The sequence below is a fragment of the Mixophyes fleayi genome, chromosome 1, assembly GCF_038048845.1.
Source record: "Mixophyes fleayi isolate aMixFle1 chromosome 1, aMixFle1.hap1, whole genome shotgun sequence".
Classification (NCBI taxonomy): Eukaryota; Metazoa; Chordata; class Amphibia; order Anura; family Limnodynastidae; genus Mixophyes; species Mixophyes fleayi.
Genome location: NC_134402.1, coordinates 117,499,873 through 117,571,961, shown reverse-complemented (window position 1 = coordinate 117,571,961; position 72,089 = coordinate 117,499,873). Strand labels below are relative to the sequence as shown.

General features: G+C 37.6%; 1 protein-coding gene and 1 long non-coding RNA gene across 3 annotated transcripts; one reads left to right on the top strand and one right to left on the bottom strand.

Annotated features, from left to right (window-relative positions):
- Positions 1-17,307: 17,307 nt before the first annotated feature.
- Positions 17,308-18,925, bottom strand: LOC142105617 (uncharacterized). The gene is made up of 2 exons (XR_012679710.1): positions 18,604-18,925; positions 17,308-17,694 (listed from the first exon to the last, which is right to left on the bottom strand). It is a non-coding gene; the product is annotated as an uncharacterized LOC142105617 (long non-coding RNA).
- Positions 18,926-19,087: 162 nt separating this feature from the next.
- On the top strand, positions 19,088-69,959 carry PCDH10 (protocadherin 10). 2 transcript variants are annotated; one of them, XR_012688661.1, is made up of 6 exons: positions 19,088-22,169; positions 23,436-23,494; positions 24,007-24,113; positions 32,415-32,759; positions 37,118-37,237; positions 65,455-69,959. XR_012688661.1 is itself a non-coding variant. In XM_075199834.1 (5 exons), exons 1-5 carry the CDS (start codon positions 19,671-19,673, stop codon positions 65,472-65,474), a joined length of 3,030 nt encoding a protein of 1,009 aa, XP_075055935.1. In that variant the 5' UTR covers positions 19,088-19,670; the 3' UTR covers positions 65,475-69,959. The 2 variants fall into 2 exon arrangements, 1 of the variants encoding a protein (XP_075055935.1); XM_075199834.1 differs by lacking the exon at positions 37,118-37,237.
- The last annotated feature ends 2,130 nt before the right edge of the window (positions 69,960-72,089 follow it).

Genomic DNA, 72,089 nt, shown 5'->3' with positions numbered 1-72,089 from the left:
TTCTGGGGCTCACATACAATGGGCAAGTGAGCCTCAGAACTGGATCAAGGAGCAATGGAAGAAGGTGGACAGGGTTCAGCATGGGCACTCTGACTGGTCTGTAGCTACACAGCACCATATGCAGCAAGCTGAGACGCACTGTTTGTTCTGACACCTTTCTATCCTAGCCAGCATTAATATTTTCAGCAATTTGTGCTATAGAAGCTCTTCTGTGGGCATAAACCAGACAGGTTAGCCTTCGCTTCCCACATGCATCAATGAGCCTTGCTCGCCCATGACCCTCTTGCTGGTTCATCAGTTGTCCTTGCTTGGACCACTTTTGGTAGGTACTAATCACTGCATACCGGGAACACCCCTCCACTCCTGCCATTATGGAGATGCTCTGACCCAGTCATCTAGTCATCAAAATTTGACCCTAAGTATTTAAACTTAAATAACTATGCTTATCGTGCGCTCCTTTACAGAAACATCAATCTGGGACCATGCAAATCAGGTAGACTTTGTTGAACATAAAGGGTAAATTTCAAACAGCATAATTTTGCACAGCTAAATAAATATACATTATATCTCAAAGAGCTATAGTCAAATACAATGCTGCCCCATCTGATGAGTATTCAATGGTGAACCTGATCTATGTATAATACAGAGAGCATAGTAGTAACCCATATACAAGGAACATTCTAGTGACCCATGTGCAAAACTTGGACCATTCTAATGACCAAAATACACAATACAAAGCGTAGTGACAATTAGAGATGAGCGGGCTCGGATTCCGCTAATCCGAGCCCACCCGAACAGTGCGGATACGAACGGGATCCGAGCACTGTTCGGATATTTCCGGGGGGCAAAAAAATTAAAACGAGGCTCTGTCGTCCAAGTCTCGCGTCGAATCTCGCGAGGGGTGGGAGGGAGGGCCCAGAACAATTCCATCTTGTACCTCTTTTTTTGGCATTATGTGCTCAAGCTACCTCGGTGCAACCTTTTGGCCTAAAAACAATATTGTGAGGTATTCAGAATAGACTGGAAATTAGTGGAAATGATTGTTATTGAATGTGAAAAAAAAAACACAAAACTGGTTTTTAGCACTTTTTATGTTTTTTTTTAAAATAAATCCGAATCCAAAACCTTAAATCTGAACCAAAACCTTTCGTCAGGTGTTTTGCAAAACAAATCCGAACCCAAAACCTCAAGCAAATCCGAATCCAAAACACAAAACACGAGACACCAAAAGTGGCCGGTGCACATCCCTAGTGACAATATACACCTAAAAACTCGGGCCCTGGCTAAGCAATATAGACCAAAAAACAACAGGTGGCTATGCTATCCAGACCCTAAAATTCCTCGTGGTTATGCATACTAACAAATTTCTCAAACAAATACAATAGAAATCTTATATCTCTGTTGGTAATACAAAGCAGATCTTGTGACAAGTAAGCAATTCCCACTTCTCTCTGTGGTTATGCTCTGTTTCCTCTGTGCATTGTTCCCTATGGAAATCATAAGTCCACTACCACCAGCCTGATTGATCAAAAATACCATTAACACACCATCATAGCTGTCTAATTGGTGGGTGGCCAGAACTATCCACCAATCAGATTGCTATGAGTGGTTTAGTGCTCACAGCCACCACTTCATTAAAATTAGCAGATTGGTGGTACAGAGCTGGCTGTGCTGCTCTGTAGTAGCTACTGAACCAGTGGTGGATCTAACTTAACTCCCTAACTTACAGTCTTATGAAACCAGTGAAAATTGGAAAGGGGAAAGTGTAAGACTGGGAAATACATGGTTAAATGCGGGAGACTTCTATAAAATATAGGAACCTTGATAAGTCTGATTTTACCCCACTGCAGCAAGTTGCCATATCAGAGCAAGGCTTTTTTTCTAATTAAACAGATACATTATGAATGACAGATTTGCAGACTTGATGTGCAGTATAAAATAAAATATTGTTGAAAAATATGGAGTGTGGACTGATGGACTGATAAATTCATATTCATAAGTAGGAACAGGAATGTCACAGCAGCTCAAATACAGTATCAGCTTTTTGGCATATATCAGATCTCATTAGAATGCTGAGACGGACTTCAGCTGTCTGTAATCGTGGTGAAGTAATACTTTAGCTTTAACAGAGCTACAGTTAAATGTTAAGTAACCGCTAAACAATGTATTTGACCTTAATGGTTCATGTCTGAAAATCTCAATTTCTGATTTATTGGTCCTTAAAAATAGAAAAATATATTATTATTTTTACTATTATTATAATAATAATAATAATTCTAAGGCACTGCAGTGCTCACAGTGTCAGACTGTTGGGAAAACATATATAAAATAAGGTCAACATTTTATATACAGCGTATAATGTAAAATAGACAAAAAATGCAAAGGTAAAACATAGGGAAGGGTGTCTGCAATTATTTAGAGCAGTGTACCCCTAACAGTGCATGTTTTCCATATCTCTTTGCTGGAGCACAGGTGTATTCATTATTGCAACGCCCCTGGACTTGCAGTGGCCCTGGGGGACAGTCTAGTCCACTTGGCTCCTATTGATGTATTGGGTCAACAGTGACTTTAATAGTGAGACACTGTGAGAATTTTGGAACCCTTTATGACATTATTAAGCTAAGCAAAACCTTTTTTACTAAGTGTGCACAACAATATGGGCTGTTATGCTTTGTATGCAAAAGTTGCTTTTTAGTTCCTGTCCAGCCCTAAAGGCATCTGATAGAATTATTACATCAAATGCTGTGGCAATCAATGCAATCAATTCCAGGTACAGAATACATTAAAATCTTCATTATAATCAAAGATAAAAGCATAATTTTGAAAGATAAACTACAATTCTTTAACATGCTTGTTAATTAAATAAAAGTGGAGCAAAATTTTGAAAGATGCTTGACATGAAATGTCTCAACAACACTTGACATAATTGTTAACTTTTGATCTCCCTTCTAAAATTATTTTCATAGGAATTTGTATTATTCTGACACTAGTAACGTGTAAAAACATATCGCTCAAGAACAGTGGTGTGACACATTTATATTACCAGAAAAATATGATACCACGTGGTCTTATATACAGTTTCATATAACAAAGTTATTTCATGTATACACTATATGGACAAAAGTATAAATACACTTGACCATTACACCAACTGTGACTGTATTGACTGTATTTAAATATATTATCACCATCACCATTTATTTATATAGCGCCACTGATTCCGCAGCGCTGTACAGAGAACTCATTCACGTCAGTCCCTGCCCCATTGGAGCTTACACTCTAAATTCCCTAACATACACACAGAAAGACAGAGACTAAGGTCAATTTTGATAGCAGCCAATTAACTTACTAGTATGTTTTTGGAGTGTTGGAGGAAACCGGAGCACCCGGAGGAAACCCACGCAAACACATGGAGAACATACAAACTCCACACAGATAAGGCCTCTTAGCCACCGTGCTGCCCAATATATATACTTTAATATGGAGTTGGTTCCCCTTTTGCAGCGATAACAACTTCCACTCTCCACGAGATGTTAGAGTGTTTTTGTGAGAATTTTTGGTCTTTCATTCTGTAGAGCATTTGTGAGCTCAGCCACTTATGTTGGACGAGAAATTCTTCCAAACCAAACAAACCATGGGGTATATTTACTAAACTGCGGGTTTGAGAAAGTGGAGGTGTTGCCTATAACAATCAATCAGATTGTAGTTATCATTTATTTAGTACAGTCTACAAAATGACAGCTAGAATCTGATTGTTTGCTATAAGCAACATCTCCACTTTTTCAAACCCGCAGTTTAATAAATATATCCCCCATGTCTTTGTAGTCCTTGCTTTGTGCACTGGGGCACAGTCATGTTGAAATAGAAAAGGGCCTTCCCCAAACTGTTGCCACAAAATTGGAAGCATAGTATTGTCCAAAATGGCTTGGTGTGCTGAAGCATTAAGATTGCCCTTCACTGGAGATAAGGGGCTTAGCCCAAACCATGAAAAATAGCCCTATACCATTATCCCTCGTTCGCCAAAATTCACAGTTGGCATAATCCAGTCAGGTACATAACGTTTTCCCGGCATCCACCAAACCAAGACTCACCCATCTGACTACCAAACAGAAAAGCGTGATTCATCACTCCACAGAAGGCGTTTGACACAGTTCGACACAGTCCAGTGTCAGTGTGCTTTACATCACTCCATCCGACGCTTGGTATTGGTCTTGATAATATGAGGCTTGCATGTAGCTGCTCGGCCATGGAAACTCATGCCATTAAGCTCCTGACGCACAGTTTTTGTGCTTATATTAATGCTAGTGGAATTTCAGAACTCTTCAGCTATGGAATCAGCAGAGCGTTTTGTGGCTTATACGCACCATGCACCTTAGCAGTCGTTGACCCCGTTCTGTGATTTTGCGTGGTCTTCTGCTTCACGGCTGAGTTTCTGTTGTTCCTAAATACTTCTACTTTCTAATAATATCACTTACAGTTGACCATGGAATATCCAGCAGGGATGAAATTTCACGAACCGTCTTATTGCAAAGGTGACATCCTATCACAGTACCACGCTTGAAATCACTGAGCTCTTCAGAGCGACCCATTTTGTATCACATATGTTTGCTAATGGAGACTGCATGGCTAGCTGCTTGATTTTATATACCTCTGGCAACGGGTCTGATTGAAACAATTCAATTCAGTAATTAATAGGTGCGGCCAAATACTTTTGTCCACATAGTGTACATTTAAAGATATTTTATGGTTTTCACTTGTTTAAAATGCTGCTTTTATCATAAGATTATATTGTGCAGAACCCAGGAGTAAATCAAGGTACAAGGTGAGACTTTAGACCTGAAATGAATATACTTTGTATAGCACACTCTTGGGCAATAATAATTTTTGTGATATCAGAGAGCAATAAAACAATGTTACCATAACATTAATTCTTGCGACCCACTGAAGCATTCTTTGTCAACCTCTTTACATTCCAGCTGATTCTGATAATTTTTTGTCTTGTAAAATTGAATTACTAAATAGGGTTGTAGTGTCATGTGATCTTGCACCTGCTCTATACATCTCGGGAGTGAATATCAGGATTCTCTGCATTTTCAATAGTCAAAAAAAGAGATTATACAGTGTTCAAAACAGGAGTTACTGCTTTTTTGTGTAAAATAAGCATTTCCGTATTGCACACGTGCACCAAAAATTACATCCATATGCAGATTTGGCCCCATCTTATGATTGGATGGGTGGAATGGAGGAGGGAAGGGGAGGATGAGCTTAGGCCGATTAAAGAAAGTGTATGTTCATGTTATTGTGAGTTTGGTAGACCTGTATGCAGACACATTTACACCTGCCAGGATGCGTATCTGTTGTGGGTGCTGGAGGACGGGTGCAATGCAATGCAATGATGATGATCGGTAGTACTATCTAGCTGCTTCTGATTGGATGTTTGATGATGATCGGTAGTACTATCTAGCTGCTTCTGATTGGATGTTTGATGATGATCGGTAGTACTATCTAGCTGCTTCTGATTGGATGTTTGATGATGATCGGTAGTACTATCTAGCTGCTTCTGATTGGATGTTTGATGATGATCGGTAGTACTATCTAGCTGCTTCTGATTGGATGTTTGATGATCATCGGTAGTACTATCTAGCTGCTTCTGATTGGATGTTTGATGATGATCGGTAGGACTATCTAGCTGCTTCTGATTGGATGTTTGATGATGATCGGTAGTACTATCTAGCTGCTTCTGATTGGATGTTTGATGATCATCGGTAGTACTATCTAGCTGCTTCTGATTGGATGTTTGATGATGATCGGTAGTACTATCTAGCTGCTTCTGATTGGATGTTTGATGATGATCGGTAGGACTATCTAGCTGCTTCTGATTGGATGTTTGATGATGATCGGTAGTACTATCTAGCTGCTTCTGATTGGATGTTTGATGATGATCGGTAGTACTATCTAGCTGCTTCTGATTGGATGTTTGATGATGATCGGTAGTACTATCTAGCTGCTTCTGATTGGATGTTTGATGATGATCGGTAGTACTATCTAGCTGCTTCTGATTGGATGTTTGATGATGATCGGTAGGACTATCTAGCTGCTTCTGATTGGATGTTTGATGATGATCGGTAGTACTATCTAGGTGCTTCTGATTGGATGTTGTAGATTCACCTCTCCAGCTGACAGTACATAATTCATTAGTGTGGCTGTTACATTACACAAAGATGCAGACATCTATTCACATTACTTTATTGATATTCTCATTTGGACTGGAGTTCAACAGTATATAAATGTATGTATTTAATTATATTTTATATGGTGAATGCAGCCTTCACATGAACTAATAACAATGTCACGACACTATTATATTCTTACTTTATTACATCATATACAAATAGTGTAATGTGACTTGTGCATTTACTCTGTCAAGCCACATCTCTATGCTACACTTGATGCTCTTGGCACGTATGATAGTGTTGTAGAGCTGGACACATTGGGCCTAATTCATCAAGGCACACATACAGAGCGCAATGTGCATTTGTTTCAGAATACATGTTATTCGGGTCTGTGCATGCCCGAATTCAACAAGGAACGGATCTGATGATACCTGAGCTGATGAATTTGGCGCTCAGTCTGCTCTGCTCTACTTCAGAGGACACTGTAGGATACGTCCAATACCTATGTGGATTATAAGTTCGCAAAAGAATTCATAGAAAGAAAAAAATACTGAATTAATGTCACCTGATAATAATATAGGCATTAATGTCAGAACATTAAAAATAGGAGAAAAAAAAATGTTTTTTTCTATGAAATACATTTGTTTGGATGTTATAAATGTGTACTGTACATAAATTAAATGTGAGGATTGCATGCACCTATTCTAGCATCTAAAAACAGCCATCATCATTAGTAAGCGGCACTTAGATTAACCGTGAAAAACAAGTACTTTTGAGAGGCCCAGAGCTTGGATTAGACGCAGCTGCGCGCACTCGCAATTGGCACACCCTTACTGTACATTGACTATGGGCAAACGCCCCTTCCCCGCACTGTTCCCTCCCTGAAATCATAGCCTATAGTAGGCGCCCCTTGCACTCAAAAATTAATTGAACTGACTGCGCTCTCTGGTGTTCGAGCTGGTTCTGAGCATATGCAGAAGGATTTTGCGGATGATACACACAAAATCGCCATTTACGTTGGATAATGAATCAGGCCCATTATGAGATGTGTCTGATCAAACATATGCATGGAAATGCGCTTTTCATGTTTATGGCTTTTCCTGATAATTTTCAGGTGCAAATGTCCCTGTTTTTGGAGACATACACAGGGGCATGTTATTACATGTACATTTAGGTCAACGATGCACACTGATACTCCTTCAGAGATGCAGAGTCACAAATTTAACTTACAGAAATACTATAAACTTATGATCTGCAAATGTTTAAAGGTTTTTATTTTAACCCCTTATATATGAATAAAAATTGTTCAGGATATGGCATCGGGAGATATTTTGCATAGTGTGTACCCAGCCTTAGCCTAAGCTTAAATCCTAACTGCATTCCTAGCTCAAGATTTAAATCTATTCTCAGTGTTCACAGATCTGCTGAGGATTATTTGTGCGTTCCTTAAATGATAAAAATGAAGGAAGCATCACATAATATAATTTATAGCTGTGTAAATGCAAACAATGATTTCTTTTGTCATGTTCTACTCTTGAGGGAACTTAAAACACTTTACTTTATAACCTGTGAATCTTGTCCTATTTCCAATCATATCAAAGTGGTCCTATGTACATTAGGATCTTTGTACTCTAAGCTCTAAATCATCTAAAGAGGGATACATAGAGTGAGAGAGAAGATTTGTACATCAAGCCTGAGCATGGTCTCCGCCTATTAGGACTGAACCCCCCTCTGGTGGACCACACTGGATAACCATGGTTAACCACTATTGATATTAATTGCAGTTATTTTTAGATATAATGAAAGGCCCTTATTTAATTGCACTTTCCACTTTTAAAAATAATATCTATATGCTTAAGTGAATAAAACAGAACAGTTGGGCACAAAGGTCATTGCAAGGGCAACTAAAACTAATTGTTGGCCCCCATCTCACAATAACCCTAATAGATGTATTGTTTTGATACTTCCAAGCCCTACACATCAGAAGTCATTGATCCATATTTTGCACTGATGAAAACTAACAAGCTCAGGCAGCTGTTTGCAAGTGTTATTGATGGCTCTGTATCTTTGGCTGTATTCATGCTAGAGAGCTAGTGTTTCTGTATGAATGGTTGGCAAACAGGGACATATATTTAGCCTTACTTATTAGGATGAGGATTAGTCATCCTGGTATAAAATCATTCAGAATCAATGCAGTGCTATATATCACACCGTGAATATATAGTAGCAATACTAATGTTTGTTAAATGATAGTGTCACTACTCTGGTGTTAGGGAAGGAGTGGTACAGCTAGACATTGGTTGCAATCACTCCCCAGATCCTTTAGATAAAGCCACAACACACACCAGTTAAATATAAGGGGATTCCTGCAGATAAAGGAGATATTAAACAGTTGCTTCTAACGTATGTTTCACCACATTAGGTCTGGAGGTCGATGCGTGTTACATTATATATATGCCATATATGTCCCTGTAATTGGACGGGAGAGGTTTAATCCAATTTGATGATGGTGGAGGTGGGGCCATTGCAGAGGCCTTTGCTACTCTTTATTCAGTTGAGCACTTCTTCCATTTGACATCAGTAGTGGTGTATCTCTTTCTCTTCTCAGGGGCATACACAGGGGCTCAGACAACAAGCGCTGTACCTGCAGACTTTAAATATGACGTTAACGTGGAATATTTCCTTCATTAATATTTATGTCCTGGTTTCTGTTAATAGCGTCGGACAAAGGGAGAGGGAAAGCGGCAACCAGCACCAGACTATGCCAGGCTGGGCTGGTCACGTTATATCAGAGAGACACACGGCATGGGATCCCCCTGGTATAAGGTGTCTGGGAGCACAGGACTAAATTCCCCCAGGGGAAACAAATTGTGCTTCCTTCCCTTGGGATAAAACAGCCCCATGCTGAATAGAACTGGAGCACTTTCCAACACCCCAGGAGAAGTGCGGGTCAGGGAAGGGGGAGGGCTAGTAAATTGTAACCCTGGGAGCAAGACATTATTCAGCAGCCTCCTGAAAAAATTTTAAAGGAAAAAAAATGCAGGTGGCCCTGTGGCTCAGCCCCAGGTAGCCCACTATGAGACCAGCCTGGGGGACAGATGCCCCCTGCCCGTGTTCAGGGATATTTGCAAAAGTTGGAAAATCATTTCTATAGTTTGTGGAACAATATTGTACAGCAAGCCCCAGCTTGGGCATGCTGACGTCTGTCCATGGCTGTCAGTGCCTGCCATAGCATGCTGCTATTTGTGATACTACAAGCACAGGCATACCATGTCAGCCAAGGCCCATTAGAACATATAATTCCACAAACATAATAGTAAATAAAGACACAGACACAGATTGAAAAAAAACCTTTGTTAGAAATAAACAATTGCATAAATTCTCGTTTCTATATTTATTGTACAGCTAAATTCATAGATTTCTTATTGTCTTCCATCCTTTAGCAATCCTAAAATAATCCAATAGGGATAAATAGCATCTTACACTTGCGACTCCCTTGCGACTCCTTACATTTTGAGAAGGGAGGGAATGGGCTGTAGGGGTAAGGTAAGTACAGTAAGGGTGTGTACTTGTAAATGAGCTATACTAAGATGTATGGCATACACCTTGCGGCATAGGCCGTGCTTCAGTGGCGGATCCAGGGCAATCAGAGCAGCGGGGCAGCACACTGCCACTGCCGAGCGGACCTGCACATACTGTGCAGCCGCCGGCAGCCTTAGAAATCAGGAAGGGGGCGAGGCCTAAATGGTTCCCCCTGAAATCGCCCCGGGTAGGACAAATGTCTAGATCCACCCCTGCCATGCTCTGAATCTTCACTCAGTAATATCTTGCTCTGGCCTCATATAGAGAGATGGACACATAGAAGACCATTGTAGACCAGGACACATGAGATATGTCCTACTTGATGGAATTGCATTTTTAATTTTTTTTTAACTGAATTTCCAGACGCACTTTACATCTGCTTTTCTTATTTTATGCAAAATGTGTCCAACTCTGCATCAGGCCCAATACTGCTGGCTAGTTGAATATACTTATATACACTTTGACTGCAAAAAGACCCAAATTTTATTGAAATATGTCACTTACATTGTAATACTGCATATTTCATTAACACACATTGGCACTGGTGCTGTTTTGGTCCTATGCCCATTTGATTCAAGTAAAATACACTAAAACTAATTAGGTCTGCTCATTAGGTCATGCCCACAAACAATAGAATGCTCATACGTCTGTAACCAGGGTTTGTAGCATTTGGGCCTCCTTACGACTGGAGAAGTGGAAAAGGAAAGGAAAGGGGTAGCTAAACACAAGCGAGTATACAGTAAGGGTGTGTTCGCATAATTGCGGTTGATGCTGACCCGCTAGGGCATGCAGATACTCCCATCAGCAACCATATATTTGGTTGGTGCCTGATGGCTGGTGCAAAGACCTTTGCAGTGTATAAAAAAGGTAAACAAAGAATTAAAAAATCACCAGTCCCCTCCCCCCACCCCCCATGAAAAGCCACTACCAACACTTAGCTATGACAAGCTGGACTGGTGGCAGTGTAATAGAGAAACCCACAGCATGGGGTCCCCCTTTCATAATGTCACTCAGCTATAGGGGAATTGGACACCCCCATAGAAGAAAACACCCTGTGCGACGGGTGTTGGTGTAATATCTATTAAAAATTAGATACAAACTGGTGCACTACAGGTCCTCACAAACCCTGGAATGCCTAAACTGCTTGAGTATACTGCTGCTTGTAGAACTGCTAGTGCCAGCATACCTATTGCAAAAGGGGGTTGGGTGGTACAAAGTACTAAGACTCAGGCATCCTATAGGGGCTCTGCAGTTATGGTTCTACTTTGGGGCTCCAATTCCATTCGCCTGTCCGCAGCCCAATCTAAGCTTGACTCTAGGCAGGAAAGTGACTGGGTGGATTAATAACTTGCTACAGGTGGGCGTTGTCACACTCCTCCTCCCCCCCAATCTGTACAGGCAGAACCGGCTTTCACAGATGCAATGAGTGTCCCAAGAAGCAGCTGCATCGGGCTCGTGAATCCTCTCAGCAGCCCAATGTACAATTATCATTACATATTTATATACATAACAATTGGAGAATTACAATGTACAACTAAACATGGACATTAACATCTCAAAGACAATACAGCATGCAGTCAAGATATTTTAACATTGAGACCAAGTAAGGACAAAGTAGTATCTTCATGTGATTACTCAGATAGGGACAGAGGCTCATGTGGATCATTCCAATGTAGTAAAATCAACATGATTAAGAACAATGTAGCTATTTCATAAGGCAGAGTGATAGTGAGCAGAAACAAACTTTAACTAGTCTGACATCCAATTAAATAACTGGCATATCCATAAAGATAAAAGTATGAAACTACAAAAGCATGCAGCAAAAACACATACATATAACAGTTATATACTAACATATAAAACACAGCAGATATTATACAACAAAAAATTATTTTAATAAATGGAAAATTAAAAAATAGTAAATATATAGATAAATTAATCATATCTGTATACAAGTTAACCCGTGCATAATACTCATGCATTCTAGAAAATGTTTGTTCCCCGGGGGGATGTTAGGGCGGGGTGATTTAGGCCCCGCCCCCTTTCCGACTTCTGAGGCTGCCGGGGGCTGCACAGTATGTGCAGGTCCGCTCGGCAGTGACAGGCAGGGACAGTGTGCTGCCCGGCTGCTCTGATTGTGTTTAAAACACAGCAGCACACTGTCACTGCCAAACGGACCTGCACATACTGTGCAGCCGTCGGCAGCAAACCCCTGCTAAGGGGGGGGAGGAGGGGGGGGGGGCGATTGCCCCGATCGCACCCCCCTGGATCCGCCACTGTACACATGTGTGTTCATGAGGTAAAATTACCTCACGAAAATGAGTTTGACCCCTCAACTCGTCAATAATGTCAGTATACCAAATTTCAGCCCTTTTTGAGGGTTTTTTTCCCACACACACTAAGAATTTAGTAGGTCAGTTAACCCGTGCATGATACTCATGCATTCTAGTCAAATCAAGCTACTTAAGGTGTTAAAAACTCCCCACTGTCACCCCCGGCAACCACCAACCACTCCCAACTGTCACTTCTCCTTCAAGAAATATATATATATATTTTTTAAATCTTTATAAACACTTTTAACAATTAACAAATTAAATTAACAAATTAAAAACATCTTAGTATACCAAATTTCAGCCCTTCCTGATTTTTTTTTTCCACACACACTAAGAATTTAGTAGGTCAGTGTATAACTCTGCCCAGCAGGTGGCGCTGCAGCTCGGTTTTATTTTTTCCACACACACACAGACAGACGCCACTAGACATTTATATATTAGATAGCTGTACTATTTGGCAATGATAGTTCAAGGATCTGGAGAGAATGAGAAATATACAACAATGCCTATATTATCCAAATGAGAGTAAACAAGGAAAGAAAACAAAAGAAAAAGACAGAGAAAAAGGACATTAATTGATGTAATTGTAGGTCATATTGGTACATTTTGTTGTTATGCATGAGTGTACGAAATGTGTGAGATGTGTATTTTATTAAATAAGTATTAGCTTCCTTTTACCGCTGTGGTTCTATTTAAAATGTGGCCCATTTATGATGACCACACCTACTTGCCTGATTATACAAAGGTTGCTGGCAGCAGGCAGTACAAGTCTTCTCATCAATAAACTTGCCCTCAAGTCTCAGAACCATATCTTCTACACTCATAATAAAATAACAATATTTCTGAATATGTAACATAACATTTAGGGTTGATTACCATTATTATTGTGTTAATTTATTTTGTATCTATATGGGGGAATGTTGTCTTAATAATGCTGTAGCTAGTTTAAACAATAGTTTAACCAATACCATGTTTTGCGTTTCGTTTTAGTGTTGCAGTGGCTCATTCTTGTTGCATTGAAATAAGAGAATGGTAGATCATTTACTAAAGGTAGATACCATGTCACGAATTTCCAACTACCCTGATTACCCCTGATTTAGAATATGTTGATACCAGAAGCACTACTGCAAGAAGCAAGAGCAAGATTGGAAAGAAAATCACTCCAAAGGGGAAGCATATCACCTCACTTTTATGAAGGGAGATGAGCTTATGGCTTGGGGGGAAAATGGTGTGCTAAGTACACATGTTTGTGTGTGTGTGTGTGTGTGTATGTGTATATATATATATATATATATATATATATATATATATATATATATATATATATTAGACAGTGGCAGGTACTCTGCATACTCATATGCATATATATATATATATATATATATATATATATATATATATATATATTTATTTATATACACATACATATATAAAGGCAATTACGTTGTATATACAAATAATGGCAGATGGGTATGAGGGGGAAACTGTGGACAAGAATAGGAGATACCATAGCAAATGTTTTATTTTCTTACATATATGTCATAGCTGAAATTTGAAATGACCCTGCTCTTAAAAGTTCCACAGCTAAACGTTCCTGCCGAGATGATGCTTTCTAAAGGATAAGGTGTGTAGGTATGGCCCCGGAAGGTAGCTTCTAATTGAAATATCTTTGTTTGTTGTCGTTGCCCCCTGCTTGCCTGATATGTGAACACAGCATGGCTGCTACACTTCATGTCAAGATCGTTAGAATGGCTGAGCGTTTGCTGCAAGGAAAGAAAAACTGTTGCAAGATCTAAACCTCTATTTCACCTCCTATTTCTTGCAAAAAGAAAAAAAAACTAAAGAAAAAAAACTCCCTATTTCCAAGCTCTGTGCACACAGTGTAATAATAAGAGGATTTAGAGTTTGATTGCTTTCAAGTCATTTTAAACCACTGCAAGCAGTCAGTTATCCATGCGTAGATAGGTTAACAAACCGCTTTCTTATCACAGAACATAAAGAACAGCAATTGCATTATCTTATTTGTGGTAATGAATTCACAGAACATTTGCCAGCCTTTGTAGTTTCAAGAAAAAATGATAATAGCATATAAAGCAGCATGGGTGGGTCATTTTAGGCTAACTTCTTTTAAAACACAGAACATAGGAGTTCGGTACAGAGGGATCAGCATTGTACTGTAAAGTGCATTACCGTTTTTACAGCATACCATATATGTTTTAAGAGATTGAGACAGGTGGACTATATTTGCTGTAAAAGATATTGTATCATTTTCATTACCAGTTAGTATCAACTATCCTTATATACAACATCATAACAAAGTACAGTAGTTCTGGAAGGTATATATATATATATATATATATATATATATATATATATATATATATATATATATATATATGTGTGTGTGTGTTTGTGTACATACATATATATATATATATATATATATATATATATATATATATATATATATATATATATATATATATATATATATATATACATATTTGTTATGTGCTGACATTGTGAAATATATAGCGTACTCTGTTTATTAATTCTCTGTTATTTTTGGATGCACCATCAGAATACTAACATAATACTTGCAATGGGCAAGCATTTGGTGGGTCAATCGGAAGGACGTCTGGCATGTGGGTGGACAGCTAGATGCTTAGGTATGTTGTAGCTATAACGAGCTTCATCAGTATCATTGCCTCCTGCTACAAGCTGTATTGTGCATTCCAGATTAGATTGGCTCTCTCTCACTAGAGCGTGAATTAGACTTTCTCATTTGCCATGTGTGCTTAAACTGCCTTGAGTATATTTCCAGAAAGCTGCTGTGTTAAAACAATGTATCAAACCGACGATCGATTGTCGAGTTAATTACAGACATGTACAATGGACACCAATGTCGAGGGAGTAAAAGCAATTTTCAGAATGCTTATTTCAATAATTAAATTGTTCACCTATGACAGACAAACATTATTATACTTAACTGCACATAAAAGCGATTTAGGTAAAAACACATAGTAGTGTATTTATCAAATAAAATAATACATTATTACTGACAACATGATAAAATCTATGATTTTCCTATCCAGCCCATACATTTTACAGTAAAGACGAAAGGTGGATTTATAGCTGTTAAAGCTCACCTGAACCGATTAACGCATTTACATAAGCCCTAGGGGAAGGCTTGAAGAGAAGCAGCAGGAAAAAAATGATCTCTAGAATAAAAAATCTTCGGAAGAAAAAATGTTGTAATGCATCCTTTTGTGCGCTAGAGGGAGCTTTTAATCCACAATTGCGAGAGCTGTACGAGAATTTCAGGCTGAATCTCTGCTACAGGAGATACAATGCTAATCTACAATCAATTGAATCTATTGTATGAATTCTGAGCCAATATAAGCTATTCACTAGAGGGAGAAGTTGGAGAAGGTAGATTTCATAGCATATTGCGTTCATAACGCGTGGATTTTTTAATATCAAGAAATTGATTTAATCTTGTTTACTTAAATGTCGCTATGTCTGCGGAATGTTATCAGAAGTATCCCTAGGAGTATAAAATAACAGTCGTTTTTAATGAAACTTCGCTATGGCAATACCTGTACCCGTGCTAATCACATCCATTATCTGCTGTGTTTCCAGCGACTGAAATCTGATCGCAGCTTCCTCTGCGCTTAAGTATTTCCAAAATAAACGACATCTGTCACAAGGCTTCCTTCCAATAATGAGTTACAATGAAAGAATTATCCGTGAAGCGGCTGAAATCTCCTGCTGCTAGAGCTTGTTGTGCTCCTATTGATCCAACTGGTCCGCGCTGCTTGCTTGTCAGTGTGTAATCTGAACACACATACATAGCTCGCCACCACTACCCTTCATTTACTTTGCTACTGCACTTATGTGGTCCCATTAAGTCCCACATTCTTGGAAATAGTTAATGCGTTACCATTTATTGGAATGCATGCTGGGACTTGCAGTTCAACAACAACTGGGGCGCCCCCAAATTTACCAACCCAGGAAAAAGAAATAGCTCCCCCCAACTTTTAGTTACCTATTGTAGATTATACTGGCAGTGTTAATATTATTGACATTCTCACAATAATAGTTGCAGTTAGTGGTGAATGAAGTGATTTGCTTTACAGACAAGCAGTATTTTTCCCCCCATGGTGTAAAGAATATAGAATAATGTACTCTGCTTCCCTACTGTTACCTGTTGGGAAAAAATCGGCTTGGCATAATAAAAAATGAGGTATATGTAATTGTAACTAGACGTGGGTTAGAGTTGGGTGGTAGGATCACTGCCTGTTATTACTGGGTTATTGTGTGTTTAACAAAGCAGCACTGTGATGTATAAATAGCACGTCGTTTCTATAAGGGCTGGGAACACATTTCTGCCAAACCAAGGACAGACTTTTTAAGAAAGAAAAAAAAAAGCGACGCCTGCTTATTAACCTGACTTAAACACCCCAATGTGTTTTAAGCTGCGGTAGTGAGAAAACTAACAAGTCCCACTCGTGACTCACCAGGAAACCAGCAAGCAGATCATAGCTTGCTAGGTTACAAGATGACAAGGAATACATTGATCCATGTGCGTGAGGAAGACAGTCACTCTGTTTCCAGCCTCCTCCCAGTGCCTTCACTCTGCCTGGTGCCACTGATATAATATGAAGTCATTGTGCACTTGCAGTGCTGCTCCTCATCCATCCCCAGTGAGAGCACTCTGCACTTACATACTGAGGGCAATGGATTACATGCACAGAACATAGGGTCTTAGCGACCTGCAATCAAGATGAGACACCTTGAGCACATATTATGACAATGCTGAAGTCAGGCAGCGGGTGATGCATAGATTGCAGTGTGCCTGTTATACATAGTACATATATAATTATGTGCACAACGTACGTAATGCATAGCCAGTTGAGTGATGTAAAAATATTACAATGTCAACTAAACACAAATAGTCTTTGATTAGCCATGCATTCTTACATAATGCTAAATATAAGATAGTACTTGCATGATGTGAACACCACATAGATAATTGTTTTTCCTGGAGGTGGATGTGTGGGTATTTTTTGCTACATAAACATAATATGTTAACCCTTGGTCGTCCTTGAGGTATAAAGTAATCATCCTTGATATGTCAGGGGTATGTTTACTAAGTAAGAAGCAACAATATTTGTTTAATATCAGTATAATTCAATTTACAAAGAACTGAGAGATGATATGTAACCAGGGAGGTTTATTTACATCTATCATTTGTACTTGAGTACTTATACATTATTACTTTGCTGTTCTATATGATACATTATTACTTTGCTGTTCTATATAATACATTATTACTTTGCTGTTCTGTATATTATAGTATTAAGCTGCCATACTCATGTACCCATATGAATGCCCCTCCTGTGTAACTAAAATCATTAAACAGGCCAGTATAGGTTTAGTCATTCTGGCATTACAGGGTTTCCTTTTTTCTAGTGCCAGCAAGTACATTATAAAAGACAAGCAGCGTCTAGTCACAGGCTCCAGTTTCATTGAGGTACTTCCATTTCATTGAATCTTCTCCAGCTTGGGTTCACCTCAGTAGCAGCTTATGCTAGGAACTTTCCCTGGGAATAAAACGTGTTTTGTCGTCAGTAGCAATACTTGGGAGTTCCCTGAGATTATTACACATCTGAGTTCCAGTCCCTAAGGCAATCACTATTTATGTTATGCCCTCAGAGGCTGCTGATATCAACAAGTGTTGCACCTTTTAATGTGCTCTGTGTATTATCACCATGGTGTCTAGTTCTCCCGTGCCATCCTACATGAAGAGCACACAAACACCATCATGTTGATTCCACAGATGCTCAAGGGTTAAATCAACACAGAAACGTTGCAGACATGCAAAACAAATCTACATTACATTGTTCATTCGTATAGATGCTTAAATATATGCTGCTGATAAGAAAGCATAAATGAATAGCAAACTAAATGAAGAGCAACTGAGCTTGGCATTAATACAGTTTAATGGAGAATATAGTCACCAACTACTAGACAAACATCCTCTTCTTTAGCCACATGCATGCACACACAGAATTGTGTGACCATTATGTTGGACTTTATGTCAGAGGACTGTGCAATGTGTTGCAGGTACCAATGGATGTTATGGATTTAAAGGCAGCAAATTATAGATTGAAGTCTTGCAGTATTTGAGGAAGACTCAGAGACAGAATTTACACTAACTTTCATCTGTAACCCAAACCTTTCTGTTGTATAGAGACTGAATGTAGAGGGTGTGTAACACACTGCGAGATGACAGCCCTGCACATCTCCCTCTGCAGCAGCCAGACAGGGAAGATACTCAGAAGTAACTTCATCCTCCTTACTGAATTGCAGCCCTCCTCCCTCCATCCTTGTGTTAAGCAGCAGACAGCGTCTGAGGTCACTGCTATTGCCTTATTTTATGCAAGGCACTTACAAACCTTCCTGCTCCTCTCCTGAGCCCCCTGAGCCCCCCTCCCCTCCTCCCTTCTCACCTTGTGTGTGTATCTGCTCTGCTGAGAGATCACCAGTCGGCTCCATTTCATGTCAAAGGAGGGCTGTGAACTTCAATTGTTCTGCTTTCCATAATAATAAAAATAAATACCCCTACGGCTGCCGGTAACCCTCTCCCAGCATCACATTGATAGAGTTGTGGGGCTGTCAAACAGCTGTGTTTGAGTTAAAGCGCACACATATATATAAACACCAGTTATAAATGATCCTCCTGTACAACTGTTCATTATACACCGAGCTCCTAATGTCAAACCCTGGAGGCAAAGCCACGGATATCGACTTAGAAGACTGGAGAGTGTCCCCTTTCCCCGCTCCCACTACCTCTCTCCCTCCTTCATATGACGCCTCTCTGCTAATTGAGTGACGTCCCTGGGAGGACCCGCCCCTGACTGTTTCCAGCCTCCTATTGGTTGGCAGGAGGAGTGCGCTGCGCAAAAACAGATAAGCTGGGAGCTGAGAGCTCAGACACTGCCAGCAGAGATCACAGGAGCTGGGAGCAAGGGAAGCTCCATGCATGATATCAATGTACAAAAATAAAAGTCACAACACTAAGAAGAATTACAATGGAATCTGTGGAATTTGGAGACTACAGGAAATAAAGTGAAAGATCATATAAAGTCACAGAAGCTTTTTTTTTTTTTCCATTGTGTTACTACAATTACCAAGCTGTGTGCATTTTAATGTAGTCTCGATGCTTATCAATAATTTAAAATCTGTGCATCTTTAGCAGAAACACCATGTGCAGTGGATCTAAGACCTTGTGTGATTTGGACGGGGAAATGACTATCTTAAAACATTAACCCAGGACTGTTTGCTTGGGATTTATCGTTTGCAAAGGACAGTGGAATAAAAGGGGATTGTACTGAATCTCTTGGTGACTGCAAAGAATCCTGATGAGGGGATGCCTCACTTCATCTGCTGTAGTGAGAGCCAGTGCTGAGGAGCTCTATGTGGAAGGAATAAAACAAGTGCACTTTCCTTAATAGATCTATTTTTTATCTTGTACAATTTTTACATCGTGATTTTGCTTCTTTTTTTTTTTTTGGAAATGATTGTTTTATTTTTACTGGCGTGCATTGTGGATGGTCTGCTTTCCCAGCTCTCCTACAAGGTGCAAGAGGAGAGGGACCATGGCACTTTCGTGGGGAATATCGCTGAGGATTTGGGCTTGGACATTACAAAACTCTCCAGTCGCAGGTTTCAGACTGCCCCCAACTCTAGGAGTCCTTACTTGGAGCTCAACCTGGAGAATGGGGTCCTGTTTGTCAAGGAGAAGATAGACAGGGAGCTTATCTGCAAGCAGAGTCCATCCTGCCTTCTTCACCTGGAGGTTTTCCTGGAGAACCCCCTGGAGTTCTTCCGAGTGGAGATTGAGGTGCTGGACATTAATGACAACCCCCCGTCTTTTCCCGAATCTGATATCCAGGTGGAGATTTCTGAGAGCGCCACTCCCGGTACTCGCTTCCCGCTGGAGAGCGCCTATGATTCAGACGTGGGCAACAACTCCCTGCACACCTACGAGATGACCACCAACAGCTACTTCACCCTGGACGTGCAGACACAGGGGGACGGCAACAAGTTCGCCGAGCTGGTGCTGGAGAAGCAGCTGGATAGGGAGCAGCAAGCCCTGCACAGGTATGTTCTGACAGCTATGGATGGGGGCATCCCCAAGAGGACAGGCACCGCTCTGCTCACCATCAAAGTGCTGGACTCTAATGACAACGTGCCTGTCTTTGATCAGCCGGTGTACACAATATCAATGCCGGAGAACTCGCCCCCTGGCACCTTGGTCATACAGCTCAATGCCACCGATCAGGATGAAGGTCAAAACGGGGAGGTAGTGTACTCATTCAGCAGCCACAACTCTCCCCGTGTCCGGGAGATCTTCAGCATAGACCCCAGGACGGGTCGCATGGAGATCGCTGGGGAGCTGGACTACGAGGAGAGCAGCATGTACCAGGTGTATATCCAAGCCAAAGACCTTGGGCCAAATGCGGTGCCCGCTCACTGCAAGGTGTTAGTGAAGGTGTTGGACCTAAATGATAACGCACCGGAGATCACCTTCAGCACGGTGAAGGAAGCGGTGAGTGAGGGCGCCCCTCCGGGCACGGTGGTCGCACTGTTCAGCGTGACTGACAAGGACTCCGAGGAGAACGGGCAGATACACTGCGAGATCCTGGGGGATGTGCCATTCCGACTCAAGTTGTCCTATAAGAATTACTACACTATCGTGACAGACGGAACCCTGGATCGGGAGCTGGTACCTGCCTATACAGTGACTGTCCTGGCCAGGGACCGTGGCTCCCCGCCGCTTAGCTCCACCAGGTCCATACAAGTGCAGGTAGCCGATGTCAATGACAACTCTCCCCGTTTCACCCAGACTGTGTATAATGTGTATGTGACGGAGAATAATGTACCCGGGGCTTACATCTCTGCAGTGAGCGCCACAGACAAGGACGAGGAAGAAAATGCTCATGTTTCATATTACATCTTGGAGTGTGACATCCAGGGCATGTCAGTCTTTACATACGTGTCCATCAACTCTGAGAATGGCTACCTCTACGCTTTGCGCACTTTTGACTATGAGCAGCTCAAGGACTTCAGCTTCATGGTGGAGGCTAAGGATGGGGGCACCCCACCTCTGTCCAGCAATGCTACGGTCAACGTAGTCATCATGGATCAGAATGACAACGCGCCTTCCATAGTGTCCCCCCAAGGCAGGAACGGGACAGCCAAGGAGCTCCTGCCCAGGACGGCAGAACCTGGCTACCTGTTTACACGAGTGGTGGCTGTAGACTCGGATGAAGGTGAAAATGCTCGGTTGACCTACAGTATACTGAGAGGCAATGACATGAGTTTATTCCGCATGGACTGGAGAACAGGTGAACTAAGGACATCACGTAAGATAACTAGTAAAAGAGATCCTCACAGACCATTCGAGTTAGTGGTGGAGGTCAGGGACCATGGACAACCACCATTATCCTCCACCGCCCTAATTCAAGTTCAGATCGTGGACAGCTCCATAGAGAGACAAGGGGGAGACCAGCGGCCCAGCCGCTCCAATGACACAGCGTTAGATCTCACCCTCATACTCATCATCGCCCTGGGCTCTGTCTCCTTCATCTTCCTCCTGGCCATGATAGTTCTGGCTATCAGGTGCCAGAAAGAGAAGAAACTTAACATCTACAGCTGCCTGGCCAGTGACTGCTGTATGTGCTGCTGCTCTTGTTGCAGCAGACAAGGCAGAGCGCGCAAGAAAAAGCTCAGTAAGTCGGATATCATGTTGGTGCAAAGCTCTAATGTGCCCAGCGCTACCCAGGTGCCAGTCGAGGATTCTGGCAGTTTCGGCTCTCACCATCACAATCAGAATTACTGTTACCAGGTCTGCCTGACACCTGAATCTGCCAAAACTGACTTAATGTTTCTAAAACCTTGCAGTCCATCCAGGAGCACAGACACCGAACACAACCCTTGTGGGGCTATAGTGACCGGGTATGCCGACCAACAGCCAGATATTATTTCCAATGGCAGCATCTTGTCCAGTGAGGTAAGACAGACCAATGCCACTTGTCTATTTATGTCACGTACATTGCTGCTGCACTCATTCATTTCCAACTAAGCTACATTTAATAGGTTAACGTTTTAAATAACTTTTCCCTTGTAACCAGATGTTACTGATCCCTTGTTATCTGCAAATCCCTTTCCACGCTCGTTTGCCCAGATAAAATCCGCTATATCTCCATGTACTGTTACATTATCTAGTCCCCCCCCCCCCCCCTTTGACATCCACAATATACAATTGCTTTATTTTTTTTGCCCATACTATACTTTGCCATTTTTGTTTATCCTGTATTGATTTATTCTGGAAGTTACGCACTGTCAATGCCTAGAGTATTTTTTGTTTATATTAAATCAATGCATTCAGTATGAAACAGTTGGTCATAATATATTGTTAATAGCCATGCGGTGTTAGTATATAAACAGAGCTTTGATGTTGAATATTATTTTTTACTTTACTATATAGACTTGCCATTAGAATTCCCTTAGAAAACTGTTGCAGCTTGGAGCTCACATTGCCTGAATGTGAATGAGCCCAGGCTGGCACTGAAAAATTAGGGGGATATTTGTCTGCACATAAATGTCTTAAATTATCCCTATTCGCAGAGTAAACTGTCAACTTATTTATTGAATATGGTCTGAAATCTTTTTGCAAGGGACATGTACAATCTATTGAAAATATTAAATCAATTACCAGTGGAATATGTTGGATTTATATTGTATGTTTTTGAAAAACTGTGGTGTATCGTTGTCAGGAAAGGTAGAAACTGAAAGTATGTATTTGAATTTTATGTAGATCAGTGGTACCCCTTTCTTGATGAAATGAATGTAACCATGTTACATGGAGACTTCACGCATACAGTCAGCAAACAGTCTTTCTTTTATATTTGGCAACCTGTTATCCTTTGCAATCACTGATATTGGTATATGGAGACTTGAACAGTATGTCTGTTGTATACCCCACCCATTTTGTGAGCTTGGTTCTAGGTGCATGTGTCTTTCATGGATTCAAGAAATGCCATCACTCCCAGTGACTGGGGAAGGGGGAGGTGGCTGCCCTTTTATGTTTGTATATTTTCTCCATTTCAACCTATCCCACTGAATCAAAAGCACTCTCAATATTTTATATGCTCCAACTGCTGGAGGCCTAGACATTTCTGTATACACTTCTAATCAATCAGCACAGTAGCTCCAAGCTGTTTTATATTGCTTGAAGTGACATTTAGAGTCAAATTGTGTCTCATTTATTTTGTAGAATAAACACCAACGCACTGAACTCAGTTATCTAGTTGACAGACCACGACGGGTAAACAGGTATGGAATGTGTTTGGGCGTCTCCTTTATATCTTTCATTTGTGTCATTTTGTACAGTGGACATTATTGTGGATAGTAACATTAATTTATTATTCTGTCAACAAAGATCCATCAACTCATTACAAAAATAGGAACATTCTCACTGCAAAATGTGTTAATCAGTCACTGTTACCCAGCAGAAATATTTAAATCTAGAATCTTAAATAATTATGTGGTTAGAATGCAGTAGCTTGCAAAATGACAGGTATTATTATTATTATTATTATTATTATTATTATTATTATTATTATTGTTTATTTATATCTAGAATGCAACAGGTTTGCCATTGTTTTGCCCTCACCTGCCCTGCTGTTTGTGGTATTTTCTGTATTAGTCTGTTGAGGGGAAATATAATACTTCTATCAGTGTCACAAAGTACAACTATTTAGTGCAGTTCCCCTTATGTCCATAAGATGGCAGAAGAATATTTGATTTGCTCTTACTCCTTAATACTGTGCTGTTTGTGTTTGCAGTTCTGCATTCCAGGAAGCAGACATAGTAAGCTCTAAGGATAGTGGGCACGGAGACAGTGAGCAAGGAGACAGTGATCATGACGCCACTAATCGAGGTCAATCCTCTGGTAAGTCTGATAAGAGGAAGAATCAAGAATTGGTTCTTTATCCCCTTAGTAGTAACATGTGCCGCAATCCCCAAATACTTTATACTGTATGTATATTTTATGCCAATCCAAGTTCATAGGAAGTACTCTGTGACATACACACTTGATGAATATTATAGTGCATTAACCTTTTCTGTATGTGACACGTATAAATATATGTGCTATGAGAAATACCAGAAATCAGGATTGTGTGACATTATCCCGCTAATCTTGAACTAGTTAATCATTATTTGACAGTATCATGTACAGTACACTCCAACACAGTGATGGGCAACAGGCAGCCCTCTGGGCCTTCACCAGCTCCTTCATGCTTTGATGTCAGAATTAATTGTGTCAGCTTGTAACACTTTTTTCGATCTTACAATAAAATGCCTGCTGATACGTTATTATAGATAGGTGTCTCTTTCTTTCATTAAATCATCACTGAGATCAAGGGGGATGTGCGACCCCTGTGAAGGTTAGAGGACCTCCCTATGTGACCTCCGAAGTGCATCAGGTTGCCTATCCCTGCTCTACGGTTTTACCAAGTATATCTGGAATAGGTTGTTCTAATACCACATCCCCTATGCATTATGTATGTGTGTATATAGCCATACACACATGCATTACTATATATATATATATATATATATATATATATATATATATATATATGTATAATCAAATAAAAGACGGTGCACTAAATTCAAAAATAGCTTTGCACATAGCTTTATAAAGAAGATAAATCCACAATTGTTCCAAAAACTAGAACAGACCAGCACCAGTCATGAAAAAAACATTACACATATAATGAAAAAAGATGAAAATGCATCACAATGTCACGTCCTGCCCAACAGTCGCTTCAGTACATCATGCTTTGAAAGCAGGGCATGATATTGTAATTTATTTTCATCTGTTCTTATTACATTACTAATTTTATTTTCACGACTGGTATGTGCTTGTGTGTGTGTGTATATATATATATATATATATATATATATATATATATATATATAGCTATTTTGGGTGTTTCTTTAGTGAAGAATATACAATTTGTTTAGTAACTCACATTTAAGCTACAATTCAATAGTTTTGAATAATTTTGACTTGCTAGACCCACTCCCATGATCTTCAATACATGCCATAATTGAGGCCAATGTCTATAGAAATGCGCTCCAGCTGTCCCCACGCTTGCCTTCTCTTCCTCTGAGTGCTGATATACACACTATTACCCCTGGCTAGTAACAGGCACTAGGCAGAATTTATGAAGCAGACGTTGCTGAAGATATGAGAGCTTCTGTTTTGGCCTTTGCCTTGTGTGCAGTTTGCTGCATTGTGTGTGTGCTCCGGTGATGGGAAATCTTTTGAATAGAAAAGGCTATACTGCAGGCCCCCTTCTATTTTTACAAGTCATTAATATGCAGGCCTAATGAGAGTTCAGGAAAGCCAAGAATCCCTGGAGGTGGCTGCTCCTTGTGGGACTTCATGCTAAAATGAACAGAGCGTCTATTTAATGTCTGAGAACCCGCACACTAACTAAGGCTTGCCAGAAGTTTACATTCAGCACAGAGAATCCTTTATTTGCCTATATGTGGGGCCCTGATTTATTGTTGTCCTGACTTAAAGAGATCTGTCTCGACCTATTTTATTATAAAGCACGTTATTAATGTAAGCGTTTGAATGGGGCTTAGCAGCCAGACAGTGGTCGTACTTTGTTATATTTTTTTCTCAGGTTTTTTTTTAAAGCTGTTAACCCAGTGAAGCTGTAAGAGAAAGGTTAGTTTACCAGCATAATAGTTTGTAATTAAGAAGCACAGAATATTTAATTGGCATCTGTTATGCAGATCAACAATACACAGAAAATATATGCCTTTGACTAATTAAAAAAAAAATGTAATTAGACTTATGCAAGCCTGGTTCCCAGATGCCGCAATAGGCAACAAGTCATTTTACAGGTAATACTTGGATATTAAATAACTTATATATTAACACTGCAAAAAATGTAGCTGAATGCATGCAAATGTAAAATACTTACTCATCAGCCGATAAATGAAGTGGAAGGATACACTAGGGAGGGTGTTAACACCCCACTAATATTACATATAGATATTATTTATTCATGTGTAAAATCCCATGAGACAAAGGTAGTAAACAGCAGAATTACATTTCTCATCACATGTTATAGCTTCCAAACAGGTAATATTGACTAATTAGACAAATTTGTTTAAAAGTGACAGTAAAGTCAGTCATTAGAGGAAGTGTGGTATTCACCTGTTACTTCTCAGTAATGAAAAGTCTCACTTCTATGTATGACAGATAGATGGATGGTTGGATGGATGAGTGGATAGATGGATGGTTAGATAGACAGAGATATATAGAGATAAATAATAGAGAGGGAGAGAATATATAGAGAGAGAGAAATAATAGAGAGTGGGAGTGGGAGTGAGATGATAGATAGATAGATAGATAGATAGATAGATAGATAGATAGATAGATAGATAGATAGATAATAGAGAGAGGGAGAGAGAGAAATAAAATAGAGTGAGAAAGTGAGAGAGATGGATATGAGAGAGGATAGATAGATAAATAGATAGAGTGATAAATAATCGAGTGATAAATAATAGGGAGGGAGAGGGAGAGGATAGAGAGAGAGAGAAATAATAGAGAATGAGAAAGTTAGAGAGATGGATATTAGACAGAGAGGCAGATGATAGAATATAAATAATAGAGAGAGGGAGTGGGAGAGAGAGGATAGATAGAGATATATATAGAGATATAGATAGATAGAGAGATAGATAGATAGATAGATAGATAGATAGATAAAAAGATAGATAGATAGATAGATAGATAGATAGATAGATAGATAGATAGATAGATAGATAGATAGACAGATGATAGGTAAGGTTTTTCTCCAGTTAGGCAGATCTGTGTCATTTTCAATGACCAATCAGAGAAGGAGGACATTTAAAAAAAATGTTTTTTTATTTTTTTCCTAACCTTATTGAGATAAAACAAATGAAATAAGTAAACTAATAAAATAAATAAACAAAGATCCACACTGTTAGGTAAAACCCCTCCATAACTTGTTACTAATAGATTTTAAGGTATACTATGTCTGTAGATAATCCCATTGATCTGTTGTTTCTACTAAGAAAAATAAATAAAATCAAATCAAAATGTGACCAAATGGTGTTAAAGAAGTTGAAAGTGTGGGTCTGTTATCATCCATTTGTTGCTTCTCTTTATATGACCTTTTAGCTGACAATAATACCTTGTGACCACTATGGGAGGTTAATTGTTAATTTGTAATATAAGTGATTATTTAACACATGATACATTACTAGGTGGAATAGGTGGGGAATGCCACAATTGCTGATTTCCCTAATTTCAAAGTAAATTTCTATAGTCATTCTTATAAACCAAAAAGGTGCAATTGATGGTGGTTTACAAGTCGTGTTAATCGGTTACAAATTATGTTAACCTTGCCGGGTCCTTATTTATAGCGTGCAGCCAACTATAACATCAGCTACGGTTGCTACTAAGTTTTTGTGAAGGGAATGACTTAAAGCTTCTGTAGAAGCTGTGATTTGTGTTAGAATATAGAATATGCATGTCAGTAGAAATATGATGTGTTATCATTGATGTCAGATAATTTGCTCTTCTTGGCAATTTTATGGTCCATTTAGTGAGTGGACATTAATTTATAACTTAAGTCTACCTGTAGTCTCTCAATTTCTCTGGCCACTGGTCTAGAGCTATGGTTTAATATGTTCAACATTGCAGTGGGCTATTGAGCACCATGGTTTGTGATTTTAAATCAGACATGCTTTGAGACCAACACAGTCTGCATGAATCTGGAATTCAGAGAAACGAGGACTGGCCTGCAGCTATCCTCCTGTGCTGAGGACGAATATAGTTTCAGTATAAATACCTCCAACGTAATGAAATGATTGAGTTAGACAACTCATTTAGAAATAATTTAGACTTTACTCAGCCACTGATCAGCCCTGCTCCACCACACAGGCTCGCGCAAGTTATTTCCATAATGTGAAATCACAGTTTATGATTTGCAAGGCCATAAAGACATAATATCAATCATCTATCAATAAGAAAACCAAAACACATTTTATTGCAATCACTAATAGACATGGCTAGTTTATCTTTTCGGCAGTAAAGTGAAATTGCATTGAGAGAAAGACCATTTGGGTGAATTAATTATAAAATAACAGTTGCTAAGATACTCCACCGACTTCACATGATTATATCATTTACTTCTAACTTCTTAGTCCACAAAAGTGTGCTATATAAATTAAAGGCAAATAAAAGCCAATGAACTCATAACAAATTCAAAAATTGTTTGTCGTCTTCTTTATGAGCATGGCGAAATGTCAGCACGTTTGTTATTTCACGCAGTTGTGCATCATATCAATAGATTAACTGAACCGTATACCAGGAATAGGTTTGTGGGCTTTACGTGAATATAAAGACATAATTTAGTCCTTTATTTATTCTATCTAATCCCATCACTTTAACCATATGACACGCCCACTTGGAGACACATTGAAATTGTGTTAAATGTGTTATGCACAATTTGCACAAGTGCTGTAAAGTGATCCTAAAAAAAAACTTTATACGTTTCCATTGCTTACAGTTTCACAGCATTTTATCGATTGATAAATAGCAGCACGTATTATTATCTAGACAGTAACGACCCAATGTATGGTGTTTGCACCTCTCTCATTCTGTCTGAATCCAAACTACTTTTCCCACCCTCTCCTCACTAGTATATTCAAGCCCTTTGCCCTTCTCCCAGGGAGAGGGAACAATGTCTCATGAATACATGTCACTACTTGCATAAAGTGCTATTCAGTAGAAGTTGATTTAAAATCTGTAATTTATTTTAATGGCCTTTGCTTCCATTCCCTTAAAACCAACAAAGCCTGACAGTTGGCAATCATAATGTTACATATCTTTCTCTCTTTTCCTTATCTCATTCTCACTCTCTTCTCCCCTTGTCTGACTTCCTCACTAGGTATATCTTTTATCTAGTCTGTCCAATTATCTTTGCATCTCAATTTTAACTCACTGTTGCTAATAATTCATGTCGGCGTCTCTTGTAAGAAAACGTTTAAATTTACACTAAACTGTGAATTGTGAAGCATAGTCAATCATCAGTTAGCAGAAAGGTTTCGTCAAAAAAATCCTTCCAATTATTGAGTGCCTTCTCTTCTCATTGTTTTTATTTGCACTGCGGAGTATAAAAGATTGAACTTGTAGGTTTCTGTATAAAACGCTTTATGTTTCTTGTATCCGCCTTCTCGCCCCTTCTACGATTCTTTAATCCCAGCTGCAGTTCACGTCTGCATTCTTCAACAGCTCACTGATCAGTAATTTATTTCCAGACTTCTGCATACTTATTATCAATGGAAGGTTAGAATTCAAGGCAGAGTTACTATGTGCTACATTGCTTAATTTAAAATAAAAGTCATTACAAAGTGAGATTAATCTGTAATAATAGCTCTTCCATTTGCTGCCCTTTACCACTTGTTGATGATTCTGCTTTTTTTTTATTTTCACAAAGTGCATTTATGGCACTGAGATGACACAGACAGGTAACATTCTGAATCTAATTATAAGATATGGCGCCTGTTGAATATTAAACACGTATTATAACTGAATCAATGGGAAGGCATTATTTAATACATAACCACCACATAAAATCAATTGTTAACAAGACAGAGGTTATTCGTTCACGTAGACACACTATATATATATATATATATATATATATTGATGTTTGATTAAACAGGTTAGTGTTTAGTAGATAGTCTATAGTACAGGACAGAACACATGGAATATATCTAAACTCTACAATATATTGTAAAGGGATGTGTCTTTCCCCTCTAATCTTTACAAAACAATTCCCACTACCTCTACCTCAAAAACACCTGATGTGTATACATGGTTCTCCTACCTTGTACCAAGCCTTGTATTATATTTATACAAAGCTCTGTGTACACAGTTGGCATGGGGAGGCACATTAGCATACATATGGCATTGTGTACACAAGCATTACTGCACAATCCCGATTTATACACAACCCCACAGAGCATATCATTGTGCAAATCAATCAGAAGCCTTGTGCCTCATACACCAAACGTTTCATTGCTGTACTTTCAGCTGGCAAACAGCGACAAACGGAGGTTATATATTTGAAAAACACATTCCTTGGTGTCATATTTAATTTAGACACTACTACTCTTTGAAATACAGTGTATTGTAATATCTTCCAGTGCTGCTTACAACATTCGTAGTAAGAAAATAATAGCAGACTAGCATTTAAATGTACAGAATAAAATATGATAGGAAAGAAGCGTATTTAAAATCACTTCACATATACTTAGAAAGGCAGATTGAAATCAATCGTTCGAAATGCCGTGTGTCACTTAAAAGTCTTAATAGGTTTAGAGGACATGGGGGAGAACAGCTGCCTGAAGCTGGTAAGGACAAGCGTTTGCTGAAAGAGATCTAGAGATCTGTCAATAGTATCAGCATCGACATCTCACCTTACAAGAACACTGAATTCAGCTAATCATGGTCATTTGCAACTGGAATTCACTCAATCACAATAACAGGAGACGTGCTAGAAATCCATATAGGGCCCTACATACTTTTCAAGCTTTAAGAGTAGTAAAATAGAGATATTGGATATATTTTAGTTTCGATAGATAGGTAGATAACAGATAAGATTTTCTACAGTTAGCAGATCTGGGTCACTTTTCACGACCAATCAGATAAAAAAAATATTTTAAATCTTATTTTTTTTCTGAATCATGATTGAGATTTGGAAATAAACAAATATCCACACCTTAGTTAAATTTCCTCATTATACATAGCATATTACTGACATCCTGGCTTTGATACTTCGTACAAAATTCACCAAATTAAATACCAGTCACCCAAGTGGACACTGTGCTGTATAAATGAATAAATCAGCTGATTATCATTGACTTTTCTGGTGCGCTCAGGCTCCTGACTGGCCAGTATATTTTTAATACGGCCTAAAGGCCAGGGGCTGGATTCTCTCTTCTAAATTCCATGATATATTGTTCTAGTCTGCAGTGACTAATTGTGATACTCAGATGTTGTGCTATATAGCATTACTCATTGGCCTGTGAGATATATGGAGACTTTGATAAATGGACCTTTAATACACCAAACAAATAAGCTAATAACTGATTATCTTTCATGAAACTAAGAAAACATTACAATGAAGATTACAGGTGATCACGTCATGATTTTTTTAAATATGTCTATTAATACAGAAGTCATAGAGCATAAGTGCTTAACACTCAAACATTCCAATTCATTCATTGATTTTTACTATTAGTCATCTTAGCAGTCTACAACATTGATTTTCTTCATACCAGGCCAGATCTAAAGATATGTGCGCTGATGAATACGGGTGTAGGTCTGCTCTACTCTACTACACAGAACACTGCAGGATACGTCCAATACATATGTGGAATGTAAATACTCAAAAGAACACAAACAAAAAACAATTGAATTAATGTCACCTGGTAATAATATAGGAATTAATGACAAAACATTAAACACTAAAAAACACTTGTTCCATGAAATACATTTCTTAGGATGGTATTAATATTTACTGTACATAAACTACAGTTGCTACTGATTGCATACACCTGTTATAGCATGCATGCGCAGCCGTCATCATTAGTAAGCGGCACTTAGACTAGCTCTGTAGCTGGAGCAAGAGATACCCCTGAAAAACAAGTACTTTTGAGATGCGCAGAGCTTGGATCGGCAGCTGCTACATGCTTGCGATTGGCACGCCCTTACTGTACATTGGCTACAGCCAAACGCACCTTCTGCGCCCTGTTACCTCCCTTAAATAGTAGTAAGTGTCCTTAGCGCTTGAAGATGAATAGAACATGGCTGCATTCTGTGGTGTATGAGCCAGTTCTGGGTATGCGCAGATTGATTTTTCGGATTGTACGCACAAAATTGCCATTTACGTTCCTTGATGAATCAGGCACACCGTGTTTATTTTAATTTTCACCAAGACCCTACAATGACAAATGCATTTTGTTAGACTGTTTTCTTCTTTTTCCCTTTGAATCACATAGGACATTGTAAACAAATCATGAATGCTATTTGATTCGGTAATAATAAGCAGGTCAATACTACTTCTGTATGAAGAATTTGTAGATGCCATTGCCTGCATTGATGAAAGCTCACTCTATGCTTTGCCCTCTGTAGGCGCTGATCTGTTCTCGAACTGTACGGAAGAATGCAAGGCCCTGGGTCACTCGGACCGCTGCTGGATGCCTTCTTTTGTACCATCTGGTGACGGCCGCCAGGCGGCAGATTACCGCAGCAACCTTCACGTGCCCGGCATGGACTCGGTTCCGGACACTGAAGTGTTCGAAGCACCCGAGGTGCCTCCAGGAGGGGAGAGATCTTTTTCCACCTTCGGTAAAGAGAAGGCACTACAAGGGCTGGCGGGAGTGGGAAACGGGAGTGGAGGAGGTAGTACACAGGAGAGGAAGGAGCTGGACGGCCTGCTCTCCGGCACCAGAGCGCCTTACAAGCCCCCCTATCTGAGTAAGTACTTTATAACTCCTCTAAGACCATAGGCATGGGATAGTGGGCTGCCAGTCACCCAGGATGGAAATTAAGCTCATTATGTAAAATGAAGCAATTTGCTTCCAATTTATTAGATATATTAAACTTGCAAGACACATCTATTTGTACAAGTGAAACTAAAGCTTGAGTGTTTTATTATTAATTCATATGAATTACATTATAGAATCTTAGCTTCTCCTGACTGGAGGTTGCCATGATAATGTGTTTCAAAGTGGTGAGTTCTGTGCTGTATCTACTGATGGCATGAAAATGAAATGATCACTGAAATACTTTCCTCTCACAGTTTATTATTTAAGTGTATTATGTAAATAATAAGTAATTAGTAAACACACAATACTCCTAAAATTTTAATTTACTCATTTGTTGATTAGAGCCATTGATACAGTATGTAGGATAGACTTCTTCAGGAACATAGCTGCAGGCCTCTAGCAATTTTTGAACTAAACTTTTTTGACATTCAAGAAAGACAATGCGTTATCCTCATATCCACATATCTAAATACTTATTTTGTGTTTGATTCCACTTTAAAGGATAATTTCTTACAAAACTGAAAACTCACCTTGTTTGATGTTTTATAAAGGTCAGCTGGTCTCCCGGCATCTTCCACACACCTGTTACTGCCCTTCTGCTACTTGCTCCTTTCCTGTTGGCAGTGTGCTGTCAGTGCACAAGATGTTGTTTGCTTATTATACTGGGTCTGTAGGTGTGAGGAAAGTCCTGTGATGTCTGCTGCATTCTCCTTGCTCTTGTAAACCCAGATTTTACTGGCAACATGCTGCCAGAGGGAGTGAGCAGGAGTCAGAAAGATGCCAAGGGAACCACTGACCTATGTGATAGCTGGACTCCTATTAAGTAAATTTTGAATGGGGTATAATACACCACTCAAAGTTGAATTTTCAGTTTTTGGTGAAATTTTTCTTTGATGGGTACAGAAGGAGGTGGGGGGCAATGGAGGTGATGCCCTTTTAGTGCTGCTCCAATTAGCAGCAGAGCACATCTATATTAAGATTTTTAGGACAGGAGACAAATTTATGGACTGTCTTACTTATCTGTCACATGCTCTGTAATCCATATTTGCCTACTTTTTAAATCTGTACTCCAGGAGATCGGAGTTCAGATCATGTAACAAAGGGTAGAAGGGGGCATGTCGACGTCATTGTGTCACTATAGCCCCGCCCCTACCATAAAATACAAAAATCCCAGGTATTGAGTAGTGGGGGGAGGGGGGGGGGAAGCATAATGACATGATTAAGCCCCACCCCCGCTGTTCGATTGCCATTGTCCAGGGTCTGGGTGTTTCCGCGAAATTCTGGGAGGGTAGGCAAGTATGCTGTAATCTTTTTCACTGTTTGGAAAGTGAAATCTACATTCCGGGCAATTGGAGGGATTTTGAGTGACAGATGAGCCAGGTCATGTGACTAGCTGGAGTGGGAGGGGAATGAATTTCATGCACTATAGAAGGGAGGATGAAATTAAACCATCAAGCATGGAGAAACTTAGACAGGTAAGTCAGACAGAGAGAGAGAATTGGCTATAACATAATTATTATATGTTTTAATAATAATTAATATAGTTATACAATTTTTATAATATCACTCCAAAAATATGTCTTGTTTTCTTATGACACTTCTACACAGGGTAGAGCCGCTGTAGTGTGTTTAAAGTAAACTTTATAATACACTTTGTTAAATAATTATATGTGTATTAAAACATATAAAACCTTTTTTGTTTAAAATGAATTGGTTAAAGTAGCATTATTGAGCTACATTTTGTCAAACTGTAACATTAGTTCAGGGGCAGATCTAGAGAATACTTCTACCCGGGGCGATGTAGGGGGGGCGATTTAGGCCCCGTCCCCTTTTTGACACCTGAGGCTGCCAGCGGCTGCACACTATGTGCAGGTCCGTTCAGCAGTGACAGGTAGGGACAGTGTGCTGCCAGGATGCTCTGATTGTGTTTAAAACACAATCAGAGCGGCCGGGCAGCACACTGTCCCTGCCTGTCACTGCTGAACGGACCTGCACATAGTGTGCAGCCGCCGGCAGCAAGCCCCTGCTAGGGGAGGGGGAGGACGGGGGGGGGGGGGGGGGGGGGGGGCGATCGCCCCTGGATCCGCCACTGCATTAGTTGTGGATCCATATCTGTAACTAATGGATTGGGTTTGTTCACTTTTCTACCACATTGTTTACACAATACTGATACTATATTTTGGGATTGATGTTAAGAAACATGTCAAATATAGTACAATAAATAGTCAATTTAACTTGTTTTTGTAGAATGGCAGCATTTGCCTGTCTCATTCCTTCTTCCCTTTATTGATTTCTTTATCTCAGCGTATGTATTTTGTTTTTAATGTTTTTACCTTTTTTTTAACTCTGCTCACAATTCCATTCTTTCTGTCTATCAGTACACACTGCTCTGGGCTCTCTCTTGTAAAGCATTGATGGATTTCATCACTTGCCTCCCACAGGATGCTTTTGTACTTCACACCCTTTGTTTCTTTCTTCACAAGTAAAGATGTACCATAATCCCTTCCTATTTAATATGGGTTTTTTTTGCACTTTCATTCTTGCCCCCCTTCTACCCCTACTTTTATTCTCTTTCACTCCTTTCAATCCCACATAGTTTGACCCCAATTGTATTCATAGCAGACGTTTATCTACTTAATCTAATATGGAAAATGTGTGTGTGTGTGTGTATATATACATATCTTATACAGAGTAAGGTGATGAGTTTATATACAAATGAAAATGGCTCCAAGTCTTATGCCTCTGTGCTGGATGTTTATATTAAATTGTTCTGCTCTGACACACGGCATTCTATACACACAAGACATGGTTCTATGTATGCTTAAACACTCTTGATGGATAATAAATAAAAAGACATTTATAAGCTCCAGCTGCTGGAGGCCAAGGTGTGTAAATGTGTGCATATTGTCTAAGCGAAGGACTTGGCGAGCACAAAAGAAGATAAAGCCTGTTGAGAAACCTTACTCAAGGGCATATATAAACAGTTTATTTGTAAATGACAAACAATAGGCACAGCTTTATGTTAAGGAAGAGCTACATGTAGCTCACATGTTCTGCTCTGTTGGCAACAATACTCTTTTTCAATAGCTCCAAGTCTGTTTGTACAAGTGACATTAAAAAAAAAATCTGGCATTTTTCCATTAGTGTGATGCTTTTTATATTGTTGAACAAAGAATATTTAAAGAGCTTCATTCATATCAGTTAAAACTTTGGGTGATTGTTAAGCTAGCAGCACTAGCTAAAATGATTTAGTTACCTTCCTTTGAACCAGTTTATTTATGAGCAGTCTAGCAACATGGTTTATATAGAAAGAGGGCTATTAATAATCTTTACATATGGAAATGTTTTAGGGTCTTTTCAGAACTGAAGATATTTGAGATTAAGTTGTGCTTATGGAGTAAGTTATTTTCATATACATCAGTGATGGCATCAGACAGCCCAACAAGTTTCCACCTAAAGCCTCCAGCTCTATGCTCCCAATCAGACTTCTTCTCTGCTTTAAGTAGGGAATAAGTCCATATTTGGCCACTCTCCTGGAATGCAGGGGCAGGTTGGGATGGGGGACAGGGCCATCTGCCCCCCCCCCCCCTCTCCCTGCCACTCCCCGTCCTCATAGAGGTCAGAAGTTATGATATGTTGGGGAGTATGAATAAGATTGAATGGGAACAGCTGGCTTCCCCATAACGTGTCCTCCTCTGCACAACGCAGAGGGGTCATGCAGCATATTAGAGGAAGAGGGAGGTCACTGTATTCTGCACCAAGTGGTCTACCTCCATCTGTGAACTGAAGGCAAGACTTTTGCTATTATCTGTCTCTGTTATTTAAATCCTTACAGGAATTAGTAGTTTTCTTAAAAAATAAACACAAACTGTAAAAATAAACAAGGCATTTTATTTAGTTTTAGAAACTTACTTAATTTTGAGGCTGGCAGTAAAAAAAATTAAGTTAAATTAACATCTGCAGTAGTGACTATTTAGGTTATTTGAATATAAGTGTGTGGTCACTGGCAATCTCAGTGAATGGTAGGCATGTGGGGGCCTGAGTGCATGTGGGGGAATTTTGGAGCAAATGGAGCTCTGAGTGGCATGTGCAGGAATTTTGAGATAAGTGATGTGGAACTGTTATTTTCTTAACGAGCTTAGGGTAATGTGCAGCCCTTTCTAAGGCCAGAGGTCCACACATGCAGCCCTTAAGATGTATCAGGTTGTCCATCATCCCTATCCCTATCTGTACATTTGTTATATACACTCTCTAGTAGAGTTTATATAGCACTTATCTTTTCTGCAGCTCCTGCTATCTCAGTTGCCGTCCCTCACAGCAATTCATGCTGCTCAGTTCAAACCTGATGACATTAAGCTTTTGACGTGGCAGAGGGGGCCAGACCACCGACTATGGCGGGAGATTCAGGTAAGACAAGTGCTATATACAAATATATAGCAAATGGTTACAGACAGTGTAGAGCTATTAATTGCAAAATAAACCATTTTGCACATTATCCTCTAAAGATGTTCATAGAGGTGGACGTAAAAACACATTGGGGGTTTGAACAGGGCATATGGCTGTGTGCATGATCAGATAGAAAAGTAGTGATATTATAATCATGTCCAGTGTTTTTGTTTGTTTTGTTTTGTTTTTTATATGATACAAAGGTGTGCACACTGTGCTATTATGACTCTCTCAGATTAAATAAACAATATAGGGGTAAGTAATTAGGAATCAAACATATCTTTTATAGTTCCCAGTCCTGACAGACTAGAGTGGCCCAACAGCAATCTGTGTCATACCGTGACAGTGAAATTCAACAAAAATATTATCATTAAAACATAATCTCGGCTTAGAAGTGCCTATTTGAGAATCAAGTTAAAGATGTAAGAGCTGCTTTTGGTAGACGTTCAGGAAAATTATATTCAAATTTCGTTTGCTTATTCTAAAAAAAATGTATGAAAGAGCAGCAGTAAAGGCGTTTAGAGTAAAGGAAATTCACATCTATACACAGAAGTTTAAAAGTAATGCTGGACACACATGTTTAGAACAGGACCGTGGGCCAATAGTCTTTGAATTGCAAAAAAGGAATGAACGAGTATCTGATACAGCAGCTTATTTGTAGCGGCAACAAACAAATTACACTATAAGGACAAACAATAAATGCTGTAAGACGAGACAGATTGCTCTAACAGGCTCATTTAAAGGTAAACGCAGTTTCCGTCTAAAATGCAGATGGAAATCGCATCCAAAATGACTCATCTTACACGGGTATGTTGAGCTAGACGCATCTAAGCTGATGGTCATCACTGTCAGTTCGCATTTGCTCCAACACTCTTGCACATGCCCCTTTCCCCGTTCTTCCTCTTCAATCGTAGGGGCCACAAGCGGCCGCATGGACGGGATGCGACAGTCTACATATGGCTGCAATCCTAACTTGTGCTTTGTGGCCATACGCAGAAGTACAAAAGCGTATTATATGCTGAAAACGCAGTTTGCAGCCAATTCTATAAGAGCCTCTGAATGTCACACAGCAAAGCAGGCAGTGAGAACCAGTGAGTGTCACATGATATAAGTAACAATGAATCTTGAATTTATTCCAGAACATCCTAGATATATGAACAGTCTTACCTGGTAGCACTGCATAAATAATCCATTCATGATCCAGAAATAAACAATATATATGTGATTTAATGTAAGAATTATTATTTTGTGTGCTGAGATTACGATAATACATTAGCAGGTCTTTTGCACTTTTCTTGTCTATCGTAGAAGAAGTTGGTAGTGTTGTCAGCCCACAAAATGAGGCTGGCTCAGGTCACCAAGATTATATACATCACTTTCAGGCTATAAAGCAGCCACATCTTGTATGCAGTACAGTAAACATTGAGAGGCCATTGCTACCGAAGTACGTGGATATAGGGTAAAAATAGGACTGCAATATTGAGTCTGGGGGGATTTTCATAATTGAAACAGATTGGCGGTTGCTTACTCTGGATCAATTTCAAATATAAGTGCAGGATCGCAGGAGATCCAAAATAGGTTGAACTTGATGGACTGGTGTCTTTTTTCAACCTCATCAACTATGTTACTATGTTACTATGTTACTATGTTACGTATGTTAAGTTGAACACAAATTGCGTTCTTGGCATATAAGATGCTTTTTTTACTTCTGTGCAAGCACACAAAGCACTAATTCTGGAATAAGTGCTCAGATGTCAATGAGCGCATTATATGCCAAGGACGCAATCTGCTTTCAACTTATCACAATCCTTTGCTGGAAGAAAGATGCAATTTCAAATTAAAAAAAATTGAATGTCCAGACAACAGTTTTTGCAGTGGAAATAACATGGTATAGTGGTCCTATCATGCCTATGCTTAGCCACCTATGATGTGCACATGAACAGCAATGACATATGAGACTCACAGGATACCGTGAGAAAATTGTGTCAGTACATGATGGATGTATAAATTTAATTTCCTATAGCGGTTCTGTTTCACAGCACAATCTACCTGTCTCAGTGTGACAGCCGCCTCACATTATTACGTTGTGCTTTGACCCTGTTCTTTCCGTTATTAAGCTCTGTCTATGGCTGCCCACCTTTATGCATTTCATCTCCACCCATCTCCTCCATCATGACTATGGGGCATATTTATCAAACACCGCATTTTAAACACTATCCTTTTCATTCCTTATCGCCATGATAATTGTGACTATTTATTAAAATTCTTCTTTAGGAACAGCAGTCACGATAAATTGCTGTTCCTGCGAACTGATAACTTAACTTTTTTTCTCTGTGTCTTCACTTCCCACCAGGTTAGCGATGCAGATCAGTGTTGATAGTAGATGTGTGCATGCTCCGTCCAGAAATCCTAGGCATGCGCACAAACATCCCTGCAATGTACAGTTCACTCCAGAAACCATGTGACAGTGGGATATCGTATGATCCCCCTACACATGCGCTGTAAAGCTCTGCTCTGTGAACAGTAAGAGAAAAATGTGCCTGGAACCTAATCAAAAGCAACTTTTGTGCACATTGGACCTCACTTAGAGTCGGACGCAAAGTCTGTGTAAGGAGTGTAGAAGTGGGAGTGTGCCACAGCTTGGTAGGGTATTATGAGTTGCGCCTAATCGGACTTTGCGTCCGACTATAACTGAGGTCCATTATATTCATACTGAACTAGGTAATGAACCTGTCTTCCTTAAGAGTATGTTTAAACACACTTATTAATCACCAACACTATTCTCTTCAAATTGTAATATAAATAATATAAATCATGGCAAAGTATAGCACATAATAAAATACATAAAATATTTACTTCCCTTAAAATGCTTATTCCAATTATTTGCTAAATATAATAGTGTTACTCATTAAACAGCTATAAGAAAAAAAAACTCAATAATCATTGCATTAAAACTGTGACCCTTTACTATAAATAGATATACACTTCTCTAACATGGAAGAGTATAATTAAGAATATATTAGAAACTTGATCTAGGGAGAAATCTGATTGACATTTTCAAGTCAGGCAGAGAGTTTTGGCCTTTGAGACAAATTGGTAATGGCTTCAGTAGGTGATTCAAGATCTTGTGTATTAGAAGAAAAGAGATCTGTGAAAGGTTGAACTTGATGTACTTTTATTTTCATCTTTAATGGCTAAGCAACCATATAATTGAATTTTGTTATTTATTATATTATATCTGTAGAGAAAGAAAAGGGATTCACTTTCTTACTTGACTGATGACCCAGACTTATATGCCATCTTTCACTGATTTCAGACTTGTCCACTTAGAATCACATGTTAAATGTCTCTCATGACTTCTGCAAATTTAAAAATGATCTCTTTGTGTGTGTGCTGTTCATGCAAAGAATGAACAGACAGTGCAAAAATAAGGTCATCCACAATAACAAACCACAGATAATAACCTAAGTTTATCTCTAATTGCAGTTCTGGATTATGTACAGTGTATTTGCACAGTTCTATTGCTACTGAGAAATTGGCACAGCTTTTAAATGTAAATGTGCTCTGTAATATTGTAGTTTTCTTAAACAATGGAGATTGACTGCTATGTTGATTTAGCGGGAACACAGATATGTTGAAACAGTTGTGTATCTGCATAATAATTTGCATGGCTTTCAGAGAATATAAATACCATTTAATTTCATTTCTATGCAAGCTAGTGTCACTTTCAGGGGTATAGTTGCTAAACTGCGGGTTTGAAAAGATGGAAATGTTGCCTATTGCAACCAATCAGATTCTAGCTTTCATTTATTTAGTACATTCTACAAAATGACAGCTAGAATCTGATTGGATGCTATAGGCAACATCTCCACTTTTTCAAACCTGCAGTTTAGTAAATATACCCCTTAGTCAGTAAAATAGTCCAATCAGATTGTATTTAAATTAATATTCCCAGGTTGACAATAAAATTCTTTACAAGAAATGGTACTTATTTTCCTGTTGTCTTGCTGGAAAATATAATTTAAAAGTCCATTTTCATATAAAAAAATATATGTTTTTCTCTTCCTCAAGGGTAATTTTTGGAAATTACAGCCATAAATTAAACACATCGGGGCTGATGTATGTAAAAATAGAGTATATGCTCAGTCGGATGCATCTCACGATGTCCCAGCTCTGCACCAGTAGCCTATGCTCCAGGTTATGCCAGGTGTACATCAGATACCATAGCAACCAACTCAACCCATCTGTGTATGGTGAATGTTCTGTGACTGCCCCATTTGTGCACTTTTTTTTAACATTTTTTTTATAGCAAAAGACACATTCACCATTAGGTTTGATTGAAATGCTATAATACAGCAGACATAATATCCGTTCTTGTGAACCAATGAAAGTAGCAAAAATGTAATGATAAAATATGCATACAAAATCACATAATATAGACACAAGCAATAAAGAAAGCACAATCAGCCTTAGAGGTCAGTCCACAAACAGAAGCCGCTATCTAATGCAGGGGACCATCACCCTCTTCTGAGTGTATTTGCACCAGCTCTCAGGCACTTGCAGGTGATATAACTACTGACACGTGTACCTCCACCTCTGTGTGTGTCTGACCTAGTTTATAATTACACGAAAACACACTTACAGTACTTGGTCCCTGCCGCCCCCTCCCATTGTTCTGCCTGTCCAAGCTCAAAAAGGTAATAGACAAATATTGTATATGTGAGTAGGCGTATACTTTTTTTAGTGAGTATACTAAGTACAAATCTGCATATTTACACTAAGCAGAAGGGCATACACCCATCTCAGCATGAGCCCCATTATCTACAGTATACCTCTATATGCTCAGCTTCTCTGCAGCAGCAGGGGTTAACTTTTACAGAGTGCTGCAGCATTGTTGCAATAAAATGAAGGAAGATAAGTCAGAGTCTGCCAAAATCTGTTGTAGGAAATCTGGTTAAAAAAAAGGGCTATGTGAGATTCCAAAGTACTATCTTTTTAAACTGATTTGATCCATCAGGTTATATCTCAAGCTCACGTCTATAATTTATATTTCTTCACCAGAAAGTAGCAAAAAAGTTAATACAATCTAATTAGCAATTGGCTTAATACTTGAGAAAACAGGCTGCTCCAACAAATCTTTCATCACAGTTCCCTTTAGTCTGTGCCCTACTTTTAAAAATTGTATTGCCTTATGTCCTACATTTCCACTAAGTCACATTTTACCCTGGAACTAATAGGATATTGACCTCCTCTTTCAACATATCTCTAGGATGCCTTTGACCTGCATACCGTTAAATCCCTTAACATGCATGTGAGATTGTGGTATGTCCTCCCTCTCATTGTGCTTTATAAGATTATGTATATTTAAGGTACTGAGTGGTATGCTATGTAGACTGTGTTGCATGAAATTGTATCCTGCTACTGATGTACGTTACACAAAAGAAACAAGTAATTCATCCAGCACCAGTCATAATTATAGCTACAACACATTCGATAATTACTTTATTAAAGGCATGATTTGTACCAAATACACCAGCCAATAAAATTGTCAAAATGGTACTTAGTATCTATCTACTGATTAATACTCCCAAGGCACTCGTTATTCTTACAGTATTGCAAGCTGCAAATTACTTTGAATCAAAATCTCCAGTAGAGGGAGTAGACGTAGACACATTCTACTTGAAAATGACAGCAATGAAAGAAATGTGAAAATTAAATGATTACTGGGTGAAATTGAATAACTTAATTATAAAACCGTGTCATATACTCTCTGCGTTTTCCATAAATATGAACACATTTAATACTACCTTTTTAAACTGGCATTCAATTCAAATTCCCATTTATTTAAATGATTTTCAGCTTTTTCATTTTCCTAAAAAATGTGTAAAAATAAGTTTTACAGTTCCATTGTCAATAATAAGATTATATGAATGTAAAAACTAGGGCAATGCAATCTTATTGTGTTCACGTGGTTTATTTCACTGTTACATTGTGCATATTTCCCTTTTTATGAAAATAAACACTTTGCTTTGCATTTTGTGACTTAGACAAATAGCTTGTTTTCTGTGAAATTGCATGATTTGTCATATTTTCCCAAGGGTTTGGTGGTAGGAAGCTCCAGTTTGCCGTAAATCTGACAAATTTAATCTCAAAATTCGAGTCTAACATCAAATTTTTTTTTTAAATTGTGATATAAAATTGCAATTCACTTTAATTCACTCAGATTGGTGGCATCTCTGCTCTGAACTGACTTGCCCACTATCTGCCAGCCATCTACAATCTTTGTGGGAGCATCAGACATCTCGAGGGAAACTAAAGCACGTGCTTTAAATTATATTTTTATAGGTGGTTGTGTGTTTGCATATAAAGCGTGTATTTGCCAGCTCATTCTTGCACAAGTTATTCATTCCTGAAATTATGCAAAGTCATCAAATTTAATAGATCTAATTTCTAAAGTTATCCTTTTTGCTAAGTGCATGCTTAGGGAGAGTGCTCTAGGATATGTCCTACTCTACTTTTTTTCTCTAATACTTACAGCATGATGGTTTGAATCAATGGATTGGTGGTTTGAAATTTGGCAATTGAAAACTTAAAATTTTAGTCCCAAACCAATTAAAATGTACATCATCCTCATGCTCATCACTATCAGGAAGGGCTACAACTCTAGATGTACTGTTATCATGTTCATTTTTCATTTTTGAACTGTCAGTTGACTTGTCAATGCTTCCTTTCCATGTTCAGAATTTTGTTCCCTGGCTATCTTGATTGGACCTTTGTACGTATTTCATGCACTTGACCATTGTTATGTAATCTATGACAAAATTTCCAAAATTCATGAGTTCTGGCTTACAATAGTAATGGCATTTTACCTTATGTATGTTTTTTATTTCCTGAACTGGGAACTGTCGTTGTGCTTGTTTGTAAGTTTGTCAGTGATGGAGAAGTTGCAGCCATGGCACTGTCTTGTATTGCATTATTGGTTTAGCCTATGATAAATTACACTTGGAAGGGGGGGGATTGTGCTTCTCAGATGTGATTGATGGGGTTGGAATTATATTATATGCTTATCATGTGTCTGCCTAATGCCTAATCTAGTTTATTTACAAGGTGTCATGGCAATCTGGCACCCAGTAATTTTCAATCCCTGGCCTAGCCTGGGTATATATGGGTAATGTCAAGTACAAACATAATTGGTTTGGATGTGTTGCACTACTGAATGAAATACCAGGAGGGCAATTTGTACAATGGAAAAATATAACCCCATACAGACCTATTGGACTCCAGTAGATTGTGAGTTACAATAGAACTGACTAAGTAGTCGAGTCTTCCCCCCCCCCCCTCCCCGGGCTAAAATTTGCCAGCCCTCCCCTGTTCCTAGGAGACACATCTGTGTATGTGAAGCTTGCGAGAAAAAACACCAGGTAATGCTTATATGACAACAATTTTTGCACAGACTACATTCTACAACCAGAATAGCTTTTTGTTGACCCATTATTTCTTGAAATCAGTTTCACACATGTATGTCTTATAACTCCTGCTCTTTTAATTGTGTTAGGGGAAAAAAGATTTGGTTGCTACAGGTGATATCACTTTTTTTCCTTCTAAACAGAAATGTGCCTTGATGCAAATTAGGTGTATTATGTATTTTAAGCCAACATTTCTATTCAGGTTTCTTTAGTGTTTTAAAATGTATGCCTGTGAGGTTAATGTCTCATAAAGTACAGTTATAGATGGATTGACACACTTTACAATCCTAGCTTGTGTACTACTACTAACAGCACTTACAGCAATGAAGTGCCATTTAAAATCATATGTTTATTAGAGCAACAACTAAACAATACTGCCAAGTTAATAGTAAATGGTTTTGTTACATCCATATTCTTATTTTTATCAGTGGATGTCCAGATCTCCAGTAGATTGAGTATTACCCACTTATATTTTATATTTTTATGCCTGTTTACTAAATATATCGAGTGAATGATTAAACATTGTCTGGTCTTCTGGATTACTATATACTCTGTTATACGGCCATTGTTTGCTACATATTTTACTCTATGTTTTCTGTAAAAAAAGACACCTCACTGTAAAAGTCATTCACTTTATTACTGGTGTTTCCTATGTTTTATAAAATTATGCATATGGCAGCAAACAGCTAAAATAGCTGTTATTACTTTGCTTTGCACTTTTACCTGTGTTTAGTAAACTTGCCCATAAATATGTTGTTTACGTGTAACAAGAGGTAAACAGCATTTTCCTGCGGTGAGCTGTTACTTTTTTATCATGATAATCACAAATATACCTGATTGCTGGTGAACCTTAAAGCAAAATGATTAAGCTGTTATGGACAAATGGAGTGACCTGTAATCTAATTCAAGTGACTGTATGCAATGCAAAAAACATCAGTTATTCATTTTTGGAAAAAGAAAGATTCATAATAACTAGAGAAACCCGATGGTAACCAGGGGAAGGCTGGCAAATTGTAGCCCAGGGGGCAGGACTCAATCAGCAGCCTATTAGGAACATTTAAATGGGAAAAAAATGCAGATGGCCCAGTGACCCAGCCCAAGGTAGCCCACTATGGGACTGGCCCGGGGGGCAGTAGCCCGCTTGCTCTCCAGCACAGGCTACCGCTGGCGGTAACCACCTTAAATTAAACTGAAATGTAATGTCTAAATTACTTTGTTAACAGAATTCAATATCTTTTTGAATACACTACATTACATGTAGATTTTTTAACAATGGAGTATAATGAATAAATAACTATATTTTCAATCACTATATCAAAGGAACTAAAGAATTTCTTTATACACTATGATATATGTATAACTTCTTCCATCATAGTATTGTCCTTGCAAGACGCACTGATATATGTGGCTGCAAATAATTGTCACATTTTCCAGACCACCTAGCAGGTCACATGTTCCAGGTCACCCAGCAGGTGCACAGGGAGAGATCAATATCTGTCTCAGTTTCCAGAGCAACCAAAAGGTGCACAGGTGTATTGCCAACTGTGACATTTTCCAGAAGACAATGGTAATGCATTGTTGTAAATGGTGGGCAGACATTTTGCGAAATAACTCTGAAAAGATGCAAGCGATTACAACAGTGTGAAGATACTGGGTTCTCTGGCCCAATTCTACCCACTTTACACTGGCTGGCCACCTAGGGGTACCTTACTATGCCAGGGAAGTCTACCCAGGACCTTGTAAGGTTCGTATAGTCACTCAGGCAAATGCAGTTAGAAAGTAAAGCAATACATTTATTGTAACAAAAACAATCACTAGACTGTTATATACACACAGTAAATAAATGCCAGGCAGGGTTACCACATTATTTGTCCCTTACTTCACTAGCTTAAGGAGATACAGTCACCTGGCTGTCCGGACTTGACGACCCGTGGATCTGCCAATGTATTTTACTGGTAGAGAACGGAAACTCTAAAACCAACCACCTTGCAGCTTTCAGTCCCATAATGAATACCCCCCTCCCATAGACTGTCTCCTTATATCTAAGGTCTAATTTCCACAGTGTTTTCTCCTCCCTGGACAAGCCCCTGGGTCTATCCTTCTTAACCATTGGTGGGTGCTGTATCAGGGGGCTGAAGGGGAAAGTGGAGATGAGCTGTACTTCCACGGAAGTTCCCCTGGTGGGCTCTATTCTACATGTCTGAACTAGTCATGTTGAGAACAATGGATACTAATTGGCCTTCCCCCTCACCTGTATCCTGCAATCTGATCCTTACCCATAACCCACCTGGCTTCACTTTAAGGGCAATGACTAACAGCTTCCATGCAATATCAACAAGATACAATAAACAATATGTATATATTTACAATGAGCTACAATGTCCCATTATCCACATGTAATTAGACACTGCAGTGGTATTCTGCTGAGCTGGGGAACAAAAGCAAGGGCTATAAAAAGTACATGTTATAATAATCCACATTTTGTGAGAAATGAGGGACAGGCTGCAAATCTACAGACCAAGACCTTTAATTTGGTATATACTGCCCTGCTCAGACAACAGCATCATAGAAATAAGTCACTCATAAAAGTCGTATTTATGCTTTTAATATATCGAAGACTTATGATAAAAGAGACATAAGGTTGTGATAAAAAAAACATGATTATTTTCCAAAATGTAGATGATATTTAAATATAGGTGTGGAATGTTTTCCTTTGTTACATATTTCTTTTAGCTAATCAGCTTTTAGGAGAATGATACTCTAAATGAGAATGAGCCTAAAATTTATTGTGAAAATGTCCATTACTCAGTGATGTGTGGTTGCATTACATGTAATTGGAATCTATAGAAGCCATGGGTACAACACAGGTAATTTAGTATACTCAGTCTGCCTCCAATAGAGGTAGCTACACCATTCACTGATCATTCTGTTGATGGTAATGCTAGAGAGGTCTCTATCATTGTACTGCAACCAGTGCGTTCATGATACTTAAGGTTTGTAAAGTTAGACATTCCATCAATATTTTTTCAGGTAGCACAGCAAACATTTTTTTAATGTAATTTATCTTTATTAAGTATTAGAGGCTGTATTAACAATGGAGTACGTAAGCATAAACACGGATAGCAAAACCACCAAAATGAGTGCATTATATCGTAGTAAAACAATCAGAAACATGTAATGATAATAATGAAAAGAAGAAAGAGAAAGGTAGAAAGAGACAGAGGGACGGTACCAACTGGACACCAGAGGGGAAAGCTAAGAAGTAGGAAAGAGGGGAAAAAGGGGGGGGGGATTGTTTCCTGGTATAGAAAGAGATTAACTCATACACATTTTTCTTAATATTAGGCAAGACAGTCTATGGAAAATGTTGAATAAATTAGACATGATGTACAAGTATATCTATTAAATCTTGGAATTATGTGATTATGTGGATTGTCATCACTTTCAAGTAAAAATCACAGTTTATAAACTAACAGGCAGCCCCTTATGGTACTTGTTACTAAAACCATTTTAAAAAGGTGCCGGAGCACAACTGAGTTTTTTTCTCCAAGCTATCAATATCTTAAACAAATGGCACACAATATTCAGATTTTGCTGTTTGTATAATGTAAAACAAAACATAATTTGCAGCTGCAATAGCTATATATATATATATATATATATATATATATATATATACATATATATATATATATATATATATATATATATATATATATATATATATATATATATCATCTTTGCATACATTGCAAACGAACCCTATAGACATGCATTACATGTCTATAGGGTTCATTTGCTACTATTGCATTTAGGTGCAACATTTGCACTATATCTTAGCAACCAATCAGACTTTTGTTTCATTGTCTGGTTTGCACTAGACAAATACAAGCTAATTGCTGATTGTCTACTACTAATTATAATGTGCTGCTACCGAGTTGCCAATTACTCATGGTGAGAGGTGGTACTCCCTAACAGCATGTTCATTCCTAATAGGTTCTTGTATTGATAGTGTATCTCTACAAACTCCAGCAATTTGTGAGCTTTATTCATCATATGAGCGCTGTCACCATAACAAATATTGCTCAACATGCCATTTTTAATCAGTGTGTGTGCAATTCATTACCTTTTCCTATAACTCCAAAAGTGGAGTGTCCTATTCAGTGTTTGGTAAATTCATAGCCATGGTAAGAGATTGAGTGGCTTCTATGATTTGCTCGGTATTTCATACAATCAGTACTAAGAGGGAATCAGCATTGCATATACAAATCAATACAGACACCTGTAGTTTGCTGTTTTTTCCTGATAGATTAAATTTCTCTTTTTTTCATCTGCAAAAGGTAGCATTGGGTCCTCTATGGAGAGCTCATTCTGAGTAGGTTGCCAAAGTGTTTTCTGTATCGACAATGCTAAAATAAAAATTTCTGGTATAAAATGTCACTTTTACATTACCTAGGAAATTTTAATAGTTGGAACAAAAAGCCTTCTCACCATGTTCAACATTCAGACATTGACAATAATGGCTTGCATGATATATTATTGTATATACATAACTTTGAATAATCAGTTGTACACTGCTGAGGAAAATGGTGCAGCAGGATATATACATTAATTCTGAATGCTCCTGCAAATGGTTATTATGTCTCAGATTAACATAGCATAATGTGTTTTCGAAATTGAAACATCAGGAGAGTGATTAAAATATTACTTGTGGTCAACATTTTTAAGGGAAAAAATTATGCTACTAATTACAGACCATTAAAATTTACAGGTGCTCACATGGATTCCAAGATTATTTATTGTATTTTATAATCTGAATTAATTGGTATGTTATTCCTTATAGTTTATGAGGTGCAATAGTGGCTGTAAGTACTTAATACTGAAGGGATGTTGTTATTTTCAGTGTTATTAGTCTTAGCATAGATTTGTATGGCACCACAGTGCCCCTCACAGTAGGGAAAACAGTACATACATAACACAGAGACATACAAGGTAGACAAAACAAGCGCATACATGAAAACAAAGGGTATGAAGGACCCTGCTCATTAGAGAGCTTACATTCTAAGTGCAAGAGGGCACAGCTGAAACAAGAAAAGCAAATTCGGTTCAGAGTGGAGATTGGGACAGTTGTGAGGATGCATTAGTGTGAATAGTGTTAGCGGGGATAAGGTCACCTCTAACAAAGAGATGAGTTTTCAAAAAGTGTCTAAAGAATCGAAGGCTGTGGGAAAGTCTGAGCGTGGTAGGAAATTCCATAAGTGGGGAGCAGCACGGGAGAAGCCTTATAGGTGGGAGGGACGAGACAAGGCAAAGGTCAGAGGTAGATCTAAGAGGGCAGAAGGGAGAGTATTTTGATATGAGATTTGAGCTGTATGCAGGGGTAGCGTTTTTGAGGGCTTTGTAGGTTAGTGATATTAGTGTTTAGTGATATTGGTATTTCTTTATTGATTGATTATATATTGGATAATGCATTAAAAATTTAATTATATTAGAAATCACAAATAAGGGTACATTATTCCCTATAAGGCACACATTATCGTAATGAACACCTGAACTCTCTGTTTATACAGTTATTATTGATTATTATTATTATTATTATTATTATTAATAATAATAAAAATAATAATAATATCAGTAACATTTATTTATAAGGCACCATAAAAGAGAATGCAGTAAACCAGTGCAAGTCAAAAACAGGACATTATATACATAAATAAAAAAAATGTGCACTACAAAATTGGCAAAACATTAGGATACACAGCAAATGAATAGCCAAAACCAGCTGGAAATTAAGTTCTCAGCGGGAAATAGTCCCTTGAGATGACCAGAGGTGTGGAAACAAATTAGCACAACTAAGCCTGTGTCCGGGAGTGTGGGTGCAGAAAACAGGATCAGAGCAACTGATAGACTGGAGGATAGACTGGAAGACACAGGTGAGCTGGTGCCATAAGTAGTGAATGGAGGAGGACACAAGGTAAGAGGGCCCTGCTCGTGAGAGCTTACAATCTAAGGAATCTAATTCATAGAAGGCTAAATATATTAACATGGCTTGTTTTTTATAATGTAGTTTCCGTATCCTTTACAGTAGAGAATGCATTATCCCATTTATAATCTTCTATGTATCACTACTAGAGTGTCACAGTTTACAATACTATAAGCTATATCAAATATTACTTATATTTTTATCTTTGTCTGTTTTCTGAACTAAAATTAATGCAAACCTTTATATTTTTAGACCTTTAAACTTGTAGTATTTTCTTCCTGTTAGGATTTATCATTGTTCAAATCAATAATCTTGCATTAATCTTATTAATCTCTAAAATGAAAATCAAAATCCTTATTTTCAAACAGGAAAATAGAAATTGAATTTATCATTAACCTGCATGGATTGTTTCTCTAACTTACTCATTTATAAACCCTTTATGTCTTACTAATACGTTCACTGCACCGACACCCAATTATTATTGTTATTGGATTCATGTTTATTTCATGTTATAGATATGCTGTGTGCAGAGTGCAGGAGCTATGCCAGCACATATAGAGAGAAATTCATATATAGAAAAAAGAAGAAGGGTGGAAATTATTAAAGGTGAAAAGTAGAAAACTGTAACAGATCAATGAATATATGTGTAAGTCAATAGAGAGTCCAGAGATGACGGTTTTGGTTCATGTGAAGCCTGTGATCACTGGAGAGTAAATGGACAAGCTGATGCCAGTGACCAATAGATTTCACAGGCAATTGAACTTTCATGTTTTGAGGACAGAGTCATTTTGTTGGTGAACAGCATTATGTTGACAAAAGAAAATTTGTCCCTGAATGTTGCAATTATCTATTATTTGGGGCATTTTGGTTTCTATTTTTGAAAGTTAAAAATGTAAAGTTTTTCTTCTTGTTGGTTTTTATAGTGTTATTTTTTTTTTTTAACAGTTGGCCTTTTACTTGGGATTATATGAGTGTGGTTCATATGTATCAATTGCGCAGCATTTTATGTTTTATTCATATACAAACATATATTTATTCTAATGTTCAAGAATATCCCCTGAAACACAGTACAGTCTAATTTGTAGAATTAGTTGTCGATTTCATACAGTAATCTTAGTGCAAATAATATAACATTTTAAAGTCCACACAGTAGTGTTTTTTTTAAGTCTAGTTATTTCCAGAATAAATATATAATCTAAGACTTTTGTCGTTTTTCTATTCCCATTCCATTGTAAGTGGACTGGAAAATTAAGTAAGCAAGAGCAGCAGACAGAATGTCTTACATCTCCTGCACAGAAGAGCAAGAAACTCTTTAAATCAATGAACCGTGCTACTATGTGGCAGGTAAAAATAAATATCACTATTAGACTTTATTTTAAAAGCAATAGGCATGCTTTTACATATCATATATCAGTTCTAGAAATACTGGTAGTAATTACCATACATTGTCACATTGTCACATTAGAAACCCAGCACAAATTAAGTGAAGACAATATACTTCTTATTTATTCAGGAACTAGGCCTATCTAGCATAAAACGTACAAAAAACAAAAACATTTTTCTGTAGCTGCTGTTGACTCAACAGGGATCATTTACAAAGCACAGAACCTGTGAACGCACAGTTCATAATTTTGCTGCAGTTCTACTCTTTGGAAGTGCCAGTGTGCAGATTTGTGCGTTTGCAGTATGTAATAGGCCTTCACATGTTGGCAAAAGTAAAAAATGTCATTTCAGTCTTCTTTACAATCACATTGTTAACCACACCCTAAATTTATTACAACTCTTTCATTTTTTAAGAGTGTGAAAAGACTGGTTTGTATGCCATGTGTTTTCCTGCACAAACAGTGGCAAAATAGGATGTTAATATCACAAATAAAGAAAAAAGAATACAAAATGAATACCAAAAATAATGTGCAAAGTGGACAGAGTGCTGGCCCTGGAACCCTGCTGCCCTAGACCTGAGCCTATTTGGCCTTTTCCGCAAATCTGGGCCTCTATACTTTTGTTTTTATATTTTTGTGCTACTTATATTTTTATGTATTTTGCGGATGATAGTGCAATTCAAATATATTATTTCAACAATTATATGTTTTCATAAATAAATACCTCTGCTAAGTCTGTAATCGGACAAATATGGCCTATTTTGCTATCATGGGAGCATAACATTTTGATGTGCTATAAAACCGAAATACTCCACCCTAAAGAAATATAGAACCAGCTGTATTTCACGTGAGGCTCAAACTCATAGCCTCACAATTGCTGTGACACAAGGACCATGTGCTAACAAGGACCAAGTGCTAACAACTGCCATGTGCTAACAAGTACCATATGCTAACAAGTACCACGTGCTAACAAGTACCACGTGCTAACAAGTACCATGTGCTAACCCATTTCCTAATTGGTAGGCTTAGACAAAAAATATAGCAGTGTAAATGACCAACACATTTACTAAAATAACTATTTGTCAACAGGACATACACAAAGTACTTACAGTGATGGGTACTATTTATTTGCCTGGTACCCTTACCTATTGCCTGTGGCAATTGCTCATTTATTAACCTTACCTATTGCTCCTAATAAAAGTTAGTTTGTTAATCACATTATATTTGGTAGCTTTATGTGTTACCGTTACCTTTTACCTAAGTGTAATTCATATTTTAACCTTAAAAGGGCAGACATTATGGGCCTGATTCAGAATAAGCATAGCTTGCGGCTTAAAAAGTCACACTCATGCGTATGTACTCCGTATTCAGAGATGAAGATTTGTCCAGGTCTGAATGAGTAGCAGATTTGTCCACTTGACAACAGACACACCCCACAGACACTTACATCCAACGTGCGAACATGTACAACAACCTTTTACTGAATAGGGTACGAATACAATTGCTATGAAACATCATTTAACCTTGAATAACCTACCTAATACAACAGGAACGAGTTCTCGACATGCTTAAAACAAACAAAATTATATCTCAGCTACAAGATGCTGGCAAATCCTAATCTATGGCTGTGCGACTTCTAAAACCTCTATAAGCATCTGTGAATCATTCATAAATCTCTGTTTACAAGCAATCCTCTAGTTTGGGTGTTTGCCATCATGATCATCCACTACTTATACCTGCCCCTGACCACCTGCAAATATGCAAATAAATCTGTCATATCTGCAACCACAACCCAGCAGGAATTTGTATGCAATTGCTTGAAGACGTCACTACTGTACATTGCCTACATTAGAACACCCCTTCATCATCATCATCATCATCATCACCATTTCTTTATATAGCGCCACTGATTCCGCAGCGCTGTACAGAGAACTCACTCACATCAGTCCCTGCCCCATTGGAGCTTACAGTCTAAATTCCCTAACATACACACACACACAGACAGAGAGGGAGAGACTAGGGTCAATTTTGATAGCAGCCAATTAACCTACAAATATGTTTTTTTTGGAGTGTGGGAGGAAACCAGAGCACCCGGAGGAAACCCACGCAAACACAGGAAGAACATACAAACTCCACACAGATAAGGCCATGGTCGGGAATGGAACTCATGACCCTAGTGCTGTGAGGCAGAAGTGCTAACCACTAGGCCCTTCCCTCTCAGGCCTCTACAGGTGTAAAGAGTCGTAAGTGGCAAAAAGTCATGCGTCTGATTAGCTACAGTTGCATACTTTCACTTTTTAAGTATGCGCAGCGTGACAAAATGCAAAGATACACTGTGCAAATGAGCGTATGTCTCACTATGAATCAGGCCCTATTGGGCAGATTCAATTGATCGCATTACTCTCAAGAGTAAGACGGCCCACGCACTATTACTGTTACTACTGTAATAGTGCGCATTATTACCGTTAGTACACTAGTTTTAACGCTGATTTTTTTTGCTCGCGGCTCAGGGAGCCACGAGTGGATATCCGGGTTCAAAATTACCGTATTAACGCTAACAGTGTGCAGGCTGCGTTACTCTCGCTACTAACGAAGTCATTTGAATCTGCCCCTATGAGTTTGTTTTTTTATTGATCTTAACTAAGTAAATTTTAAACAGGCTTTTCAGAAAATGTTTAATCACATTTTTTTTAACATAACTGATTTCAAGATTGGAGACATTTTATTACAGTAGGTTAACCTATACTGCAGTATATTATTTTTAATCTGTCTAGAATAAATGCTAATTCCTTCTCACTTTGCTCATGACTCATTAGTAAAGAGTAGCAGCAACTCATACAAGCAATAGGTTTAGAAAGCCTAAAGTTAGCCCTGCGGTATAACTGTGCTAACAGAATAGCATGTTTCAACTTACATTTTATGCAATCCATTAAACTCTAAGTAAAGTGTATCTGACAGCACTTGTCAAAATACACTTTTCCAAAAGCAATCCCATCAATTAGCAGTTGAGCCATCCCATCTTTTAGAGTGAACTTAATGAAATATAACTAGCCTCTCAATAGAAGTAAAACTATATTGTTGGTTTTAACAAGTGCACCCAAGGCAATGTTGTTTAGTACTGGGGAAACTAACTGCCAAAAAAGGAACACTGGTTTCCATTTTTTCTTGGGTTATTTTACCATAGTCTGATATTTCTCCCATTTATAAGATAGTATTATTGGTGTTGTTCTGTAGTGCTAAATATTCTACATATATTAAAACTAAATATTATTATTTTGATGTTAAGGAAATTTTTAAAAAAACACTCTAGATTAAAATACCTGGGTGCAAATGAAAAGGATACATAAATAACAGAAACTTGTAGGCATCTAAATTAATACAATATATTTACTTTTCTATTTTTGTTAAACAAGTCACAATCTTTTAAAAACTTCTTCAAATTATACAATTATTAAAACAGAATAACATTGCTTAACCAAACATTATATGGTTTCAGACACGCCTTGCAGGACTCTGGGATATGTACAACAATGACAGTAATTTAGTGTAAAAGAAAATACCAAGGATTGAAATATGGGTCAATTATAAAAACTGGTGCATTGAAAAAGGTACGGTAATTTGTAACTAGCAAATTAAAGCAAACACCTGAGTGGTTTATTTGATTGCATCTACCCTATACCAATCAGGTAAATATGATAATCAATCTGACTAATGAAAGCAAGAATCTGGTTATTATGATACACAAATAATCTATTTTATTAAACACCAAACTGCTGATAAACTCCCCATGCAGATTCCCTTCTTACATCTTAACTTAGCTTGCCTGAAATAAACACATGGAAACGTGTTTAAATTTTGGCACACTGAGAGTACAGATTTATTGTAAATGATGGTGACAACTAAAGCGGATGTAAGTTCAGCTATAAAGCTAATACCCAATCAACAAAGGGATGGCCAACCGGCCCTGATTCCCGGGCACTAAATTATGGCATAAGTGAAGCTACGCCCCTTCTGGCCTCAACGGGCACGTTTGCAAAACATGATACTCAGGGCATTCGTAAAAATGACCCCAATAGATATATTTATCGAAAGGGAAAGAATCCTGTAGCCAGAAAATCTCATGCGCCATGTATTAACTGCTGACTGCATTGCTTTCCCGCCGACTGTGCATAGTCTGAATGAGGAAAAAGAAAGTTAACAAAATTACAACACAGCAGAGCATACATAGACTATAGGGTCAGGAGGGAGGTATTTTCCTGAGTCAAAGAGGTTGGCTTCCTGTTCCTGCCTTACTATAAAGACTTGCATATCCACTCCCCTTCAAACCTATTGGATAATTTAAATACAAGCCAGGAAATCTAACCCCTTGCAAGTAAGTGCATATATAAACCACAAGCCTAGCGTTTAATTGCATTTATCCCTATGCAGGTCTTCATTTATTTATATGCCATGTTAACTCTTTTATAACTTTGGATTTTAGAATTATGTGTGGATATAAAAATTACAAGTGGGCATTAAGTTCTTGCTGTAACATTAAAACATCTGATATGTACTAGTAAAAGTAAAGTACAAAGCAGAATCCATCTTGATTATAATCTCTTTTGGGATATTACATTAAGGGATATCATTGTGTCTGCAACGGGTGGCACAATTCCAGCTATCTGAGCACAGAAGAATACAATTTCTGAATAAGAAATTTTAAGGCTTAAAGATTGATGTATGAAATAGCCTGACCTTCATCTGTCATTGAGTGTTATCATTGATTACTCAGATGATTCTTGTTTTATTTCTTTAGCTGCACATTCAATGAAACCTTATGTATTAGAAGCTTTATGCAACAATATATAAGGATATAAGGATGGAAATGACTCACATCACTAAACAAGCCAAAGCATTGCTATGTGTCAGGCATACTTACAAGTATATACTTGATTTTCCTGTCTGTTTGAATCTACTTCTACAGTCTGAAATGTTTGGCTTTATGTCACGTGGATATTTTAGGGGTTGGGGCTTGGTCTATTTAACTGCATTTTGTGTAGAACATGGTTATGTTCTTCAAAAGTCGCCACCTCTGCAGGCTAATACTAGTATATAAATATAAGAACATTATAATTTGCATTATATACATAGTTGCTAACTGTCCATAAGTCCCAGGATTTTAATATTTGTCCCTACAAATCTCCATATTTTGACTGCATAATAAAATAAATAAATTAATTAATTAATTCCTTTTCCCTATTGTCTTACAGAGCAAGTAAAGCCACTGTTGTACATTAATATATATTAAACATTGTGTATTACTGGTCTGAATACTATACATGAGAGAAATGGAGTGTCCATGCTTCCACTCCTTTGCAGGAGGATGTCATGTTAAAAGGGAGAGGCTTCTCTAACTAAATAAACAGACAATAGGGGGAATTTCATTGTAAACAAATCCTGAGAGGTGACTCAGGTAGGGCTGCTAGACACCTTGTACTGATTTGTTTTTTTACAGAAATAACGCTCATTTTTGCGAGCGCTCCATAGAGTTGCGAGTAAAAATTATTTCAAATAAAGCTTATTTTAAATGCTCACAAAACCTAAGCGGACCATTTCTTTATTATTTTATTTTACACAGTGCACTTTGTATAACAGCTGGCTATTTTTATTGTGTATTGTGTTTATTGTTTATTGTGTATTACATTACTCAAATGCGCCTACAAATGCACTTTTATGTGAAATGGGTCCCATTCAAAATATAGAAGAAACATTTCTGAGATTGTCAGATGTAACAGGATTTTTTTTTAGGGGGAAGTGGTGGTTAAAAAGTGAAATTTACATATTTTGCCTTTAGTAGACTAGTCAATTTGCAAATCACCATGTAAGTCACAAAGAATAAAAGATTTGATCAAAGTGGATGTGTGATAAATTCCTCCAACCCCTCTTTTTTATTCTGTTAGATGTGTGTAATGAATAAGATTTAAAAAAAATAAATAGTATTATTGTGGTTTCTAGTAAAGTGCTTTTAGCTAGAGCAAATAAACTTTACTTGGTTATATGAAAATGTAAAAAGCTAAACAATTCTATTGCACTATAAAAAGTAAAATCAACACATAAAGGTCTTGTGGGAACCCTTTAATCAGTACATATTTTTTTCTCTAATTACTTGCACATTCTTCTAAGATATTACAAACTGTCTGCATATTATTTTCAAATATTTCCATTAACAGTTATGACTTTCTGTAAATTTGAAAATGTCAAGGCCAATAAAACAACATATTTCACCAATAATATTCTTGACATTTTACAGATTTATGTAAGGGGCTTCTAAATATAAGCATGAATTTAATAAAAGCAAGAAAGGGAAAATACACTTGCCAACTTATAAAATACGCATGATGCACTTCACATACTTATACACTATATGATAGTTGCCAACTCTCCCAGAATGTTCGGGAAGCTCCCAGAATCCTTGTGAAACTCCCGGGAGAGCAGGCAATTCTCTCGCATCCTGCCCGCTCCCTAATGAAGTGGGTAGGATGGTGCCAAAATGACACGACTGTCCCGCCCAATTCCGCCTTCCCACCAAGTCCCCTGTCCGACATATAATGGGACCAAGAAAACAGGAGAATAGTGGCAGAACTACCGTGGGTGTAGGAGGTGTGGCAACTGCAGGGCCCCCAGAAGTGAGAGGAGTCGGGCAATGCTACACTATTAGTGCTCTCCTGCAGGAGAGGAACAGTGCATGGCGTGGTCCCATAACAAAACTTTAGTAAGGGCCCAGCAATCTTTTCAGAGCAAAGCGGAATCCACTTCTGAGCGCTGCATGTGCAGAGGCCCCGTCGATGCACTGTTCCGGCCTTGCAGGAAAGCGCTAATAGTGTAGTATATTGAGCCCACTGTTGCAGATTTTTTAAAAAGTGTAGATAAGCTCACATGATTTTGAGTCTTCCAAGGATTGGTCCTTTTATAACATTGTGGGGTGGATCTTCAGAATATGGTTACAGCTAGATGGTAATCTTGATTTTCTAGAAGAGAATGGTTTAAGGGCCCAGAAAACCATCATCATCATTTATTTATATAACGCCACTGATTTCGCAGCGCTGTACAGAGAATTCACTCACATCAGTCCCTGCCCCATTGGGGCTTACAGTCTAAATTCTCTAACATATACACATACAGACAGACAGACACACAGACACGGGTCAATTTGTTAGCAGCCAATTAACCTAACAGTATGTTTTTGGAGTGTGGGAGGAAACCGGAGCACCCGGAGGAAACCCACGCAAAAACGGGGAGAACATACAAACTCCTCACAGATAAGGCCATGGTCAGGAATTGAACTCATGACCCCAGTGCTGTAAGGCATAAGTGCTAACCACTTAGCCAACCAATAGTTTAAATATTTAAATATATTATTAAGAAACAAAAAGTAAATAATAAACTTTATTTTAAATTATAAAGTGCTTATCTGTATGAGGGAAAAGATGAAACTCTAGGCAAAAAGATGTGCACAATCCCAAAGGCAGATAATGCAGTAAGTCCAAGGTCTTAATCAAATACAATGTAAACATTTTGCATACTCAGAATGATCTATATAATTGCTTGTCTGTATGGAAAGTCAATCAGTTCTCTCTAGCGGTGAAATCCTGCTTGAAGGTTTATTAAAAATAATTAGTAGCAAGTGTTATCTGGAGTGCCCATTTGCTGCAGCGCAAGTGCCAGCTGATCTGTTTCAAAAAACCTACCACCAACAAACGGGCACAGTGATCTGTCATCTTTCCAGTCTTTTGTACCAACTGAATGACTGTTTGTAGGTGCATGGCATTGCAGGGACATTTTTAATGAAAAGTGATCAAGATTTTAGAAAGCCTCCCTTTACTGCAGTTAAAATAAATAATCAGTTATCTGTATTTTGTTTCTTATGATTATCATATTTTATATCTGAAATATATCTATATATCTACATTTGGTATTAAAATTTAATTTCACAAGCTGGGTAACCCAGTGTATTAAAATATGTCATAGTACTTTTTGGGATTCTAAATATTGCTTTTTTAAAGATAGATAGATGGATAGATAGATGGATAGATAGATAGATAGATAGATAGATAGATAGATAGATAGATAATTAGTCAGACAGATTATATTTTTAAACTGCAGCCAGTATGATACTTTTTATTATTATTTATTATTAGCACCAAGGGCGTACATTTCATTTCCATGTAAGGAAATCCTTGCTAATGTGCCATGCCAGGATTAAATTTGTGTTGTGGTTAGAAGGGTACATAGATTTTCCGCTCTCTTTGATGCTTGGCTTTCTAAGGGATTTGTTACCATGCGGTTTCTATGCAGTGGTCGTAGACATTATTGCACATTAAAGTCAGGATTTTTAAATGGATTATTGCTATGAAAGTTCCCTGGTCCTGTCACAACATGAATTTGATGGCTTAGGCAGCATGGAGTCTTCATCTATTTCATACATTTTAAGGCAAAATGGATTTCCCGACACATACATAAAACTATTTAGAGGAAAATAAATGTTGAAAACAAAAAAAAATAAACAGCCGTGATTTATCTCTTTCCACATAATATACAATGCTATATTGCTGAAATGCAATAGAAGCTTGGCAAAAATAATGAGCTATAGTTTTAACAGTTTCTAAACAGACTGTATTCATGCACGTGAGAAACACGCACACACATAGACACAGTCTGGGTATCTGGGTGTTTTGGGCTCTAGAGTGTTTGGGACTAAGGGGCATTTATATTAACTAGCACATTTTTTGACACGATCATTCATAATGATAATGAATGAAAGATTGCGAGCATTTATTAAAACTGTTCTGCAGGAACAGCAGTCACAATAATCTGCTGTTCCTTCGAACACAGACCTGTACCTATATCCTATCTTCTATATGGTCACTATAGCAAAGTGGCATCCTTTACGATATTAAACGGAGGGGAGAGCAGGTAAGATGCGGTGAGGGATCCGTAAAATCCCTCTACCACAATGCTCTCCCCATAGGATTCAATGGCGTTAGCCATCGGGCACAAGCCATCGGGCACAAGTCTGCTGTTGCGTATGATTACAGTGGGTACACTGCAGATATCTCTGATATCTGCTGCAATCCCTAAGTTATAAATAGAGGAGATACTTAGAATTGCAGCCGATTAGAAGCTTGATAAATATGCCCCTATGGAATTTAAAGACCTTCTCCAAAATTTTGTGCATCATGACTAAAGATGACCTAATTTGTACATTTACAAAATCTTTGCCATGGCCATTAACGTAGGAAAATTGCAGACAAATACTGCTTTCTTTGCAAAAAAAACTTATTATAAAAAAAATTCAAAAATACCATAACCAGTGCTACTACATATTTTTTTATAAATTGCTAATACTGTAATTGCTGAGAACAGTAGGATGTACTAGTAAACTGTAATCTTTTAAGCCAATAACCAAATTACTTGTTTTTCAATTAAATCTTAAAACCAAAAGGAGCTACCAAATGAGAAGTAGCTATATTTATATCCAGGGCAAATGCAAGTTGGTAGTATATTATACAGGAACTGCCTCAAATGATGATCTGCCTGAAATGCTAATGATGAGCAGCAATACCATAGTGGAAAGTTGTTGCCTTGTTCTGTCACTGTATGACATGTATTACATTGGGGGGCTTTATAATATACTGAGTAGCTCTGTTGTTACAAAAAATACTGTACAATCAGGGTAAGTTCACTGTATGCTGGTAAAATAGTTTTTAGAATATGTTTGAAAAATAGGGCATAATATACTCCATAGTTTGGGGCTGCAGAGTCACGGCCAAAAGTTTTGAGAGTGACACAAATATTATTTTTGATAAAGTCTGCTGCCTCAGTTTTTATGACGGCAATTTGCATATACTCCAGAATGTCATGAAGAGTGATCAGATGAAATGCAATTAATTTCAAAATTCCTCTTTGCCATGACAATGAACTTCATCCCACAAGCAACATTTCCACTGCATTTCAGCCCTGCCACATAAGGACCAGCTGACATCAGGCCACTCTCTCGTTAACACAGTTGAGAGTGGTGATGAGGACAATGCTGGAGATCACTCTGTTATGCCTGTTGAGTTAGAACAACAGACTGGAAGCTTTAAAAGGAGAGTGGTGTTTAAAATCTTTGTTCCTCATCTGTTAACCATGACTACCTGCAAGGAAACACATGCTGTCATCATTGCTTTGCACAAACAGGGCTTCACAGGCAAGGATATTGCTGCTAGTAAGATTTCACCTAAATCAACCATTTATTGGATCATCAAGAACTTCAAGGAGAGAGGTTCAATAGTTGTGAAGAAGGTTTCAGGGTGCCCAAGAACGTCCAGCAAGCGCCAGGACCGTCTACTAAAATTGGTTCAGCTGCGGGATCAGGGCACGCACAGTGAGGTGAAGACTTTTGGAGGATGGCCTGGTGTCAAGAAGGTCAGCAAAGAAAAACATCAGGGACAGACAGATATTCTGCAAAAGGTAGAGGGATTGGACTGCTGAGGACTAGGGTAAAGTCATTTTCTTTGATGAATCCCCTTTCAGATTGTTTGGGGCATCTGGAAAAACGCTTTTCCAGACAAGGAAGGTTGAGTGCTACCGTCAGTCTTGTGTCATGCCAACAGTAAAGCATCCTGAGACCATTCATGTTTGAGTTTGCTTCTTATCCAAGGGAGGGGGCTCACTTGCAATTTTGCCTAAGCACACAGCCATGAATAAAGAATGGTACCAAACATCCTCAAGAGCAACTTCTTCCAATCAACCAATAACAATTTGGTGACGAACAATACATTTTCCAGCATGATGGAGCACCTTGCCAGTCCTCCTCCTAACTTCCTTGTCCTGGCTCTCTCCCACAATTAGTACCACCCTGTTTGTGTCTCCCCCTTCCCTTTAGGATGCAAGCTCTCATGAGCAGGGCCCTCTATTCTTGTGTGCTCCTTCTACTGTTCCTTCAACCTCGGTACCTCTTGGCCTGCTTCGCTAGCCCTGTTTTCCCTGTTTTCTTAAGCTTTGGCCTTCTTCTTGCTGATTTCTACCATCACTTTCACTATCTGTCCCAGATTTAATCTAATTTGCCTTACCCTGTCACCTGTGTTTGTATATATTTTTGTATCATGTTGTGTCTTGGTTCTGTTTTCTGTATATGTTATGTACGGCGCTGTGGACCCTTTGTGGCACCTTTATAAGTCAAAGATAGCAATAATAATAATAACTAAGTGGCTTGGGGATCAAACATCGACAATTTGGGTCCATGGCCGGGAAACTCCCCAGACCTTAATCCCATCGAGAACTTGTGGTCAATCCTCAAGAGGAGGGGGGAACAAACAAATTCTGACAAACTCCAAGCATTGATTAGGCAAGAATGGGCGGCCATCAGTCAGTATGTAGCCCAGAAATTTATTGACAACATACCAGGGCAAATTGCAGAGGTCTTCAAAAAGAAAGGTCAACACTACAAATATTGACTCTTTGCATAAGCTTAATGTAATTGTCAATTAAAGCATTTGATACTTATGAAATGCTTGTAATTTTACTTCAGTATACCATAGCAACATCTGTCAAAAAGGTCTAAAACCACCGAGGCAGCAAACTTTGTGAAAACCAATACTTAATTCTCAAAATTTTTGGCCATGACAGTACAATATACTGAATGACTGGAAATGTGTTATTTTCTGGACTAATAAGGGCTCTAATATGCTGAACAATTACAATCCTCTGTTATATGCTGGATGTGGACTATATAATATAGTAGATAATTGCAGAGAAAGTCCCGAAATCTTTCAATTTCTCACTAAAACTCAAAATGAAAACACAACATAGTGTAATATGTCACATATACAAAGCAACAAATCTTACAAATCTTATTTTCTAAATAACATTTTTGGTCTATCTACCAAATAATATGCTAATATGCTAATATATAAAAACATACAAATTGAGCCCGTGCAACCTGTGAGCCTGCTAATGTGGGTGTGGTGGTGTGTGTATGTGTATATATATATATATATATATATATATATATATATATATATATATGTATATATATATATATTTATTCGTAACTGAAGGAGTATGTTTCTTTCTTGAAACATTTAATGCATTTGCTGGTGCTTTTAACAATGCTGGGCCTGAGTTATTAAGGAGAGCAATGTGATAAATGAATAAAAGGAGTAAATTTGATCCTGGGCAAACCACGGTACAATGCAAGGGGTGCAAATTTGTTTATTTTGTGCATAAGTTATGTACTGGGCTGTTTTTTCATGTAGCACACAAATACTTGATAACTTTATTTTTACACTGATATGTAAAGTCGATCTAGGACATGCTCTACTTTAACTATAAATCTGTCCCCACATTTTAAATTTAGCTCCCCCCTCCAATACAACATGGTTTTGCCAAGGTGCAAAGTTACTCACTTTTTTTTGCTTTGCTCTCCTTAATGACTCAGGCCCGCTGTCTCTTCATGTGGAGTGTCTCCATTCTGTTCCCTGTTTGATCAAATAGAGCCTTGTTTGACTCTCCACTGGTTCTTGCTTAACGCTGCATGAGAAACTCCTCAATGCCTCCTAACTCTCCTGATTAAACCGTACACATTTGAGAGAACTATTCTGCCATTTGGGAAGTATGTCTTACTTGTGTCTGGTGACAATGCAGAGATCTTTTTAATAGAGAGGAGTTGCTGGTGCTTCAGAAAAATGCCACACTCCCTACATTGTGCATTGTGCATGTATGTGAGTATGTGTATATATGTAGATTATAAACCTGTGAGATGGGCTCTTTGTCTATATGTATTGCCCAGTATTGTTTTATTACTGTGTTTGTTCCCAGTTGTAAAGTGCTACGAAATTTGCTGGAATTATATAAATAAATGTTGAAGATGGTGATTACATGTATAATATATAATGAAGACATTAAGAACAGATCTATGCGCCTTATTGATTTTTTTCTAAAAGTCTTCAGTATTTATTCAGCTCAACTGTAGTAAAGAATTTGATTTATTATGTCTACTGCCCAAATACATAATGTTGCATTTTGAAATTGAACTGTAATATTAGGAACTAATGAAAAGATTGATTTTATTAACTAGCAAACATGCAAACCATGGTAACCAGTCAACAATTGGCTTTGATCTTTGGTCAATCTAGTATCAATTTAGAATTAGTTAGTCAATGATTGATAAAGTCTGGTTTGCTATGGGTTTCTGCACATCTGTGCATTTGTCAGTATGTCCATTGTCATACAAGTCTATATATACTCTATTTCGTTTTTTTTGTAGTTGTTGTTTTTTAACAATAGTAAATGTTAATGTATCTTTTATCTTTTTTTTGTCCACAGCACGGAAAAGGATATGTTAGTCAAATCTACAGGACTTACCTGAAGCAGCATGATTTGCACAAGTTGACCAACAAAAGCATCAACTGTTCAACTTCATTATCCTGGCCATCTAGTTTGGTATAACAGAAGGATTATTAGTCTGCTGCTGAAGACGTGGCCAATATAAGGACCTTTCTGCTCTCAGCAGGCCTGAGAAATGAGTTGAAATGTGAAGAAGAACTGTAGAACCTGCAGAGGCGACTGCCCTTGCCTCACTTATCAGTGTGTGCCTGTTTACAGCACTATATATCTTTCTTTCTCCAAAATGTCACTGAGCCCTTTAGATGTTTATATTCACCACAATAAGCCAATCGTACAGATAGAACATGCATTATAAATGCAATATCACTGTTTTAAACTTGACTGTTTTATATTATTTTTTTTGTGTGATCAAGTGTTACCCAAATACCCAAACTTTACAAGAGAGATTGTGATCATGTTATTTTCACCTGTGGGTCATAGAAAAAAAAGAAAAATAATGTTTATCCGCAGACCCATGGAACATCAAAGACATTCTGTAGTTTATACACCGTGTTGCAAAGTGTTTACTGTACTATTTCAAAGCTTCTAAATAAATATAAAGTATATATATTATATAATTTTCTGAAAAAGTGGTACAATTTAGTTGATTTATAAATGGATTCATACAGCCCACATGATAAAAAAAAAAAAGTTAAAATAATTCATGTGCTAAATTATTTATTGTTAATATAATTATTAAATAGTGTTTCGTAATTAGAGATTTGGACCAATTCCTGTTCACCATGTTAAAAGACGCTGTAAGCTACATCAAATTTGTACGGAACTTTAAATACCAAAGATGCAGCTTTCAAGATTGAGCTCTATGACCTACTATGGCATATTTTGATCTTCCTTATTTTATCCTGTGGATTTTAATTTTACAACTAAGTTTTATATAAAAAAAAGCGAAAAACAAATATAGGAACTGATCTGTAAATGTTGTCAAAACAACACTGGATTTTTCTGTACAGTTTAAATTGTAAGATATGTATCTGAAGATAACTATTTTGAAAGATTAGCCCCAAATCATATAACTTACACGTATCTTTCTCTAGCATAGTTTTGTGGAAACTTGAAATATATATATATATCTTCTAATCTTGCCTAGAAATGTTTTTTAATAGACGAATCATGAAGCATAGTGTTTTCCGATTCATTTTTTACACAGCAAGATTTGAAATTAGGACCATTTCACGTTATTAAACACTTCAATATTATCTGTGTCTACGATAATATTTTTTCATCGTAAAATTGTTATATTTCAATATATGTAGACATATATATATAAATGAAGAGTGATATGTTTTATTAAAGAAACAAGTGGCTCATAAGGACAATCATTTTAAATTGAACTTTTACTTCCATGTCAAAAAGGTTCAAATATCATCAAAATATTAAAATGTTATTATTTTTATTTTATTTTTTTATATATCGGTGTGTTTGTTGTAATTTTTTTTGTCAACTTTTAATTTTAATACATGTCAAGACAATTATCATTGACTAGATGTCAAATCAAACACAATGTGTTTTTAAAGGCAATAGTTAAAATTTTAACAGCTATTGGTGTAGAATGCTACTTTATGTATCTAAAAAGTAAATGTGTAGTTTGGGCTTAAAGGAATTTATGCTCCTGGTTTAATCGCATTAATTAATGTAATTAGCTGGCACGATTGGACGCAGTCGGATTTATCTGACAGTAGAGGCATAACATGAGTTATTGTGAGCCAATCGCATAAAGCTCACTGCCACTCATGTGACACCATCTTTGCCTAGGTACATTCTACCACTGCTGAGGAAAGTATCCATCCACTTTAATAACTTGTGGCCAGGGGCGGGCTAGCCCGGGGGGCAGGGGGGCATCGGTCCCCCGGGTCGCTTGGTCAGGCCGCTATTAGGGCCGGGGGGTAGGCCGGCCGGCCGCCCCCCGGCTGCAAAATACTATGCTTTCCCCCGCGGCCACATCTGATGACATCATGTGATGCGGCCGCCTGTGTTGCCCCCGGCCACGCCTCTCCCAGCCCGCGCCTGCTTGTGGCTCTCCTGTTGTTCAGTTTGAAGTCCTAGCATAGTTAAGTTTGGCAACAGGATATGCTGAGAATTGCTGTCCAACCACCGTCACAATTTAGCTAAGTATGTTGTCATTATATCTTGGCTTTCAAGAAACTACTATTTTCATAAGCAACTAATGATAAATAATGTGTATTTTTACACTTTCCTTTTTGCATATGTATAACTTTTTTCACTTAATTCAACATAAATTCAGTAATTTAAACATTGTATATAAAGCAATTCATACATGTAAAGGGGGATGTGTGCACCTCTACAGAACATATACTTGTATTATAATAATACATAGTGGAGGAATGAGCTGTGAATATATATACTACCTTACATTTATATTACCTCTGAATTTGCTAGGGCCACTAGAGTGGAGCTCAGCAACATCTTATCATCATGTAGTCTCATTTTACCCACCACACCGATTTGTACCATACTGAGAAATACCTTATGTGTAGCAGCAAAGTACCTTTCATGGAAAGTTTGACTTATATTTTACAAGTACATGCTTATGAACTGGATCCAACTAAAAGCATGTTGTAATAATATAGCGGCTATGTGAAAGTTCATAACAATACTGAAGACTGCAAAAGTCTTGGGATGCGTTCAAGTTTATGATCTGCTGGTTTCATTTTTAAATCTCTTAAATTGTAAAGCCACTACATATGTTAAGTATCTCCATCTTTTTTTAACATCTTCTGTATAGTTTCTGCATTACTCTGACACACAGTTTTATTATTCTCATGCAATGGTACCATGAATCCTAATGTCAACCATCACTTTGTATGAGGTGCCTGATATAGTTGTGTGCATATGATTGGACTTTGTCCTTGAGTGTACAATGACCCATCCCAACTACATAAGTGACTGAATGTGTCAGATTTATGTAACTTATTTTGAAGCATATCAAGTCATTATGCTCATGTAATGTAGAGGTGTAAATCACTCTTTCATGCAAATCATATAATATAGCTGACTACCAATATGTTTCACCAAAAGAGCTGCTTTGTTGGTGTGATTTTGACTGTGCAAATAATCAGTTATGTCCTAGACAATTACCATACATTTTATTCTCTACTGCATTTTTTCCCTTAATTAAAATAAATTGTCCATGTACCATGAACAACATGGGTCATTGCATACACAACTTCCATCAAATTAAGTTTGGACTGCATTCTATTGTACCACATATGAACATTTGCACATGATGCAAATAATATAACTAGAATAGTTAAAAATAAATATAGGTTGAGTGAAATTCAGGTGCATTTTCTTAAAATATATTTTATTATTTGTATTACTATTATTATTACCATGCAGGTTTAAGTTTGTGTAAATAGATACATTTACGTGGCCTTTTGTCCTCTACTTCAGTCCGGATCACTGTGTCACAGATCCTTTACTATGTGAATAATAAGAATAAGAACCCTTTTTTATATGTCTGTTAATGTATTTTGTGTGCATATTAGTTGTTGTTATTTTTGTTGTGTGTTTTTAATTTTTTAATTATCCGCAACACTGTTACAGCTTTCCCATCCCTAAAGTTTGAAATAGTTCCAAAAAGAGGAATATTTTTTATTGCAGGCTGATAAAAAGTACAATGTTCTACACTGTACTTTTTTCTTAGACAGTGTGTGCAATACAGACGGTGATTCTATTTAACAAAAATTAAGACCATACCAGCAATCTCAATTTACAAATATGAATTTTAAATGAAAAGTAATTTATAATGGAGTTTTTGAGAAAACAAAAAAAAACAGAAAACATATATTTAAATGTACACCAGGGTAAAAGTATTACCAGAAATGCATTGCTGTTGATATTTATAAAATCTGATTTATTTTTGTTTTAGCTTTAAATTTAATGTTGCCGAATGTATAGTACTGTCAGAGAGTTGCATTTAAAGTACTGTCTATATGAATTTATTTTTCAAATGTATTTGCAAATCAAATATATCATGTCCAAATAATATTGATATTACATTATCCCAATGTTTTTTTCAAAAGTTTGAAAGCAAACTTCTTTAAATTTACCAAACCAAAGATGGAAATTAAGAGAACACTATAATAGTAAATTTCAAGCTTGCTAAATTACTGTACACATATACAATGGCGATACCTTGTTTTCCAAAGGTCAGCATCAATGTTCTCTTATTTCAAAGACAAGTATTGCTTTTTCCTGCCTGCACAGTTATAATTTTCTACTCATTAAATGAAAATGATGCTTCAGATTTGTTAATCAGTTACTGTATCCAACACTATTCTTCTGCATTTATATGTTCCATGTGATTATTTGTTGGAAAATTTCATATTTCTTGCAAAATTATTCCTAAAACTAGAGATATAATAAAAAAAACAGCATTTTGCAATAAAATAAATATATAATTACTTATTAAGATATTTCGCCTTTAGTTATATTTCCAGATTATTGTCCACTTTATTATATTGATGCTACACTATAGTGTAGGTTATATAAGTACTTTTACTTTTTTTTTTAAATGTTTTAATCTTCATAAAAAGTATCACTGATTTTACATTTTTGTAAATGTTTTAAACTTCATAAAAAATATCACTGATTTATCTATTATGTCTATTATGTTTTATGAAGAACACATTGTAGACTAGTTTGCAGAAATATTTCATTTCAGTAAAACCTATATAGTTATAGATAATGTATATGTTATATGTACAACTGTAATAAAACTTTCTAAAAAAGAGTGTATTAGCTCCACACTTAGAAGTAAGAAGCAAAACTAAACATTAACGGCTTGTCAACACTACTATGCTTCCACTACATTATTAATATTGTATTATTAGTACTATGCAGTATATGCACACGGCCCAATGCTGAGTTAGGAGCAAAGCAACCATTTTGCATTGAAGGGAGAGGTAACTGTGTTTTATATATATGTGTGTGTGTGTGTGTGTGTGTGTGTGTGTGTGTGTGTGTGTGTATATAGATATATATATATTAGTATACTGCACTACCTATTACACATTGTGTTGATGTTATAAGGCACCAAGGAGTTCTTTAACCATATAGTGTACAGCACACATAAATATGAAGTGGCTAAGGTAGTAATCACTTACATTGAGGGATGCATTATTCCTAAATTGCAAACTTAATCTAATAATAATTCCACTCCAAAGGGCTACATTGAATAAAGAGGATTCAATGCCACCCGACACTATTTTCTCTTTTCCGGTGTGTACATCTTAGCAGGTACAGTATCAGTAGATCCATTCACTACTCAGCTGGATTCTTATAGTGTACCATCAAGGTTATGCGATATAACCTTTGTTATCTGCCACTTCACTATAAATCTAATGTTACCTGACCCTTGAGCAATTAAGGAAATCTATCATATTGCCCGCCACACCACTGCTCTCAATTAGTCATGATAAGCATAACCCTGTGTGTTTACCTGGAGATATGGGAAATGTTGTTCGTTTCACCTGGCATTATTCTTGTGGATGTGTATAATTATAATAATGTAATACAGTATTTATTAGTTTATTTCCTTATAGAAGTGCTTAGAGTATGTTTTGTAAACAGGGACATCAGCTGCTGCATATTAACTATTTCCCTGTTTAAAACCAACAAATAATGAGCTACATTGAATTTCATCTGCAGTCAATCAGAATGGTCTTTTTAATTGAAACAAATGTCAGAAGATGGCAACAGCGTGCATGAAAAATAATGACTACAAACTAAGCCACACATTACTGAAAGATAATTAAGGCTGTTTTAGTTCATGTATTTCTCTAAATGAACACACTACTATATAAGAATGAATATGATCATATTACAAAGAATCATTAAAACAGAAATCAAAATAACTGTAGTAAATAAATACTGATATAAATGTACTAATCGAAATTTAAAACATGCATATCATAAAAATTATTTCTTTGTTATGGTGATCAGGAGTGGAACTATACCTGCATCATGGCTGATCGATGTCTGAAAGCTGGTCAAAGGCAGCATTTTATTTTTAATATTCACAGTTCATAGTTATCCCTATCATAACGAATACAATTTAGGAACTGGGAGACTACAGCTGTTTGGATGCAAGTTGTACTTGGAATGTGGTACCTTAATGGATGGCCGTGGATCCTATCCATATAAACTTGAATCTCTCATTCAATACCATCTTTAGCTTTGAAAGGTGTCTGCTACTTTTTCTTTCAATTTCACTGCCCAGCCTCTTTAATATAAAGAACAACACATTTCTACCTACTGGAAAATGTCTGAAATGTGTTATTTATACCGTATTTACATGCATATACAAATTGAAGCTGCACCTACAGTAAATAGAGGCAAAATAGTAACAAATAAGTTATTTTTGTTAATCACCTATAATACAGTGGATATAATTGTATACACACCCTTATTGAAGTTGCAGGTGTGTGTGATGTAAGGCCTAAAATCTAAATAAATCAGGTAAGACCTTTTTCACATCTTTCATGTGAACTTGCAACAAATTCAAGTAAAAAATATACAGACAATTTTTTAGG

Bases quoted from the DNA above. Each gene is read 5' to 3' on its own strand.
- PCDH10 (XM_075199834.1), top strand. From the start codon at position 19,671: ATGATTGTTTTATTTTTACTGGCGTGCATTGTGGATGGTCTGCTTTCC. The intron at 22,170-23,435 runs GTAAGACAGACC...TTTATTTTGTAG, and splicing joins GCAGCATCTTGTCCAGTGAG to AATAAACACCAACGCACTGA. The intron at 23,495-24,006 runs GTATGGAATGTG...TTGTGTTTGCAG, and splicing joins AGACCACGACGGGTAAACAG to TTCTGCATTCCAGGAAGCAG.